The sequence below is a fragment of the Triticum urartu genome, chromosome 1A (genome assembly GCF_056163025.1).
Source record: "Triticum urartu cultivar PI428250 chromosome 1A, HENAU_Tu73, whole genome shotgun sequence".
Lineage (NCBI taxonomy): Eukaryota > Viridiplantae > Streptophyta > Magnoliopsida > Poales > Poaceae > Triticum > Triticum urartu.
In genome coordinates, this window is record NC_141873.1 from 527,178,145 (window position 1) to 527,250,233 (window position 72,089).

The window sequence follows — 72,089 nt, forward strand, 5'->3', positions numbered from 1 at the left end:
TTGGAACCACTTCCAACACACATCGTCACTTCACCCTTAACTAGTCTCTGTTTATTCTGCAACTCCCGTTTTGAGTTACTAATCTTAGCAACTGAACTAGTATCAAATATTGAACTAGTAAATTCGTGCCTCTTACGGAAGGAAAATGAACGCGTTCTTTCCCTTTTCCGACAGGCACAACTGTGCCTCCCGCGGAAGCAAATCCGTGCCTCCACGAGAAGTAAATCCGTGCCTCTCACGGAAGGTAAAAAAATAAAAATGCATTTTCGCACATTTTTTGGAGAATATTTTTGGGTCCAAAACCTAGGAAAAACCTAGAAGCCAAAAAACGCGCGAGAAGGGGAAGGAAGGAGAATCATCTAAAAACTGCAGGAAAAATTCGAAGAAAGTGCCCAGAACCCAGCATGTGGCGGCGGCTAAAAGTGCGTCATGTGAGACACTCCCAGACCATCCAAAGTGACTTTTGAGAGGGCTCCCTAAAGAGTCCCTGGAGTACCCGCTCATTAGTTGCTCCCGTGCCAGATCGATGTGCACCGAGCGACACGCATGAGACCAACCAGCCACGCGGCCGTGCCATGTGGCCCATGGCTAGCTAGTGACCCCATCGAGTCCGGAGGATCGTGGGCTTGTTTGTTTCTATATATGCCTGTAGCCCACGCACTGGCTCGTGTGGTTTCCCTGCTAGTTGCCACTTTAGTGCTGTGCATCCGAGCCCAACAAAAACATTCTAGATTTTATATATCGAGAAAGACTTTCGCTTCACTTTATATATAAAGCACTGATCCGCAAGCATCATGATAAGGTTTACATTGCCTTGTCTAAAAAAAAATGAAGATCACATGCACACATGTTACGTAGTACTTCCTCTGTTCCTAAATATAAGCCTTTTTAGACATTCTAATATGGACCACATGCCAAGCAAAATGAGCGAATCTACACTAAAATATATTTATATATTTATGTAGTTTGTATTAAAATCTTTAAAAAGGCCTATATTTGGAAACGAGGGGAGCAGTAGACTCTTCGTGGGCGATGACTCTGTCCAGCCACGGAACAGAAACGGTGCAAAGTCACCGCATGTCCAGAGCACTAGTGCTAAAAAACTCTGAGGCTGTAACGTGCATGGGCACGAGGCAACGAGCTGGCCACCGCGAAAATCGCGCAAGAAACAGTCAAAAGTCCACGATTCCTTTCAATTAAACTCGATCCGGGTGGGAGGCGTCCCTGGCCACGAGCCCACCCTGTGAGCCCAGCAAGGAGGTTGACTGACTTGCATTGTATGCAGGTCAACCCACCGCGGCCCCATGTGATCTTCCCCTGCTGGGTAGGTGCGCTGCACTGCACATACTACTTAAGTTTATATATAATTATATATACTGAAAACTGCTGTTAGACGTACATACAAATATTGTGTCCTAGTGTGTAGCCGATGGCACCTGCGCGATTGAGGCACCACCGCCAAGAGCTAAGAGACATGGCGGCCCGGTATCTGTTGCTGCTTCTTCTCGGAGTCGCCGGCGGCATTCTTCAAGTCCATGGCCAGGTCGATAGCTTAGGTGAGCACATCATGTATAAGTTTGCAAGTATGGCTCTGCGCAAACATTGCTTCATCAATCGGCCTCTGTTGTTTGCTTCATTGATCAGTCTCCACCATTGGCGATGTGTTCATATGCAAGTTTCATAAGCATAGATTGCGGTCTCCCGCGGGAGACGGGCTACTTGGACGACACGACCAAGCTCCCCTATGTCCCAGACGCCGGTTTCATCGATGCCGGCACCAACCGCAACATCTCCCCGGAGTACAAGGCGGGAAAGAGCTGGGGCAACGTCCGCAGCTTCCCCGACGGCGTGCGGAACTGCTACACGCTCCGGTCCCTCGTGGCCGGGCTCAAGTACCTCATCCGGGCTAAGTTTATGCACGGCAACTACGATGGCCTCAACATGTGGCCTATCTTCGATATCCACATAGACGTCAACTACTGGCAGACCGTGACAATCGAATACGGCGACAAGCCGGAGATCGCTGAGATCATTACAGTCATCTCCAGTGACTCCGTGCAGGTGTGCCTCATCAACACCGGCTCCGGGACGCCGTTCATCTCTAGCCTTGAGGTGAGGCCTTTGAAGAACAAGCTCTACCCGCAATCGGGCAAGTCACAGGCATTGGTTCTCGCCTTCAGGGCCAACGTTGGCTCTGATGAATCCATTAGGTAATAATCATGGTGCAGCGTATGTGAAGTATTCATCAATAATTAGTAAGATGGGGAGTGGCTAATCTCCCGATGGATCAGGTACCCTGACGATCCACACGACCGTATATGGGTCGAGTGGTCTGCAAGGCCTGAGTGGTTGCCGATATCAACGACCAACAAGGTGCACAACAACGTCACTGACTTTTTCGAGGTGCCGTCGGCCGTCATGCAGACCGGCATATAATGTCCATCAACTCCTCCACGCCCATTTTCACTTGGGAAGCAGAGCCCAGCACCAAAGATCCAGCGCCCAGGTGCGTACAGTACTCTACTGACTACTCACTCTTTTAGATAGCCGTGGGGCCAAATCCATCTCCTTTCTCTTCGATTTTTTCTCTGTGTATTTATTGCGAAGGGAAGCATGCTGTCCACTAGCATCACCAGCAATACCGATGAGGCTATTGACGCTATTCACATTTGAGAGAGAGTCATACATTCGTATTTCATTCGTATTTATGATAATCTTCGTAGTGCATAGTATCATATGTTAATATTTGATGACCCCATTTATTATTATGAGTATTCATGATGAACACTAATGTATTTTAGATATCACTTCATTGTGTATATGATACTACTTTCTCCGTTCCGGTTTATTGGTCTCTTTAGTATTTTATGCCAAATTTTGACTATAAATTTAATTAACAAAATTTTAATGCATGTCACAAAAAATAGTATCATTGAAAACTATGTTCAAATTAATAGGAATTCAATAATATCATTTTTTACGACATGGATAACATTTTTTTAGCTAAATCTAAGATCAAATTTTGACACAAAATACAACAAGAACCAATAAACCAAGACGGAGAGAGTAGTATCCACTCTTTCTTCAATTAATACTGTATAGCATGCCAGCAATAACCTAGTTGGCACTGCATGAGGTTTCGAGCATGGTTAATAATACAGCCAATGGTCGCCTATAAGAAGTTGTCATGTCATCTACAGTCGACCTCTTAGCTGGCATGTACTCCCTCCATTTCTTTTTAGTCCGCATATAAGATTTTGTCAAAGTCAAGCTTTTTAGAGTTTAGCTTTTTAGAGTTTGAGTAACTTTATATTAAAAAATATAAACATTCACAAAATATGAAATCAATATTATCAGATACACCATGAAACGTATTTTCATACTATATAGTTTTAGTACTGTAGATGTTCATATTTTTTTATATAAATTTAGTCAAACTTTGTGTAGGTTGACTTTGACCAAATCTTATATGCGGAGTAAAAAAACGGAGGGAGTACAATAGTAAGTTTTAAATATATACTAGTTTATCAATAGTTGGTCCACCTTACATCCTCACAAAGCGTCTTGGGTCTCGTGTTGCATCTGGCTACTAACCAAGAGACCGCTTCTCTTCTCTCTCCTCCAACTAAGCAAGGATATATTATTCTATATCTTAGAGCAGGTACAATAAGCTTATGTAAGCGGGTTATAAGAGTTAAAATATTATATTTCTGCTGACATGGAGGGAACAGAAGAGAAGCTGGCTACAGAATAAGAGCCGGCTGCAACACGTTCTCCTAGGCACTATGTGAGAGTGGGACGTGGACCATGCATTAATAAAATAGCACTTCTTAACATCTTACTATTGTACGTGCCGGCTATAATCTTGGCTATAGATGACATGTCAACATCATATAGCTATCAAGTGACTGTACTACTCTATTAACCATGCTCTTATAATACCCCACAGCGAGACTCCATTTACTTCTCTATGTATTTATTGTGACACTTCAATGGAAGCTTGCATGCTAATTAGACACTTCAATGGAAGTTTCCGTAATCAAAATTATATTTATGTACGTCTTCGTTATGTACTCCCTCCGTTTTTATTTAGTCCGCATATTAGTTTTGGTCAAAGTCAAGCTTTGTAAACTTTGACTAAGTTTATAAACAAAAATATTAATATATACAATAACAAATCAATACTATTAGATTCATTATTGAATGTACTAACACACCATATAGATCTGTTATGGTAAATGCTTATAATTTTTTCTATAAAGTTGGTCAAATTTTATGAAGTTTGACTTCGGTCAAACCTAATATGCAGACTAAATAAAAACGGAGGGAGTACATGGCAGAGCTGGATCTCCTTCCCAACGACACCTTTCCAGAGTTCTACGTCAAGCTCAATGACATTCTCTGGGACACCACAAAACCTGTTGAGCTGAAGTATCTCGAGACGTGTGTCCTCTACAATGAAAAACCCGACCACTCCAACGAATATATCTTCTCATTGGAGGCCCCAGCCAAATCCACACTCTTGCCCATCCTCAATGCTTTCGAGATCTTCTCTGTAATCTCCACCACCGAAATAGCCACAGGCACCTTGGAAGGTAAGCGGTTATGCATTTTTTTAAAGGGTTCTCCCCTCCGTTCCATTTAACTAAAGTGAAACCAAAATCATCGTTCACATTGCTCATCTCAAGCCAAAGTAAGTGGCCGTGTTAAGATGCATGTGCATGATTCATGAAGCTATACTATTTCAGTATTTCTCTATATAGATCCCGGAGCCTAAATGGTTTCTTTTATGTGTTGCTACCAAGAAATGCTATAGTTTCTGCCATGACGAACATCAGAGACAAGTACCAGGTGAAAAAGAACTGGATGGGCGATCCTTGCGCGCCCACCAATTTCGCCTGGAATGGATTGCGTTGTAGCTACATTGTTTCTGGCCCACCAACTATCACAGGCTTGTGAGTTATTTCCGTTTGATAATTTTTTTGGGTTGTGGCGAGTACTACTACGTTTTTACGGGACCAGTATAGTGACCGTATGAAGGGCCTTGCTTCGGTAGACCCCCCCTCCTCCCCAACAAAACATAGAAGGACATAATGATCATATGGAAGAAACGTATGCCCACCTCCTATCATACCGTATAGACCGATGTCCGTATACCTTGACGAATAAAAAAAAACCGCCGCACGTGTAGAGGAAAAAAGTCAACTGCACGATCTTCTCGCCCGCCCGACGATCACGCACGTCGATCACGCCCAGTTTCCAACTGTGCGATCGCCGCCGACTGAATCCCATCCGACGCCGCATCTGAACGTCGCCGCGGATCCGTCCGGCGTCGACCTACGCTGGCGACGTCTACACCGCGGCCCTCGTCTTCCATGTCGCCGCCGTCTTCCATCTAACCCTCGTCTTGCACGTCGCCGTCGGACGACTTGTCGGCTGCGACTGACCGCGCTGTCGTCCGCACGCCGCGGATCCGGCCCTGCGTCGACCTACGTCGGCGACGTCTACACCGCGGCCCTCGTCTTCCACGCCGCTGCTGTCTACTCCGCGGCCGAAGGTTTGCCATCTAATCTCCTCGTCTAAACCTAGCATGCTAGATGATATGAGTCACACATAGTGATCTAGGGTTTATGGTTGAGTAAACATGCCGTCGCAGCGGCGCCTCCCCAGACGACCGCATGTTGTAGGCAGATAGAGTTGCACTTGGGCATGATTCATAGTACAAACTTAACACGTGATGAATTCACAATGTTATGCAGTTTGGTCAGTTAGGCGTGTTGTCATGGATGAACAAACCGCATTGTCGGGGGATGATAATGGTACTAATAAGGCGACTCGGAATGATAACGATATTTTTAATGAATATGATGACAGCAGCGACAACGATTCCGTGTCGTCATTTGATATCTTGCCTCCGGAGGATTTTGATCATAATGAACATGGCGCAAATAGTGAAAACGTAAGTGCCGTATATTTTGATTTCATCTTTGAACCTGCAATGTATGGCATGGCTAACTATTTCTCTATGTATACAAATTTGCAGGAAGATGTGGATGTTGACAATGTGGAAAATTGTTTATAGGAATCATTCGCGGATAACTTGAGCCAGGTTCGTAGATAGATATTGTACATTGATGAATATTATGAATTAAATGATAGTAGTTAACATATACATTTTCATATAAATTTTGTAGGAGGAGTCAGATGGTATTAGCGGTGATCACGATGAGGGGGAGATCGACATTGAGGAGGCTCGAAGGCAGCAGCAAATGGTGGATACACATTGGAAGGTGATGGCTATGACCTTTCGGTCGCAAGGTGATGCATACATATTCTATAACAATCACGCCAAAGAGAACGGGTTTAGCATCAGAAAACAGAAAGTCAAACGAGGTGCTTCAGGAATGATACGGTACCGGAGATTTCTTTGCTCCAGGGCAGGTAGAAGGCAGAGCAAGTTTATAACCATGGAGGGCCGCAAGCGCATGCTTAGACCGGAGACTCGTTGCGATTGCGGTGCACATATGGTGGTGAAGCTGGACAGAGAACGTGTTGTTTGGTTTGTCGCGTCATTCGTGGATGATCACAACCACGCGATGGCTAGGCCCGACGAGATTTGTTTTCTGTGGTCTCACAGACGGATTGGAGAAGGCACGAGGGCAGAGATATTGGCGTTGGAAGCTGCCGGGATAAGAAAGCATATAATAATGGGCAACTTTATCAACAGATACGGTTCGTACGATAAGTGCGGGCTTATCAGGAGGGATATTTACAATCTTTATTGCAGAGAAAAAATGAAGCTCATCGCAAAAGGTGACGCAGAGACGGCAGTTGGCATTATGAGGAGCAGGAAGGAGAAGGACCCTGAGTTTTTTTTTGAGTATATGCGTGACAAGGAAGGGCGACTGAAGAGTATGTTTTGGTGTGATGCACAGTCGCGGAGGGACTATGAGGACTACGGAGATGTGGTTGTGTTTGATAGCACGTATAAGATGAACAGATATGGTATGCCGTTCGTCCCCTTTGTCGGAGTTAACAACCACCGTTGCACCACAGTGTTTGGATGTGCCATAATTGCTGACGAGACGGAAGGGACATATGTGTGGCTGCTGCAGACATTTATGAAGGCAAACTGTCAGGTGAAGCCAAAGTTAATAATCACAGATGGTGACGCTGCAATGATCCGGGCTATTTAGACTGTGCTTTCAGATGTTTTCCATCGTCTTTGCTCCTGGCATATCGAGAAAAATATGCAGAGGCACCTGCATTACAAGTCACTAGATGAGTTCAGATCGCTCCTATACTATGCCACCTCTCAAGCGAACTTTGAGCAGAGATGGACCGCTTTCTATAATAAGTGAAAGACGGATAGAACGAAAGAGTGGCTTGACAGGATGTACATGAAGAAGAGACTTTGGGCAGCTTCATATCTTTCCGATGGTTTTTTCCTTGGTATGCGAAGTAACCAGAGAAGCGAAAGCCTCAACTCCTGCCTTCACCTACACCTGGACTACGGTATGACAATAGTTGATTTGGTTGTGTATTATGAGAACTGTATAGTTTGCCTGCGTGAGAATGAGGCGTACGATGACTGTGAGGCACACCAAAAAGAACCACCGTCGGTTACTGAATATAAGGCACTTGAGGAGCATGCCGCCAAAGTATTTACACCTGCTAATTTTTACATCCTGCAAGATGATTTGCACAAGATGGGTCAGCTGAAGATATTTGAGATGCTCGTGGGAATTGAGCATCAGACATATATGGTGACATGGAAGGATAACCACAAGTTCATGTATAATGTTGTTTATGAACCAGGTAACTCAGAAGAAACTATAACATGCAGTTGTCTTAGGATGGTTCGGAAAGGACTGCCATGCAAACACATTCTTTTTGTTCTTCATCATCTGAGCATAACTGAAATACCAAAGTGTTGTGTCCTTCATCGGTTGTCAAAAAATGCGAGAGATGGATTGCCTGTGCAGCGGAAGAGTGATATGTTTGGATGGGGTTGGTCAGGGCCATTAGAGAGAGACCGGTATAGTCAAATAAGCATAAAAACCGTAGAGGCAGCTCATGTTGCAGCAAATGATCCCTTCTTGTTTGACGAGTTGATGAAGTGTCTGGACAACATAATAGCGCAGAAAAAGATACCAGAGGAGGAACTTATAGGAAGTAGAAGGTATGCTAAGCTTAAGAAGGAGGCAAGTCAAGCGCAACAAGTTGAGCCTGGTATTGGTGATCCTGAGAAAGTTTCGACGAAGGGTGCACCTAAGAAGGGGCGGTCAAAGGGGGGCCCGATGTTACAAAGAATGGTAGGCCAAAAAATTTTACAGAGAAAAAAAGTGGTCCTTTATGCAGTCTGTGTAGTCTACCAGATCATAACAAGGCTACATGTCGAAAAAACCAGAAGTAAGATGCTACCTTCTTATTTTTTGTTATGTTGGTACTTCGGTTTTACAAACTATATTTTCTCACCCATATTTTTATGTTATGTTCAGGAATTGGGCGTAGAGAAGCATCTTGTTATGTTGGAAGAATAAAAATGGTCGCATGAGTCTAGTCCGAATAAACTATGTTGTTTCTTGTTCGTACTTGTGTGGCAGAAAACTTTATGTCTCGATTTATTTATGTGTGATGAAAATACTTATGTGAACATATGTGATATGACACATCATATTTGTTTAATGAATTGCCATCTTATTTGTACTGCTATGTGAAAGAGTTCACAGTTTTAATATGCTGCGTTTTGTTACTATACCTGTTGCAAAAAACATGGCCGACCATCGTTGTGCCAAAAAACATAGCCAACTGTCGTTGTGCAAAAAAAAATGCCCGACCGGCAGCTGGACCGCAAGTTGGGATATATTCCCAACCCAAATCAAGCCAACGAGGCGACTCGGGAGGTCCATATAAAGCCCATCAAGGGCCCAGCAGCCGGGTCCAACAGGGCGGCGATTTCAAGCAGTACTAGCAGAGGAGTTCGACCTGTGTAGCACGCCGACATATTTAAGCTGGTCCTCACCCCCGCCAGCTTCCGAGGTGGGACTAAACTCCTTCGTCGGGCGCGCGAGGCGACGGTGACTGGGCCGGGGAGGGGCGAGGCTGGGCCTGTCGTACTGGGCCGACATGGGCCGGGCGGCGACGTTGCAAGAAATGGAGCCTCGTCAGCGTTGCGTCGACCGCATCGCCTTATTTAGTCCCACCTCGCCAATGGAAGGGCGCACCGACCGGCTTAAATAGCCGAGTCGGCTGTTTCTCTCAAACTCCTCTGTTACAAGCTCCTTGTCAGCCCCGTTGGCCTACTTGTGGGCCCTTATGGGGTCCGCATCGACCGCCCGAGTCGCCTGTCAGCTAGATTTGGGTTGGATGCACAGTCCCTGGGTCCACAAGGGAAGGTCGGGATGTTTTTTTTTCTAGTCAATTTTTTTTAGCAAACGAGGAGGCGTCCGCCTGCATTTATATGTGCATCTAAGAGCCAACAAACGGCGGCTGGCATTATCATCACATAATAATATTGCACATAAAGCCAGTCGTCTGCCTCCATTTATATGAAACTCTACGAGCCAGCAGACGGCGACATCATCATCACATAAGCATATAGCAAATAGCAGCTTAACATATATAGTTGGAAAATAAATATTGTAGCTAGTACCGACGACGGCACCTTTATTTAGTTGCGGAGGTGCATAATCATGCCCATTACAATAAGAAATGTCATAATATCAAAATTGTTCCTAGTGCCGTCAACGACACGTTTATTTAGTTGCGATAGTAAGAAAAAGAATGTTCTTGTAGCCAAAAACCCATCAACAAACTAATTTCTTGTCCATGATCTTCAAAATCTTCTCTTTCACAGTTTCCATCGTGTTGCACTCTGAAAAAAGTATTTCAGCTAGAATGCATCCCCTTAAAGCATTCACCTCAACTTGATCAAACTCAAATATCCATTCATCTCCGTTCCAGTTTTGAATGCATTTCACCACAAACAGACCACAAGAAGCTCTGTAAAAAACCTCGAGTCAGGCATTGCTGTGTAAGAGAAGTACTTAGAACTTAAATAGTTGAACATACCCATCCTTTTGTAACGGCATATCGTACTCATTTATTGGCCACGAAGATACGTCTGGATGTTCCATTTGTACAAGGGAGTTCACCTCCAAGGTATCTTTAGCTATTTCTGCCCTCTGAAATATAAATGTGAAGTTCATATGAAGTACATAACTAATTACTACTATCTATCTTGTTACATGTAAAGAAAGAATCTTACCGGCTGCCTTATTTTTTTAAGAACTGACTTGCTGCATTTACCAGTAGAATTTAAAACTTGAAACTCTTTTTTCTTGTTGTGCATGAAAATTGTTATCCAGTGACTTTCTTCCACATGAAAAGGAAAGTATGCCTACAACAAAGTTTAGTCAAGTTCTTGGACACACAATTAGTTATGTACTACGAAGGATCATACAAATGTGAAATACCTTATCTGTAATGAAATACTCCTCATTAACTCTAGACACCATTTTAGTTTGGTTTGTGAAATGCTCCATAAAATGGTGCTTAGAGTTCTTAACCTTTCCTTCAGCACGAAGAATAAGCCAGTGTGACACCCAAGATGATAAAATGGTTGCAATAACTATTGATGACCTGAAAATAACATAACAACAATACTCCTCTTAGAAAAAATTAAATATGACATGTACAACTTCATATAATTGTTGTAATACTTACACCGCCATGCAACCATTTTTTCCTACTAAGTTTCGCCGAGTCTGATAGTGTCTTGATATAAACCTTCGCGGCCTCTATGTGATCCTCAGTAATGTAATTGGTATTAATCAGAACGTCTCTTATACCAAACAAACCTAAAATATAATCAAACAATGAGTAAATAAATTGTGCATGGAAGGAATGAAATATCTTCAAAACAAAGTACATAACACTTACTTTTCTTTGGACGTTTACGTCCACCGATCTGCTGGAAGGGTGAAAGAACGTACTTTGACTTTTTTCTCTTGCGTTTCCCATCATTCTCCTCAGTGCCACTTTCTTTCGCATTCCCATCATTCTCCTTAGTGCCACTTTCTTTCGCTTTTTTAATACGTGTGTTCAGACTATCCATATTAATCTCCTCAAACGTCACGACACCTTTTCCACACGTTGCCATCACCATCCACAGCACCCACGCCAATTCTCGTATTTTTCCGGCGCTCGGCGCATTTTCTAGGGTTTCCAGGTCGAAAATCGCAAAACACTGCCCCGACGTGACGTAACGTCCGTTTTGTGTCCGTTTTTGTTCCAACCTTGCGTGGGGGCCTACGTTGGCCGTGCCCACATGTACGCATACTTTGGTGCAATTGCATGCATGCGATCACGTAGCCCTAGTGCAACCAGCTACTTCTCGGTTTGCGGGGGAGGGGGTTCCCAACTATGGTTTTTTTTCTACTCCGTCAAATGTCACGACACTTTTTCCACACGTTGCCATCACCATCCACAGCACCCACGCCAATTATCATATTTTTCCGGCGCTCGGCGCATTTTCTAGGGTTTTCCAGGTCAAAAATCGCAAAAACACTGCCCGGACGTGACGCAACGTCCGTTTTGTGTCCGTTTTCGTTCCAACCTTGCGTGGGGGCCTACGTTGGCCGTGCCCACATGTAGGCACACTTTGGTGCAATTGTATGCATGCGATCACGTAGCCCCAGTGCAACCAGCTACTTCTCGGTCTGCCGGGGAGTGGGTTCCCAACTATGGTTTTTTTTCTACTCCGTCAAACGTCACGACACTTTTTCCACACGTTGCCATCACCATCCACAGCACCTACGCCAATTCTCGTATTTTTCCGGCGCTCGGAGCATTTTCTAGGGTTTTCCAGGTCAAAAATCGCAAAAACACTGCCCGGACGTGACGCAACGTCCGTTTTGTGTCCGTTTTTGTTCCGACCTTGCGCGGGGGCCTACGTTGGCCGTGCCCACATGTACGCATACTTTGGTGCAATTGCATGCATGCGATCACGTAGCCCCAGTGCAGCCAGCTACTTCTCGGTCTGCCAGGGAGTGGGTTCCCAACTACGGTTTTTTCTACTCCGTCAAACGTCACGACACTTTTTCCACACGTTGCCATCACCATCCACAGCACCCACGCCAATTCTCGCAATTTTTTAACCCTCGACGCATTTTCTAGAGTTTCCTAGGCTAAAGTACCCTACACCGATGTCCGGACACACACTGAGCGACGTGTGTTTCCTGTCTGATTTCATTCATATCGTGCGTGTAGGACTACATTCGGGATGCACACACACTCGCAAAATTTTATTCTGTTACATGCATGCAATCACGTACTTTAGCGTCCTTACTATTTTATTATGTTTTAGCATATTTTCGTGTACAAATTCATCATCAAATCAAAACTCTCGAATGAAATGGACAAAAGAAATTTCACTTAAATTTCATTCAACATAGATAAAATATTTTACATAGTCGAGCGAACTCGATGATTACAAGTTCATACATAAAGTCTACTACTTAGGCTTACAATGACATAACCAAATTAAATAAAAAACACAGTAAAAAAATTACTTGTTGTCGCTATCAACGAGGTCAATCACGGCCAGGCCGTCGCTGCCGTCATCGTTGCTGCTGGACCGGTTGGCGAGGTCGTCCCAGTCCACCGGATCATCGTCGGAATCCTCCTCCTCCGCCGGCGCCTGCTGCCACTCCGCCGACGCCTGCTCCCACTCCTGCTGCCACTCCGACGGCACCTGCTGCCACTCCGGCGGCACCTGCTGCCACTCCGGCGCCGCCATCGCCGCCTGCTGCGCCGCCATCGCCGCCTGCTGTGCCGCCTCGGCCGCCTGGATTGCGGCCGCAATCTTGGCGGCCTCCATCGCCTCCGCCGCCGCCGCTGCAGCCTCCGACGCCTGTACGGCCACGTGGTACCCCGACGTGTCATCCGGATCGCCGTCCTCGCGGAGGATGACCTGCTCTGGCGGCAAGTCTATCCCCGGCGGCGAGGGAGGGGCGGCCGGCGCGGGCGCCGGTGCCAGGTGCACACCGTGGCCGCTGCCACGTCTGTGGCGATCGTGCGGTGGAGGCGGTGCACGAAGACGGCCGCTGCGGCCCGTCAGGTCGGGGGTCTCGCCGGCCGCCGCAAGGCGGAAGGCGGCCATGACCTCCCAATAGTCCTTCCCGCACCAAAACCGCTTCCGGCCTTCGATATTGTGCCGGCCGCCGCTCTGGTTGCGGAGCTCCTCCTCCGTCGCGCCGGGACCCGGCGTCGCGTAGCCGTCCGCGTCGATCTTCCAGTTGCGTGGAAGACGGCAGCCCGACGGCACAGGGAGGCAGTAGCGGTGGAGCTCCAGCGTCTCCGGCACACCGATGCTCGTCGGCCATGCGCCGGGGACGTCGTCGTCGGCGCCGCCGCCGCCGGTGCTACTGCTGCCGCGGAAGAACGACATCCGGTGCGGGCAGGCGGCGACGGGCGTCGGTGGGACGGGTGTGGGCGGGGGCGGGGGAGGAGGCGGGCAGGCGGCAACGCGGTGGGACGGGCGTGGGCGGGGCGGGGCGGGGTGGGGGAGGAGGCGGGCGGGCGGCAGCGTGGCTATTAACGCCGACGCGTTAATGACCGCGCGGCAGGCGAGGCGACGCTTTGACCATTGGGCGCCGCGAACGGCGCGTCCGGAGGGGGCAGGCCAGGCGGCGTGCCGGTCGGGTGGCAGGCCAGGCGACAGCGGCAGCGGCGGCGCGACAGGCGGCAGCGGTGGCGTCCGGCAGGCGCGGCGGCAGGCGGCAGCGGTGGCGTCTGGCAGGCGCGGCGGCAGGCGGCAGCGGAGGCGCGGCATGCGAGGAGACGACAGCGGCGGCAGCGGCGGCGTCCGGCAGGCGGCACGCGCATGCAACCGCCTGCGTGCATGCGCACCTCGGGCGCCGTGATTGGCGGACGGGTGCGGGCTGGCGTGGGGTCGGGGACGTGGGGGGGTGGGGCCGCGACGGGTGCGGCGCGACGCGTTGACTGCGGGGACTGCCGCCGTGATCGCGGGCGGGCACGTCTGCATGCCTGCCATGTCACCAGGCGCGTGCGGCTGGCCGGTTTAATTTTTTTCCCTCCCAGGCGAGCGGGCTGTATTCATATACGTATTGCTTCGCCTGTTTTTTTTTTTGCGGGCGGTCGGGCCGGCAGGGGAAGCTTTTTCAAAATATGCCCATCCTGCCTTCTGTTATGAAGGGGTATTGGGCAATCTCGGCCGTCTTTGTGTTTACAGGGGATCTACCGAAGCGAAAGTGCCGTATGAAAACAACGCAGGGATTTATCTTCCAGCGGTCTTAGTGGCAACATCTCATCTTCTTTTGCAAGTCTCAAAGGCTTACAATACTTGTAAGTAGGATGTTGTTAACAACTTATTCACACAATCCATGCTAATCTGTTCGAGAAGTAAAAAAAAAGTTATTTATTTATCTGCGATCTCGCTAATTGGCAGGGATTTGTCACACAACAATCTGACCGGCTCCATTCCCGACACCCTTTCACAAATGTCGTCACTCAAACTTCTGTAAGTAATTTATGATGTAGTATAAAATAGTTTTCAAAATTTATTCAACACATGATGTTTGACATTGAAAACTACTTTGCTTATTTAAGAGATTTGACAGCAAAAAGCTCAATGGGTCAATTCCTTTTGGGCTGTGGATAAGAACTCAAGATGAATCCCTAACGCTTAGGTTGGTACCTGGTGCTATAGCAGAAGAATTAAAGATCTTTTTCACAAAAAAGCCATCTTATATATCATTTACTCGTCTTTTTCTTCTTTTGCCAGATATGGTAATAATCCAAAACTCTGCAGCAATGGCAACTCCTGTCAGCCACCAAAAAAGAAGAGCAGCTCTATCATTGCTGTCTATGTTGCTGTTCCTATATTTGTAGTACTGATGATTGTGCTTCTGTCTTTATTACTCCTTTGCATAAGAAGGAGAAGGCAAGGTGAGAAATCTCTCCGAAACACATAACTTTGGACTCATGAATGCAAGATTAGCAGTTAACTCACCCTAGTTCGTGTGATCATCTTTGAACTCTGAAGGCACAACAACCAATAGTGTTAGGCCGCAGAACGAGGAAATTAACAGCAATGGACACACCTCATTGCAGCTCGAAAATCGCCAATTCACGTACAATGAACTAGAAGCCATCACGAACGGCTTCCAGCGAGTGGTCGGACGAGGAGGGTTTGGGAAAGTCTATGATGGTTTCTTGGAGGATGGGACCCAAGTGGCTGTCAAACTGCGGTCTGAATCTTCGAACCAAGGTGTACTAGAGTTCATGGCAGAGGTTAGAATTACCAAAGTTTGGTCAAGCAAGTATAACTAATGCCGCCAAATTCAGCTTCGTAATGCATGCATTGTTTTGGGTTCAGGCTCAGACCTTGTCTAAGATTCATCACAAAAATCTAGTGTCCTTGTTTGGCTATTGCAAGGAGAGGGAGTACATGGCTCTTGTCTACGAGTACATGTCTGAAGGTGCCTTGGACAACCATCTTAGAGGTATGCATATTAGTTAAATCACTCAAACTTCAAAACTCCAGTAGCATAAATATGTTTAATTGTAAAAGTGTGAACATGTAGATTCTAGTACATGTGATTCATATGATAACATTTAGGTCTTCATATCTGCTATCTAGTTTTAATTCTCTGGTCTATATCCATACCTTGGTTTACATATGAAATCGGAGGGGAAGGCCTCTGTTATGGCCGGTTTAGCTAGGCCCATCGGGCAATCTTAGCCCACAAATTATCTTAGATTAATTCTTATGCAAGTTATCTTAGGTTAATTCTTATGCAAGTTATCTAGGTTATTAATATAGGTTGTAAGACTCTTTTTGAAATTAAGCAAGAAGCAATAAAAATTTGCTCGGCTTCCCTTAGGGAGCCGGGAGATCTAAACCCTAGCCGCCTCCTGCTTTCGCCGCCGCTGCTCCCGTCGCAAGGACGGCGCCATGCCGCCGGCCGCCGCGCACCAGCCCTCGCCCTTCCCCCTCCTTCCCGTACAACTTACGCCCTAGACCAGGTAGGATCCTAGCTCCTACCAATCTGGTATCCAGAGACTCAGGTTTGATCATGTCGTCATCAACACCCACGCCGCCGCTGCCCATCATCACCACCGCCCCGATCACCTCCGCGCCGCCGGCCCCCGTCACTTCCACGCCGCCGACAACCTCCGTCTTCACGCCGGAGGAGATGACCAGCACCCTGCGGGACCTCGTGACGGCCGTCCAGGGCATCTCCCTGTACTTGGCCGGCCCGCACACCACCCCGCCGGCTGTGCCCCCCGCCTACAGCCACCCGACGACACACTGGCCGATCCAGAACGCCTCGGGCCTGAGCGGGACGCCCCTGCTGCCGTTCCAGGCGGGCTACACCGGCGGGCCCCCGCCATTGCTGCACCTGCCCTGGTACTCAGTACCTGCGGCGATTGTTGGGGCCCATCTATCGCTCCAGCCGCCGCCCGCCCCAGCGCCGTCCTGGCCGCAGTGGCCCGCGCCGGTTCTCACGGCGCCAACCGTGCCTCCCGCGCCCGCCCCAGCGCCGCAGTGGCCGCACTCGCCCGCGCCGGTCGAGCTCCCACCGCCGCCGCCCTGCTCCGGACTAGGCCAGTCCACACCGGGAGGACTTCCGATCCAGCAGGTCCGGTTTCCGCCGTCACCGTCCCCGATCCCGACCTGGCTAACCGGGACGTCGCCACCGCCAGTTTACACAGAGGCCGGGGACCCAACGGTACCCACGCTGCACTCTAGGGCCTCGTCCGGCTCCGCGAGGGCCTACGACGGCCTCCCCACCGTTGACCGGGCGCCGTCATCATGACTGCTCCGCACCGCCGAGCCGGTCGTCCATGGCGCGCCGACCCAGACGCCGCCACGGTTCGCCAAGATCGATTTCACCACTTATGACGACACGGAGGACCCGCTTAACTGGCTCAACCAGTGTGAGTAGTTTTTCCGTGGCCAGTGGACGCTCGCGTCGGAGCGCACTTGGCTGGCATCCTACCACCTCCGCGGTGCAGCCCAGACCTGGTACTACGTCCTCGAGCAGGACGGGGGCAGCATGCCCCCTTGGGAGCGCTTCCGCGAGCTCTGCCTCCTTCGCTTTGGACCTCCGGTTCGCGGGGGCCGCCTGGCAGAGCTCGGCCGTCTTCCCTTCACCTCCACGGTGCAGGACTTCGCCGACCGTTTCCAGGCCCTGGCATGCCATGCGTCGGGCATGACGACGCAACAGTGGGCCGACCTCTTTGTCGGTGGACTTCTGGATCACATCCGCGTGGACGTGGAGCTTCGGGGACCCCAGGATCTCCAGTCGGCCATGTACTACGCCCGCGCGTTCGAGCGCCGCGCGGTGGCCATCCAGCAGGAATCACCGTCCCGGACCGCTGGGTCGCTACCCGGGCCGGATTCCGCGCAGGGTCGGCCTGCGCAGGCTTCTGCGGCACCCCTCGCCGGGACCGCGGCGCGCCCGTTCCGCCGGCTTACCTCAACCGAGCTACTCGAGCGTCGCCGTCAAGGGTTGTGCTTCAACTGCGACGAGCCCTACACGCCCGGCCATGCCTGCCAGCGACTCTTCTACCTGGAGGTTTGCAGACTACATTCCGGAGGACGCCGTCGCAGCCGACCTGGCCGCCCCAGCTGTCGAAAAGGTGTTTGACGCTGGTTGATCGCCTCGAGGAGTTCCGCAAGCGCTTCCCCACCTTACAGCTCGAGGACGAGCTGTTTATGCAGGCGAGGAGAAGTGTTATGGCCGGTTTAGCTAGGCCCACCGGGCAATCTTAGCCCACAAGTTATCTTAGGTTAATTCTTATGCAAGTTATCTTAGGTTAATTCTTATGCAAGTTATCTAGGTTATAAATATAGGTTGTAAGACTTTTTGGAATTAAGCAAGAAGCAATCAATATTTTCTCAGCTTCCCTTAGGGAGTCGGGAGATCTAAACCCTAGCCGCCTCCTGCTTTCGCCGCCGCTGCTCCCGTCGCAAGGACTGCGCCACGCCGCCGGCCGCCGCGCACCAGCCCTCACCCTTCCCCCTCCTTCCCGTACAACCTACGCCCTAGACCAGGTAGGATCCTAGCTCCTACCAGCCTCTCTTTTCTCAAAAATAAAAGATAACGTTTACATCACAGGGAGAGATGACAACAGAAGAACTCTAACCTGGAGACAAAGACTTCTCATTGCCCTGGAATCCGCGCAAGGTAAGCTTTAAATAAAGATTCTCTCCATGCCATTATGGAAGAGCAAATTTCAAATGTGGTGTGGTTGACTGAGCATGATATGGATGCATGCAGGGCTTGAGTATTTGCACAAGGGGTGCAATCCACCCCTCATTCACAGGGACGTGAAGACGTCCAACATTCTGCTAAATGCAAACCTGGAGGCCAAGATCGCCGATTTTGGCCTGCTGAAGGCTTTCAATAGCGACAGTGATACCCATGTGTCCACGGCCAGGGTGGTTGGGACACCAGGTTACATGGACCCTGAGTGAGTGCACTACTCTAAATTCTTGTTGATTATGCTCTGAAAATCATCTTGCTGATTATTAATAGCTTAAGTAATATGCCTTTGGTTGTCTCAAAAGTAGTATGACTCACCTATGCACTCAGAATGTATGATCTATGTTTCCACATAGGGTGATCAAATTCATAACATGGTCCCTTAAATTTGGTAGTTGACCTACTACAAGTGAGTGATTGAAACCTAGGGAAAATACTCTGATTTATTCAAGAATCAGATTGTTCATGCGAATTTTCTACTAATTCTTGTGAAACTCACACGAATCTAAGATGTCCCATCAAACCCATGATGCATCATTGTTCTTCAAAGTCGACCTACTGATGCATTTCATATTTATCAGGTATTACGCTACACTTCAGCTGACCAACAAGAGTGACGTGTTCAGCTTCGGCGTAGTGCTACTTGAGATAGTCACGGGGCAACCAGCCATCTTGAATGATCCAGAGCCGACAAGCATCATCCAGTGGACGCGTCAGCGCCTTGCCCGTGGCAATATTGAGGGCGTAGTCGACACAAGCATGCACGGCGAGCACGATGTCAACGGCATATGGAAAGTTGCTGACACTGCACTCAAGTGTACCGCCCAGGCGGCGGAGCAACGACCCACAATGACCGACGTGGTGGCGTTGTTGCATGAGTGCCTTGAGCTTGAAGCTGAGCGTAACCACATGAATGCAGGGTTCAACACGGTCGGGAGCGATGGTCATGTGAATCGCTACAGTGGGTACGACACTGGCATGTCTACCAATGTGAGCGAAAGCAGCTCTATATTTGAGATGGAGCATTTGGACAGGATACCAACAATGTCCACGTGTCAAACTGTGAGGTGAGGAGAGGATTTGGATAATGAATTGCCACCAGCTCCCGTCCACAAGATCTTTTCGTTTTCTCTCAAGGGGATTCAATTTTTTTATGATTATTGTTATTATTAGAGGCAACTAGCACATGGGGCATCACTTTAGTGTGTTCAAAGTAGGGTAAACGTTACAATTGTAATAATTATTTGCGAGGAAATCAATTTTTTAAGCTGGGGATTCATGGTATAGGTGTAGTCATTCTGTAACCATTCCAAAAAATGAAATAAATATCAGAATCACATACTATAATTTGTGTATCAGTGATTGTCAAATACACTATTTTGACTATTGATTCTATGCATGTGTCATTTGTGCATGATACTACTTTAGAACAAAGAATTGAACTGGAAATAGTGGGCTAGCTGATATTTTTGTTGCTTTCGGTACTCTTGAACTGGTTGTATGGATGTTGGCTTTATTTATAAAGCGGGACGAAAGCCTATTTGAAGAAGACTAGCCAATATTTTTTATGTGGCATATATTCAATCGGTTGGTTTTGATCACACTTATATTGATATAGTTCCTACATGACATTAGATGTAAAAATTTGAATATTTATGCGTCGACCTCTACTAATAATTAGGTTCCATGGAGCAACATAGGGACAATGTTTATAGTCATGAACATCTATGAATTGTGATCCATTAATACTCCCTACGTTCTTGAACGTATGTGTATTTTGTTGGGTGTGGTAACAAAGACAGCTAATGAAGGAGCATTTGGGGTAGAATCGACGGTTAAAGGTAAAGAAAAAATACACCTAACAAGCCGGTATTTCTCTCAGAAACAAATACACCTCTAAATTTGTCACTTTGAGTGTCAACTGCTCTCAATTAGACATTACTTGATGCATTGTTTTTGAGGGAATCACTTTAAGCACTTACTTATCTTGTAATATACTTACAAAGTCTGAAAAGTACAATTCAACACCCTCCTTAAAAAGTATAATATGAAATTTGACTGTGAATGCTCAAGGTTGACCGTACATTAAAATATGTGTTCAAAACATGCATTTAAGAAGAAAGAAAATCATGTAATTAAAAAAGGTTCAACGTGTATCGACAACATGTTTTGCGTGTACACTAAAATGTTCACCGTGTACTAAAAAAGTAGACATGTGTTGAATGATGACCCACAAGTATATGGGATCAATTGTAGCCTTTTCGATAAGTAAGAGTGTCGAACCCAACGAGAAGCAGAAGGAAATGACAAGTGGTTTTCAGCAAGGAAATGTCTACAAGTGCAAAAACTGTAAGTAACCGAGTAGTTTGATAGCAAGATAATTTGTAACGAGCAAGTAATGATAGTAGTTGCAAAAGTGCAGCAAGGTACCACAATCCTTTTGAGGAAAAAGACAGGCCAAAACGGTCTCTTATAATAAGCAAATCGTTCTTGAGGGTACACGGGAATTTCATCTAGTCACTTTCATCATGTTGATTCGATTCGTATTCGCTACTTTGATAATTTGATATGTGGGTGGATCGGTGCTTAGGTGTTGTTCTTACTTGAACAAACCTTCTACTTATAATTAACCCCCTCGCAAGTATCCGCAACTACGAGAAAAGTATTAAGAATAAATTCTAACCATATCATTAAACTTTTGGATCCAATCGGTACCTTACGGAATAGCACATAAACTAGGGTTTAAACTTCTGTCACTGTCGCAACCCATCATCTAATAACTACTCCACAATGCATTCCCTTAGACCCAAATATGGTGAAGTGTCATGTAGTCGACGTTCACATGACACCACTAAGGAAATCACAACATACATACTATCAAAATATCGAACACATATCAAGTTCACATGATTACTTGCAACATGATTTCTCCCGTGACCTCAAGAACAAAAGTAACTACTCACAAGTGATAAACATGCTCAAGATCAGAGGGGTATTAAATAGCATAATGGATCTAAAAATATATTCTTCCACCAAATAAACCTTATAGTAATCAACTACAAGATGTAACCAACACTACTAGTCACCCACAAGCACCAATCTATATTTCCGGTACAAAGATTGAACATAATAGATGAACTAGGGTTTGAGATGAGATGGTGCTGTTGAAGATGTTGATGGAGATTGTCCTCCCCAAGATGGGAGAGTTGTTGGTGATGATAATGACGATGATTTCCCTCTCCGGGAGGGTAGTTCCCCCGGCGGAATCGCTCCACCGGAGGGCAAAAGTGCTCCCGCCCAAGTTCCGCCCCGAGACGGCGGCGCTCCGTCCCAAAAGTCCTCTCCTTATTTTTATAGGTCAAAATGACTTATATACCAGAAGATGGGCGCTGGAGGTGGGCCGAGGGGAGCACAACCCACCAGGGCGCGCCTGGGCTCCCTGGCGCGCCTAGGTGGGTTGTGCCCACCTGGTGGGCCCCCTTTGGTACTTATTGGCTCCAATATTTCTTATATATTCCATAAAAAATCCTCGTGAAGTTTCAGCTTGTTTGGAGTTGTGCAGAATATGTGGCCTGATGTAGTTTTTCTAGGTCCAGATTTCCAGCTACCAGAATTCTCCCTCTTTGTGTGTACCTTGCATATTATGAGAGAAAATACATTAGAATTACCCCAAAAAGTATTATTATGCATAAAAACATCATAAATAACAGTAGGAAAACATGATGCAAAATGGACGTATCAACTCCCTCAAGCTTAGACCTCGCTTGTCCTCAAGCGAAAACTGATATCGAAAAACATGTCCACATGTCCTCAAGCCAGGCCGACTTCAACTATATGCATGTGTTTGCGCTTGGCTAATCCGTTCTGCTGGTGAGCATGGGGGCATGACACGTGGTGTGATATGCCAATTTGTTAAAATAAGGAGTTGATATTTCATACTCCCCTCCCCAATCAGATTGGAGAGCTAAGATTTTGCAATCGAACTTTCTTTCTACTAGTGCTTGAAAGTTGTGGAAAACTTGAAACACATCAGATTTCTTTTTGATGAGATAGATCCAGGTGTACTTGCTATAGTCATCGATAAAACTTACGTAATAGGTGTGTCTACCAACTGAATTAGGGGCAGGACCCCAAACATCGGAAAATATGAGCTCAAGAGGTTTAGTGGAAATGCTTGTAGACACAGGGTAAGGTAATTGATGACTCTTAGCACACTGACATGAATCACAAACTGTTTCACGATCACACTCACCAACAAACGGGAGCTTATTCTTTTTAAGCAAATGTTCGACTAAATAAAAAGATGCATGTCCTAATCTATCATGCCACCATGTTGAAGAGACTTTGGTGACACCATAGGCTTGTTTATTCAATCTCCTAAGCTCCGGAATCAACGGGTAAATCCCTCGAACGCATCTACCTTGATACAGAATTTTCTTCGTGTCCTGATCCTTGATCAAAAATAAAAACGGATGAAACTCAAGGAATACATGGTTGTCAATGGCAATGCAACGAACTGAAAGGAGATTTTTCGAAGTACTAGGAACATGCTAAAAAAAATTCTTAGACAGATATTTCTATGGGGAGTTTTAAGCACTGAATGACCAACGTGGCTAATGCTCATACCTTCTCCGTTGGCAGTGTGCACTTGGTCTTGCCCGCGGTACTTCTCACGAGCTGTCACCTTTTCTAGCTCGCTGGTGATGTGGTCAGTTGCACCACTGTCCACATACCAATTTGTGTCGATGCCATAGGAGCCGTCAGTAGCGCCTGCAACCTTCTCATCTTCTGATGACTCGCCGTCGTCTTCATAGCGATACCAGCAATCGCGTGCGGTGTGGCCTAGCTTGCCGCAGATTTGGCATCGCGGCGCGTCGGGGTTGGCGCGAGGTTTGCCACCACGACGGCCCTTGTTGTTATTGCTGAAGGGCTGCCCCCCGCCGCCGCCACCACGAGAGGAGTTGCCGCCGCTGCTGTTTCCGCCTGCTGGCGGCTTGCCCTTGCCGCGCGGTGGTCCGCGGTAGCGTGAGGAGCCGCCACTTCCGCCGCCGCGACCACCACGAGCGACCATGTTTGCAGACGACTTGAAACCCCCGCCCGAGGTGTTGTTGTAGAGGGCGAGGCGCTGATCAAAGTTGCTCATCTGAGCGTAGAGATCATTGAGGCTGATGGTGTCGGTGCGCGCGTCGTTGGCGGAGACGAGGGGCTGGTACTCCATGTCAAGGCCGGCGGTGATGTAGGAGACGAGCTCATCGTCATCGATGGGCTTTCCAGCGGCCGCGAGCTCATCGGCGAGTGCCCTCATCTGGGCGAAGTAGGCAGCAACAGATTGCGTCCCCTTCTGCGCCGTGGAGAGAGCAACTCGGATGTTGTTGATGCGGGCTCGAGATTGCGACGAGAACATGTGGGCAAGAGTTGCCCAGAGCTCGTGCGGCGTGGCGATGGAGGTAACCTGCACGAGGACCTCTTTGGTGAGGGTATTAAGCAAGTACCCGAGTACCTGATGCCCTTCTCTGAACCATATCGGATGGAGAGGGTTCGGAGTCTGCTCTTCTTTCCTATCTTTGTCCTTCGTGGTGAGGATCTTGATAGGTTCCGGCATGGTGCCGTCGGCATAGCCGAAGAGGCCAGCCCCCTCAGCTGCGGTGTCACCTGCGCACGCCATAGGACGTAGTTGGTGCGGGTGAGCTTCTCTGCAACCTGCCCAAGGGAAGCCTGGACGGCGCTGGAGGAGGACGACATGGCTAGCGATGGATGGTTTTGCTATATGTGATGGATAGAGGAGGCTCTGTATACCATGTGAAGAAGCGAAGAACGTCGTACCTCTCTCGAGGCGACGGTTTCGTGTTAATATAGACAGGGACATATCCCTGATAAGCATACAGGTTTGTTGAGATTACATCTTGAGGTGCAAGGAAAGTAGAGATAAGATAGAGATGAAAAAGATTACAATCATATACTCTAACAAACCTAGACCGAGACTTATCTCAACCTAACTGGTGCGTGGAGCGCCCCTTGGACCTGACCATTATGTTGTTTAACAATCTGTTGATGTTGCGATGTGCAGGGCTTGAGTACTTACACACCGGCTGCAGCCCGTCCCTCATCCACATGGACGTGAAACCCACAAACATCCTCCTAAATGCGGGTCTCGAGGCCAAGATTGCCGACTTCGGCATGTCCAAGGCCTTTAAGCGCGACAAGGACACCCATGTATCCACAAACACACTTGTTTGCACCTACGGATACGTTGATCCAGAGTACCTGGCAACAATGCAGCCAACAACGAAGAGTGACGTGTACAGTTTCGGTGTCGTGCTACTGGAATTAGTCACCGGGAGACCAGCTATACTGCCGGTGTGTCCGACGCCCATCAGCATCATTCATTGGGTGAGGTCCCAACCAGCAGAGGGCAACATTGAGAGCGTGGTGGATGCGCGCATGCATGGTTGTTACGATGTGAACAGTGTGTGAAAGGTGGCAAACATCGCTCTAGAGTGCACCACACATGTGTCGATGGAGCGGCCCACCATCAGCGACGTGGTGGTGCAGCTGCAAGAGTGCCTCAATCTCGAGGATTGCTATGCGACTGGTCACATGAATGGCGCATTGAACACCGGCAGCGGCAGCCATGACCCAAACTTGAATTATGAGTCTCAGGACAGTGTTGCATCAGAGATGGAGCATGTATCTAGAAGGATGGCAACAAGGACCACCGATCCTGTTGCACGTTGAAGACTTGTTTGTCCGGTTGAAAGAAGTCACAATTACCCTTTTGTGTCGTTGAAGGGAACTTTGTGTGCTTTAATATGTCCTTATTTACCACCACGCAAATGGGAAACGTTCAGATATTTGAACCAAGTATGATGTGTTTTTGCAAGGGTTTGTGCTACTTAATATATGGCCTTTGGCCTTTTCGCGAAAAAGTATGCCCATCTCTTAATTATTTTGAAATACATGGGTATCTATGACTACGTACTCTTCCCTAGGTCTCTCTATTGACTTCTGTTTCCATGGTATGGAACTGGGAACTCTGTACTCTTCATCCAAAAATTGATTTTCAGTGTGCTAATGTTTGTATTCACTTGAAATTGGGAATTTGCATCCTGACACCTGCTTCATTTGCTTCCATTCATTTTTCCAATATTATAACTGTATGTACATTTTCGCTGAGGAAATACATGGTCGTCTTCACAAAAATTTGCAAACGGAAAACAAAAATAAAAATACATTTTCTAAACTCCCTTTATTGGGGCACTGGATTTTCTTTGTTACACCAAACAACCGCAGTTGTCTTCACCAAACTTTGCAAATGGCTAGAACACACAAGCCTATCACTATAAAAATATTGATTTTTATTTTTGTTTAATATTATTTTAGATTCCAGTATTCATGCGAGAACATATTAGCTTGAGCTCATGTACTACGAATTTCCGTCCAATATATGGACCGCTTCTTTTGAGATTAACCTTATTGGAAAACGAGGTGGAGGTCAATGTCCACCTAGGAGGAGGCGAGCTATGGTGGTCAAGGTCCACATGGGAGGAAGCGAACTATAATGGTCAAGGCCCACATGGGAGGAAGTGAGCTAGTGGTCATGTTGGACAATAGGAGACAGGGCCTGAGGTCGAGCAATGTGGTAGTGAGGTGGGGTGGATGGGTTCAACAAAGTCGAACTGCTCGCGTTAATGCTCTGTGGACTATAGGAGGCAGACAACATGGTCGAGGGCAAGGCCATGGTGGGAAGAGAGAAGGAGAGGAGAGGCAGTGTCAGACGGATGTGGGAGGCAATGGCTAGGGTGGGCTAGATGAAAGGCCACACGGATAAAATCCTAGGTACTTATTGCACGGAGAGAGAGAGAGAGAGAGTCAAGGTGACAAAGAATCATTGTGTTACTTTCCGACTATGCATGCACTACACACACTACTAGGAAAAGGCCTACTAATGGCGCACTGGTTTGCCTACTAATGGCGCATTACCAGTGCGCCATTAATAGCACGCCACTAGTATATCTTACTAATGGCGCATCACAGGTGCACCATTAGTATCTGATATACTAATGACGCACCAACTAGTGCGCCATTAGTATGTAACAGCATGCGCCATTAGTGTGCCTCCCGGGGGGCCATACGTAAGCATGGCTTTGTCATACTAATGGCGCATTCTCTGTTGATGCGCCATTAGTATCCTTTGGCATACTAATGGTGCACCTGGTGGTGATGCGCCATTAGTATGAATATTTGGTTTTTTTTCCTTTTTTGATTTTTTCGCAGGTTACAAAATATATTATTAGACAGAATATAAAATATATTATTAGACAGAATATAGACAGCAGCACACAGCAACATCAGATTCATCGAATACAATAGAAGATTAGTCTCCGAATACAATTCATCATATTAGTCTCCGAATTCAAAAGACCGAACAAAGATAAAACATTACAAGTCTCAAGACCGCGAGTATCGAGTTTGTCGGAAGTAATACTAATCCTAACAAGTCCTACTAATCATCATCATACAACTTCTACTCGTTATTCATAACAAGTCATACGATCATCATCTTGATAGTCTTCGAACCAACCCTACTTAATTGTTCATCAGCACATGATCATCAGTATTAGACAGAACCTAAATACCCTATTTAAGCTAAAATAGCATAAAACAATATAGACCCTGACTCTCCATTATGGAGAATGGAGAACATCCTGTCTCCAAATCTTGCGCTTCGCTTCCTTTTGCTTCCAAGAAGCTCCTTACGACTGTCCATACATTTTTTTCATCCTTTGATTTTCATGTCTCCACTTCTTTTAGAAATCTCGAATGGACAGTTGAGATTCGTAGGACGACCTGGCTGTATGTTCAAAATATTAACACTACCTTTCAGATACATCATATGAGGCACACAATTCTCTGGGATTATCTGTTGAAAAACATAGTAATAACTTCATAGTTAGCAATGATGTACTAGTTTTAGAAGTATGCAAAAGATGCACGGATGTCGTAATAGTAAAAATCTTACCAGGGTATCTCCATGGTAGTTACCGTAGTTGAACACATGCACTAGTGGCACGTATTTACTATAATCTTGAGGAGTTTGTTTGTGGATAATGTAATTTTCAATGTCAGTACAAAATCCGACCAGATGATTTTTCTCCTTGTAAGTTGTTAATTCGGAGCCATCGGTGTAGTGGGTTTTTTCTACCATCTCCCGCACATTCTTTGAACAATAAAAATAAGCTGTCAATGGAAATAAGCTGTCAACTATTTTGAAATAAACAATATAAATTAGCTAATAACTATGTTTGAGAAACTCACATAGCGGTAGAACTGGAGGCGTATCAACAAGGACCCAAATGTCCATATTGTCTTGGTTGATGTCAGGATTACCAAGATCCATGGTGATAAGCATACCCTCATCAAAACCATACATCTTGCAAAATGCTTCCCAATTTTTGCAACCAAAATGGGTTACGCTCTCAGAATTATATAGATTTACTTCAAAGTCCACATCGTGATGAGTCCTTAGGTGAATTTTCTTTGTTTCGGAAATTTCATGGTCTTCAAAATCCATCCTCTCCAAGACATAGCGTCTTGCATGGCATGGGATAAGCTATACTCGAATTGTAAAAGATGAAAATTACACGTTGAAATAGTTGAAGTCATGCTTAATTATGAAAATAACACTTGTCGTCGTTGTGTACCATTTCAACTTCGAAGGTCTCCTCAAGCTTAATGCTGAAGCGCCGATCATCGTCCAGGTGAGGCATGTCGCACAGACCTCGATTGTCGTGACACCAGTCGCACTCCGCCGGGAGACTTTCGTCGTCCGATGATGATGACATATATCCTGGGACAGCTCCCAGAATTGCTTGCCGCCCGAACCACCGGCCTCATCGTTGTGGGCCATGTTTCGCTCTAAATAGGAAAAAATTTTGGTCAAAAAGTTGGTTATTGTCAAGGAACAAGATCATGGTCTCATCATTTAGGTTTTGTCGACACCGAGGCACCCTAAAAGCCTAAGCTTTCATCATTTAGGGTTTGTCGACGCCGAGGCACCCTAAAAGCCTAAGCGTACATCATTTAGGTTCTCATCGACACCGAGGCATCCGGGGCAGCCAAGTTAAGTTTTCATCATTTAGGGTTTATCGATGCCGAGGCACCCTAGGTTGGGCCTAATCACTTGGCACTAATCACTTGGCTCTATTGCCACCTATCGTTTAATACAGCAAGAATAAAGGGGCAGTTGATCCTACTTAATTAAGTACTAAGATACTCCGGCCCATGCATTAGTAGCAAGTACCTCATATGTCCGATTTTTAGCAAAGTCATGCTAAAATTCATGGAAAATTTCAGCATGACCTTTGCTGAAAATAGGACATATGGAGTACCCGAATTTGCTGGAACGGAAGTTAATCGACATTCCGGCAAACTCAAGGGCCTCTCGGGGTACCTGCAAAATCATCACGACACGAAGGGCCTCTCAAGGGCCTCAAGCAGCAGCGGCGTCTCCCAGGACCCCATTTTTTGCTAAATTTCTTTGAGCAACAATCAGAGCAGAAAATTCAGCATATTTCTATACAACAACACTGTAAAGATGAAGAACAGTTCTACAACAGCCCATTTATATACAATAGCATCTTTGGTCATACCAATTTCTGAAACAATTCAAATCTGAACTGTATCTTTGGTCATACAAATCTCTGAAACTATACAAATCTGAAATATATATTTGGTCATACAAATTTATGGAACTAATCAAATCTGAACTGTATCTTTGGTCATACAAATCTCTGAAAATTTTCTAAATCTGTGGTCATACAAATTTATGGAACTAATCAAATTATGGATTCAGAAGTTGGACTTCAAAAATCTTTCATGCAAATTACTCCCAAAGTCCACTAGCAAATCCAAGATCTAATCCTGTTACACACATCATAACAATTTAAGATAATTAGGATAAGGATAGTAGGAAATGAAAAAGAAAGAGCTCAAAAAAAATCACAACAGAAAAATAATAAAAACCTAGTCCTAGAAGAAAATAAATCCTAAAAGAAAAGAAATCCTAAAATCTGGAGCAAGTCCTAGCAGTAGTAGTCCAAATAAAAGGTAACAATGATATTGCAGGAATAGACCTTCCTAAAATAGGAATGATAATCTACTGTCAATAACCATTGAATAAAACAGATTTACCAACAAAATCTAAAAGGACACCTGCCTATCAGATTCAAACAGTTTATCATTTTCTAAAGCCATAAGCACAACAATCATGATCAGAACTAACACTACTTCAGACAAATAACCAATTAAGCGCCAAAAAAGCAAATAAACACTAATCAGCAGGCACTCTCCTACTACAGCTAACCAAATAATCAGTACTAATACAGCTAACAATGGCATAGCATGGTTAATAAGGCCACCGGTTTACCTACCAGCATCCTTTGAAGCAAGGACAAGGACCCAAATAATCAGTACTAATACATAGGACAGTAGTTCGACAATTCTATCAAGAAATCATAACAGAGCACTAATTCCTTAGTCATCCTCCAGGAACACTACTGAACAATTTATAAGGACCAAAAACAATATGCAGGAGCACCAATTTGTATGACCAAATGGTAGCTACATGTATGGAAATCTTAACAACATGTGATTTGCACGCAGCTATCTATAATGGCCATTACTTATATCTCTATCTGAGAAACCTTAGGAACCCTATGGTTAATTGAAGATAAGCATGGCAGGAATTGAAGGTATGGCAGCAAACTGACAACAAGAAGCAGCAGCCGCGTGACGGCGGCGGCGGCAACGCACGAGCACGTGGGGCCCGGCGTCCGCGCACGAGCGCGCGGGAAAGGCGGCCGCAAGAAGCAGCAGCAGCGGCACGACGGGGCGGCGGCGGCGAGCTCCTGCTCCTAACCCTAGGTCGCCGCCCCGTGGGGGCATGGGGATGAGCGGGGGAGAGAGGGAGGGAGGGACAGAGACTAACCATCGTCGATGAGCAGCAGCCGCGCAGGGAGGCTCGCGCCACCGTCGAGGCGCGCGTCCGTCGAGCAGATACCTCCACAGACGGTGAGGCCGCGGTGGCCGGAGGTGGAAGAAGGCGCATACGGCAAGGAGGAGTCGGGCGAGGGTCGGGGCGGCAGGGGTGGGGGCGCGGGGGCGCGGGGGCGGCGGGGGTGGAGTCCGGTGAGGGTCGGGGACGGCGAAGGAGGCGAGGGGGGCGGCGAGGGGGACGGCGAACACGGCCGGGGGGCAGCGGGTGAGATCGATGAGGCAGGGGAGAGATTAGAGAGATTGGGGATTTAGTGTGGGGGAAGCTTTATAATGGCGCACCACAAGGAAATGCGCCATTAGTAACCCTGCAGGTGGTGCGCCATTAGTAGTTTTGCAAAAAAAAGAATAAGAAAAAAATTACAGTAATGGCGCACTCTCTGCCTGATGCGCCATTAGTATGTATGGAAAAATGGAAAAAAAATTAATACTAGTGGCGCACCCTGTTTCTGGTGCGCCATTAGTGTCTTCCACACTAATGGCGCATCACCGACAGGTGCGCCATTAGTATATAGTAGTGGCGCACTACTTCCCTGGTGCGCCATTAGTATCAATCCTATCTATAGCCCTTTTCCTAGTAGTGACACATGATATTTCTCAACCTCCAAGAGCAACAAGATCCACCAAGGAAAGAAGGAGAATCAACTTTTTCTTTGGTGGAAGTATAGATCAGGCACTTCTTTTTCACTCCTCAAAAGAGCAACAATTTCAGTGGAGGGGAAGGGCGTTCGCAAAGAAAATTGAGTTATAATCAATGAAGGAGAGCGAATGGAGTCATCACCTTTTTTTGTATGGAGCAAAATCACATGGTAACACTCCATGTTATTATAATTGATTACATATGATATTATCTTAATTCATAGCAAACAAGTTTGGATCGATTCAATAATATCGTTCTTCCAACATCATAATCTCAATGTTGTTTTAGGGCTATCGTTACACTTGACGATATCCTAAAATCCAGAAAACATGAGCACCAACAACACTTGACCTAGTCTTAGAGGCGAGACTAGAAACCTTTATTTTATCTATTTATCATTCACACGTGCATATGAGTTTTCACTAAATCACATATTCGAGGATTATACGTAGTAGTTATAGTATGAAATATAAATTCTTAATTATAAATATGAAAATATAATAATATAATATTATTCCCTTTAGGGCATATTTTCGACAACCTCCAATGCAATACGAGAAGGCCTCAGTCATCCTCACCATCGGCCGCGACCTCAGCCTCTCGCGGCGTGAGCACTGAGTTTTGATGTCCCGAGCAGTCCGTCGACCGGCCTCCTGAAGAGAGGCCTCTTACACGCGGCATTTCTCCAACAGGACCTCGACATCCAAACTACGGCCGAGAGCACTCTCCAAGCACTGCTGGAGTTCGCCCCCCTTGGTTCGACCTTGTTGCAATTGTGCACGGGGGCCCTCGATTATAGCACGGTTCCTGTCCAGCACATCACCAACGACCTGTAGCAGGGCCTGGCAGGACCACGCTCCATTGTCAGAGATTCTGCACAATAGAGATGCAACTGGTTGAGTGGCCAAATGGGCGATTGAACTCCCTCCCTTGGATATCAAGTTTGAGGCAAAGAAAGCTATCAACTCCCAAGCAATAGTAGATTTCCTCGCCGAGTGGATCGAACATCAACTGCCGACTCAAGTTCACTCTAAGCACTGGACCATGTTCTTTGACGGATCCAAGATGTTGAATGGTTCTGGTGCTGGAGTAGTTCTGGTATCCCCCCGAGGAGACAGTCTCAGATACGTCCTCCAGATTCACTTTGATTCGTCCAACAATGAAGCATAATATGAAGCACTCCTATATGGGTTGCGCATGGCTATCTCACTCGGCGTCCGTCGCCTCATGGTCTATGGCGACTCAGATTTGATAGTTAATCAAGTGATGAAGGAGTGGGACGTCAGAAGCCCAGCCATGACTGGTTACTGCAACGCGGTGAGAAAGCTTGAGAAGAAGTTTGAGGGGTTAGAACTCCACCACATACCCCGACTGAAAAATCAAGCAGCCGACGATTTGGCAAAGATAGGTTCCAAGAGAGAAGCCATTCCCAGCAATGTATTTTTGGAGCATATTCACTCGCCGACAGTTCAGGAAGATCCTTTTACTGAAGAGCCCCCGCAACCTAAGAGCGCCACAGATCTGACTAAAGTCGAGGTCCCAGCCGTGGTCGACCTGATCATGGAGGTCCTAGCCATTACTCCCGACTGGACGGTGCCCTACATTGCGTACATCCTCAGGAAATAACTCCCAAAGGATGAAGAAGAGGCTCGACAGATCGTCCATCGATCCAAGGCCTTTACTGTCATAAGAGGGCAACTGTTCAGGGATAGCGTGACTGGAGTCGGTCAGAAATGCATAACACCAGAAGAAGGTCGAATGATCCTCAATGACATCCACTCGGGGACCTGTGGTCATCATGCGTCCTCTCGGGCCATCGTGGCTAAAGCATACCGAGCTGGATTCTATTGGCCACGAGCAAATGAAATGGCGAAAGATATAGTCGATAGATATGAAGGCTGCCAGTTTTACTCCGACATGTCTCACAAGCCAGCGTCAGCCCTGAAGACCATCCCCCTCATCTGGCCCTTTGCTGTTTGGGGACTGGATATGGTTGGACCACTGAGAACTGGCAGGAGCGGTTTCACTCATGTGCTCGTTGCAGTCGACAAGTTTACCAAATGGATCGAAGCTAAACCTATCAAGAACCTTGATGCTAGCACCGTTGTCAGTTTTATCAGAGAATTGACATTCAGATATGGAGTCCCACACAGCATCATCACGGACAACGGATCGAACTTCGATTCCGATGAGTTTAGAGCTTTCTGCGCCTCTCAGGGCACTCGAGTCGACTATGCTTCTGTCGCTCACCCGCAGTCGAATGGACAAGCAGAAAGAGCCAATGGCCTAATTCTCAAAGGACTGAAGCCCCGACTGATGCGTGATCTCAAACACGCAGCAGGCGCTTGGGTTGATGAACTTCCGTCAGTTCTGTGGGGATTAAGGACAACTCCTAATCGGTCGACCGGACGAACTCCTTTCTTCTTAGTCTATGGAGCCGAAGCTGTTCTGCCAAGTGACCTGCTCCACAATGCACCCTGAGTTGAGCTCTTCTCCGAAGAGGAAGCAGAGCAGGCCCGACAAGATTTATTCGATCTCTTAGAGGAGGAAAGAGAGATGGCCTTGATCCGCTCGACCATTTACTAGCAAGACTTGCGTCGATTCCACGCCAGAAATGTGAGGGGCCGAGCCTTTCAAGAAGGAGACCTGGTTCTTCGAGTGGATCAACAGAAACCACACAAGCTTGCCCCGACTTGGGAGGGCCCCTTCATCATCACCAAAGTTCTCCACAACGGAGCATACCATCTTTACAGTATTGAGCATCAAAAAGACGAGCCACGGGCTTGGAACGCGGAGCTGCTCCGCCCCTTTTATACTTAAGCACTCGTTCGAATAAAATGTAATAAGAAACACCTTTGTAATTTGTTTATCAAAGACAAGAGCTTATGGGCCTATCATTCGATTGTTGTGTTCTTATTTACTTCTGAAATCCCCCAGTGGGTGGGCTTAGTCGCGAATCCGTTTCGCCTACGTTCGAAAGAAAATCCTACCGAGTGGAGAGCAATCCTCCCACTCGGGGGCTTAGCTGCAGTCTAGGACTCGCCTAAGTTCTCTCACTAGGAGACTTAGCTGCAGTCCAGTACTCGCCTAAGTTTGAAAAAATCCTACCGAGTGGAGAGCAATCCTCCCACTCGGGGGCTTAGCTGCAGTCCAGGACTCGCCTAAGTTCTCCCACTAGGAGACTTAGCTGCAGCCTAGTACTCGCCTAAGTTTGAAAAAATCCTACCGAGTGGAGAGCAATCCTCCCACTCGGGGGCTTAGCTGCAGTCTAGGACTCGCCTAAGATCTCTCACTAGGAGACTTAGCTGCAGTCCAGGACTCGCCTAAGATCTCTCACTAGGAGACTTAGCTGCAGTCCAGTACTCGCCTAAGTTTGAAAAAAAATCGTACCGAGTGGAGAGCAACCCTCCCATTCGGAGGCCTAGCTGCGGTCCGGCACTCGCCTAAGTTCTCTCACTAGGAGACTTAGCTGCAGTCTAGTACTCGCCTAAGTTTGAAAAAATCCTACCGAGTGGAGAGCAACCCTCCCACTCGGGGGCTTAGCTGCGGTTCAACACTCGCCTAAGTTCTCTCACTAGGAGATTTAGCTGTAGTCTAGTACTCGCCTAAGTTTGAAAAAATCCTACCGAGTGGAGAGCAACCCTCCCACTCGGGGGCTTAGCTGCAGTCCAACACTCGCCTAAGTTCTCTCACTTAGAGACTTAGCTGCAGTCCAGTACTCGCCTAAGTTTGAAAAAATCCTACCGAGTGGAGAGCAACCCTCCCACTCGGGGGCTTAGATGTGGTCCGGCACTCGCCTAAGTTCTCTCACTAGGAGACTTAGCTGCAGTCCAGTACTCGCCTATGTTTGAAAAAATCCTACCGAGTGGAGATCAATCCTCCCACTCGGGAGTCTTAGCTGTAGTCCAGGACTCGCCTAAGTCCGAAACATATCCATATCCGCAAGGACGACGAGGTGCAGGTCGACTGCAACCTTCTCCTTCGGAGCTACATCACAAGTACAACGTCCGCTCCATCCCTATCCGCAAGGACGACGAGGTGCAGGTCGACTGCAACCTTCTCCTTCGGAGCTACGGCACAAGTACAACGTCCGCTCCATCCCTATCCGCGAGGACGACGAGGTGCGGGTCGACTGCAACCTTCTCCTTCGGAGCTACGGCACAAGTACAACGTCCGCTCCATCCCTATCTGCGAGGACGACGAAGCGCGGGTCGACTGGAGCTGCCCCCTCAGAGCTGCGTCTCCAGCACAAAGACTATTCCAAGCAATGAGCAAAGTCGATTCAAAGGCAAACGCAAGCACATTCAGAGATAAACCAAATTCAGATAAATCCTAAAAGTTCCAAGCAGCAAATCAAAAGTATTCAGGCATCAAGCCCGAAGGAGTTCAACGGTTACATCAATCACTCGGCATTCCGAGGCAAATTTAAAGCAGATTCAAGTTTCATAAGTTTATTCACTCAGCCGGAGGAGGGCTGGCAGGCTCCACGAATGAGTCCAGGTCGATCCCATCAGGGATCCGAGTGGTGGCAGCAATGAAAGTCTCCATGAAGGACTGGAAGTCATGCTTTTTGGTGTTGGCGACTTTCATCGCAGCCAGCTTGTCTTCACGAGCCTCCTTGCAATGGACTCGGACCAAGGACAGCGCCATGTCAGCACCACACCGGGCGGAGGATTTCTTCCATTCTTGCACCCGGTCAGGGATCTCGTTCAGTCGGGTCATCAGGGATTCCAGGTCATTCTGAAGCGTCGCCCCCGGCCAAAGCGATGAGTCGATTCGGGAGACTACCTCCTTCAGGCGCGTGAGGTAGCTTGTGGCACTGGCGATACGGGACTCCAGTCGGAGCATGTTCATTGCAGTTTCGTCGCAGACTGGAGAAGCGATAGGGTCCAGACCCATCTTGATCCTTCCAGTTTCCTCGTCGAAGTCTTGACAGAATTCCGCAGCAAAAAATTAGTCAGTCGACCGAGCAAGATCCGATCGCAAGCATCAACACAGTCGGATTAAAAGAAATACCTTCCAGCGTGAGATAAAGCTTCTTGGCAAGAGTCCTCAGATAAGCTTCCATGTCATTGCTCTTGCGGATCGCAGACTCCAGCTTTTCATTCAGGACGACCTTGTCCTTCTTCAGACTGGTCACTTCGCGGTTAGCTTCATTAAGACAAGATTTCAGTTTGGTGACCTCTCCTTCCAGCGTTCCGATTGAAGCAAGCTTCTGGTCTGCGAGAGGAGTTTTATCTTGGGCTGCTTTTTGCGCGGCGGCGAGGTCCGAGTCCTTCTTCTCCAGAGCCAACTTCATTTTCTCTGCAAAAGAAACAATCGAATCAAAGAAGAAATCAAAGAAATATATTGAAAGCCAGTCGACATTCAGTTACCTTCCATACCAGCGGCTTCGTCCTGAGCTTTCTTCAGATTCTACTGGGCTAATTCCAAGTCGAGGTTGAGTTGCCTCTGCTTCTCCTCAAGTTCAGCAAACTTAGAAATAAGAGTACAAGACTTCTACAGAAGGCAAAAGACGGATCCGTCGATAAGATCAAAGGTTGTTTACTTCCGAGTGAATAAAATTTAAAGAAGTTCGCTTAGACCCCAGCCGACTGCACATAGTTGACTGCGGTCTCATGGGCTACACCCAGCGGGTGCACTTGGCGTGCCCCCGCTGACCAAAAAAAGCTGTTCAGACCCCAGTCGACTGCCAGCAGTCGACTGCGGTCTCGGGGACTACACCCAGTGGGTGCACTTGGCGTGCCCCCACCGGTTCAGATCCCACTCGCCCAGACCGAGTGGAAGAACGAAACTACTCGACCGGTCTGCCTGAGTCGAGTGTAAGGAGTAAAAAAGAAAGGAAAGAAGAACTCAGACCCCAGTCGACTGCCAGCAGTCGACCGCGGTCTCGGGGACTACACCAAGTGGGTGCACTTAGCGTGCCCCCACCGGTTCTGACCCCACTCGCCCAGACCGAGTAGAAGAGCGAAACTACTAAAATCAACAAAACACCCAGTGGGTGCTCTAATTCGACGCAAACAACAGGAGATTGTGTAGAAGAAGATTTTTCGAGTAACAGTTCCTCATAGAGCAAAAATAGTCGGAAAATCTACTCACCTGGACATTGGCCCGAAGAGCAGCGCTAGCGTCGTAGGCAGCCTGGCTATTCTCATGCACTGTCTTCACCCGCTCCATCATCATGTCAGCTTGTCGGATGGCTTCCGCAGCCGCTTCCGACTGGTTGTCTCGGACGGGGTAGCTGGTGAAAAAGTGAGCAGACGACCCAGGTGCGGCGGCTTGGAGCTCCGTGGCGTGGAGTTGGACAGCTGAAGGAATCACAGGTGCAGTCGACGGTGCGGGATGCCCACTCGACAAGGGTGCAGCGAAGGTCACAGAGGCCCTGCACGTGTCTTCAGGTTGACGGACTGGAGGTGTTGTAGTTGGTTCTTGCTGAGCCATCCTGCCAGCTGCTACCTTCTTGCTCTTCCTGGGCTTAAGAGCCACATCTTCATCGTCATCTGGAAGATCAATGCTGTTGGGTGGAGCTGCAAGGCAGATCATTCGACCCCAAGTGAACCACTAGAATGCAATCGACCAAAGAATCAAGAACAAAATCGCAAGAGTTGATACCTGGGTTGGAGGTTACCGCATCTTCCATTTCCTCATCCCGGTACTGGAAAGAAGAGGTTCCTGACGTAGCAGCACTTCAAAGACCCGCATTCAATCGGTTACGTCCAGTTAATCGAGTTGACCAAAAGGACAAGTCAAATGGTTACCCGGAGATAGTAGAACTGTCACTTTGATCCTGGGCAAAGCTTTTGGCGGTTTGGAGGTGGCTTTCGGCACTTTTGGCGCTGGGGGCGGCGCAACCTTGGACTGCTTTGGAGCCTTCTCAGTCGGCGTTGGGGAAGACGTCCTGGGATGCTTCGAAGACTGACCAATCAGCGCGGCCACCAAGTCCGGAGCGCTCGACGGGTCGTGAGCGTGTTTGGATCTCCTCTCCCTGCGAGGAGGCGAGTCGACTTCTTCGTCATCAGTCGATTCGTCGCTCTCCTCGTCCTCCTCGGCATCCGAATGCTCCTCGCCGCTCTCGCCACCGCTCGCTTCTTCCTTGGGGTCTTGGTCCTGCACTCCGTTGGGCATTGAGTACATGTCGATGAGGGTCTGAAAGGACAACGATCAAAGGAAATTCAATCGACCATAAACAAGATATCACTCGGTGAATCGGAAAGATACTTGATAAGACAGAATTATACCTGCTCCGGCTGGTGCGAGTTGTCGAATGGAATCACCCTCCTAGACCCTCGAGGGTTGTCTTTGTTGCTGGTGATCCCCATCAACCACTTCTCCAAGGTATCCTCGCTGACGTCCTCCGAGTGGATCCGAGTGGAATCCTCGAGCCCAGAGTACATCCACATTGGATGATCACGCGCCTGAAGAGGTTGGATGAGTCAACCGAGAAAGACCTCCAGCAGATCCATCCCGGTCACCCCGTCGCGGACAAGCTGGACGACCCACTCGACCAGCACCTTGACCTGCGCCTTCTCTTCTGGAACTACCTTCAGGGAGGAAGTCCAGTCGAGTGACCCGGGGTTGGCTGATCCTTGCAGTAGAACCAAGTCGACTGCCAGCCCCGGACCGAGTCGGGAAGAATCATGGCTGGAAAAGTACTCTTGCTCCTCATCTGGATCCCCAGACCCCCGCACATCTGGATCACTTGTGTCTTCTCGTCACTCGACTTGGCCTTTTTGACCGACTGGGAGCGGCAGGTGAAGATGTGTTTGAAAAGACCCCAGTGCGGTCGACAGCCCAAGAAGTTTTCACACATCGACAGGAAAGCGGCGAGATAGACTATGGTGTTTGGAGTGAAATGGTGGAGTTGAGCCCCAAAGAAGTTCAAAAAACTCCGGAGGAAAGGATGGGGAGGCAGTGAGAATCTGCGATCTACGTGGGTGGCGAGGAGAACACACTCACCCTCCCTTGGCTGCGGCTCGGTTTTGTTCCCCGGGAGCCGTGCCGACTTGTGGGGGATCAGTACCCCCTCCACCAGGTCGTCGAGGTCATCTTGGGTGATTGTCGAGCAGATCCAGTCACCCTGGATCCAGCCCGCCGGCAGGCCAGATCTCGACGAGGATCCGCCCCGGCTGGTCCGCTTTCCCTTCGCCTTCGCTGTCGCCTTCTTCGCGCGTTCCAGCGCCACCGTCCTCTCCTTCCCCATGGCGACGGGTCGAGCTCGAGCAAAGGTCCAGCGACGAGGGCGGAAGCGAGCCTGGTGGAGAGATTGGGAGAAGAAGAAGAGAGAATGGGAGCGCACGGGGCAGAGGCCTGGTCTGGGACCTTTTATAAGGTCGTCACCCGAGTGACTAACTGGTGGACCCAGGCGATCTAAACAAATCCCGCAACAGTCGCGCGCGCAGTACGTGGTGAAAAAGGTGGCACGGGGATCGAGGAGACTTGCCTAATCCGTCCCGATAACTCGGTTCCGTCCGTCTGGCGCACTTCCCAAAATTCGAATCCCGCGAGATCCGCAGAGAGCAGAACAACCTGTTAGACTGAAGACAAACATCCTCAACATCATCATTCAGAATTCTACCGTGAAAATTCACTCGACAAAAACCAAGAATGGACCAAGACGACTGAGAAAGGAGTCCACGTCATCACCTCAACTCATTGTTCCAGAACAGGATATACTCATAGCACAAAGAATGGGTCGGAAGTGTTCCCAACTCCTTCCCCACTCAAACCCTGATCCATTCGGGGGCTAATGATTAAGCTATGTACCTAGGGTATGGTCATGGATCTGTCCGACCTACCCTCCCCAAGGACATCTCTATAAAGAATCAGAAGCAGTCGAAGAGAAACCATCATCCACTCGATCATGAAGATGTGCTCACTCGACCACCTTGAAGACACTCGACCACCTTGAAGACACTCGACCACCAGAAGATGAGAAGCCCTCCACTCTGTAACGGTCATGACATAAACCATAGCTTTATGGGCATTTACACCACTTTATTGCAGACGTTACCAGTAACACCCCTCCTTTATGAGCATTGAACCTTGTGTAACGGAGGGGAGCTGGGGTCCTGGCGTACTCTATATAAGCCACCCCCTCCTCTGGGACAAGGGTTCACACTTTTCTGTAATTCACACACATATATTTAGTCGACCGCCTCCGGGCTCCGAGACGTAGGGCTGTTACTTCCTCCGAGAAGCGCCTGAACTCGTAAAACTCGTGTGTACAAGTCTTCCATAGCTAGGATCTTGCATCTACATTCCTACCCCCTATTCTACTGTCAGTCTTAGAACCATGACAAGTTGGTCCCCAGCCGCCGGCCCCAGGGCCGCCCCCAGGCGCATTTAAAAATAAAATTTGTATAGAAAATTTTGGCACAGTTCGGCGAAGTTCGGCTAAACGCGATAAATTTCGGCAAACTTGGGCATATATTAGACATGTTCGCCGGTTTTCATTACATAGCAAAATAGATAACTAAACTAAAAGAGAAACTGGCTGAACGCCGAGTAGTCGCCGTCGTCGCCGCCATCGTCGCCGCCGTCGTAGGACTTCTCCTCCTTGACGCGGCCGTCCCTGGTGGACCCCTAACCGGCGTCGGCAACGCGGGCTGGTGGCGGCGGCGCGTCGTCGTCCTCGCTGTCGTAGATGACGACGACCCCGCCTTCGTCGCGGCCGCGTCGGCGCTCCGCGAAGCGGCGCAGGGCGGCGCACTGGCGCTCCTTCTCCATCGCTATGGAGTCCCTGCGCGCCCATTCCAGGGCCGCATCGTCATCGTCGAGCTCCGTCTTCACCGGTGCGAGCCCCGGCTCCGTCTTTACCGGTGCGAGCCCCGGCTCCGTCTTTGGCTTGACGAAGCGCGGAGGAGGAGCCGACGAGGAGGCGTGACGGCCGCCCTCGTTGATGACGATGCCGGCGCTACGAGTGCGCCGGCCAAGCGGTGTCTCCGCCGCGGGCTCGGCCTTGATGCTGAGCAGGGCCGGAGCACTGGAGGAGTGCGAGGAAGATCGCGAGGAGGAAGAAGAGGAGGAGGACCCGAACCTCCTTGGCACCCATGGCCCAGCGCGTCGGTGGTGCGCCGGGGCAGCCACCCTCGCCGGGTACGCCAACAGCGGGACGTTGCCGCCCTCGAGGTGCGTCAGCACGCCCTCGAGTGTGCGGCCGGGGACGCCCCACCACAGGTGGCGCCCCTCGCTGTTCTTCGGGCCGCCGACCACCGGCGCGTCGTTGGTGGACGCCAACCGCTGCTGCTGGCGGCGCTGGAAGTACGCCGCCCAAGCCGCGTGGTTGTCGGCGGCGTACTGGGGGAGGGAGAGCTGGGCGTCGGTGAGGGAGGCCAGTGAGGCCACCAGTACGCCGCCCAAGCCGCGTGGTTGTCGGCGGCGTACCTCGACCTCCTCGTCGAAGTAGTTGGGCTTGGCCACGGCGTCGGGCAACGGGGGAACGGGCACTCCCCCGTCGCTGAGCCTCCACCCCGTCGGCCCGCGCGCATGTCCGGCGGCGCCGGGATGTTCGTCGGGAACAGGAGCCAGGACTCCTGTTCGCGCAGCGAACTGCGGCCAAAGCCGTTGGCCGCCGCCTCGTCTCCGGGGAAACGCTCTGCCATGGCGACGGGCTCGGGAGAGGTAAAGAGGGAGAGGGAGGGGCTGGGCAGCGGCGCTCGGGAGAGGTAGAGGGAGGGCTGGACGGCGGCGAGGGGCGGGGGCTGATGTGGGCACAGGCGAGTGAGGCCACTGGCTATATAGCCGCGCCGCGCCCGTGTGAACGTGTGCGAGGGAGGGGAGGCGTCCGCGTGCCGTCCCGTGACGCGCCGCCCATGAGGAATCAATGGCAAGGCTGACCGGCGGCAGCCTTGCCATTGATTCCCCGCGGGAACCGAGGCCGTTGGGGGAAGACGAGGCGCCGTGTCGCTGACGCGGCTAGCCCGCGACTTTTTCGCGCCAAAACAGCTCGCCCCGGCGCCCCCGGGAGCCCCCCAGCACGCCGGGTTCAGCCTGGATCCGCCGGCGCTGTTTTCGGCCCAGGCCAGCAAAAATCGGTCTCCTGGGGACGTGACTGGGCCGTTTTTTTGGCGCCGACGCGAGAAAATCGCCTGGGGAGGCCTTCCTGGGACGCGGCTGGAGATGCTCTAAGATCCAGAAAACATGAGCACCAACAACACTTGACCTAGTCTTAGAAGCGAGACTAAAAACCTTTATTTTATCTATTTATCATTCAGACGTGCATATGAGTTTTCACTAAATCGCATATTCCAGGATTATACGTAGTAGTTATAGTATAAAATATAAATTCTTAATTATGAATATAAAAATATAAAAATATAATATTATTGCCTCTAGGGCATATTTTCGACAACCTCCAATGCAATACGAGAAGGCCTCAGTCATCCTCATCATCGGCCGCGACCTCAGCCTCTCGCGGCGTGAGCGCTGAGTTTTGATGTCCCGAGCAGTCCGTCGACCGGCCTCCTGAAGAGAGGCCTCTTGCACGCGGCATTTCTCCAACAGGACCTCGACATCCAAACTACGGCCGAGAGCACTCTCCAAGCACTGCTGGAGTTCGCCCCCCTTGGTTCGACCTTGTTGCAATTGTGCACGGGGGCCCTCGATTATAGCCCGGTTCCTGTCCAGCACATCGCCAACGACCTGCAGCAGGGCCTGGCAGGACCACGCTTCGGCAAGCTTGGCATCGGAGTCGTCTCACGCGTGATTCGCCGCCCTCCGGTCGGCGTCAAGCCGCACTTGCATTTTCTGCATGCGGTCAACCGCTACCCCAAAACAAAGGGACGTTAGAAGGAATGTCTAGACTACAATTTCCTAACGATACAAACGAAGAGGACTTAGGGCATGTAAAATGGTTTTATCTTTGCAGTGCCATGTAGGATAAATACTCAGATGGAGAAAAGAGAAACTAGAGAAAAAGCTTTGCCTTCTCTTATTTAAGAGATGATTCCTTAATACCAGGCAGCAAGCCTGGTAAGCTATCTCAAAAAAAAAAAGAGATGATCCCTTAGCAACAGATCTCTCACTATATTTTTAGGAATAACTAGTTACTATAGATAAAACTAGCACAAATGCCAGTGCGTTGTAACGGGAAAAAAAACAACGGTTCCTATGAATGGGCCAGGTCGAGCAACTATGCCATAAGACAATGGATGGATCATTGATCAGGACATGCATGGGTATGATTCCCAATAAATTGATTTGACTGAAAAGCGTAACTTTATTGTTAATTAATTCTTTAGATGACTATTGGTACATTCTAAAATTTAAAAGTAGAACATGAAATAAATAGCGATATCAACAAATCTGAAGTAATAGCAGCAGCAATAGCGATATCAACAAATCTGAAGTAATAGCAGCAGCAATAGCGATATCAACAAATCTGAAGTAATAGCAGCAGCAAGCTAACCAATCGAGTGTGATAGCTGCGGTAAGCATCTATTCAAATATAATAATGCAGCAAGCATAATCTGCTCATATTTTTTAGTTAAGAAATATTTTTTTGGGTTGAACTCACATCAAAGTGTATTTTATTAGAAAAAAATATAGACACTTATCTTTTCTTGGAGGAATTCATATTAACATGTTTGATGCTTCCTGGGTTTGAATTGAATCTGTAAATATATTCCATGAAAAAAAGAATTTGTAAAATATATGCCCGATACCCTGAATTGAAGCTATGACTCTGAATTCTCCCTCATGTTACTTCCTATGTTTATTATCTATATCTACTCCGTGCTTCTTTTAACTCAAAGAAATATAGCCAATTTAGTTCACAAATGACACCAAGACGACCAGATCATATGTTCAAGTCACAGCCCACCCCTCGTCTCCTAGTATGCAACCACACAATCAAAGATGCGTACCAGAGCACTGAAGCGAACAAAAAAAACCCAGGGATGCTTCCTTCCTGATGCATGTTTGTTCTTGATGCCGAAGGACCGTGGCTTGTGTAGAGAGCAGACCATCAGATAATTACGTGCAACAAGCCCAGCACGCTGGACACACGCCACGCACATGACGACGGAGACGCATGCAGCCGGCCAGCATGCTTTGCCGCCCGAGTGGTGCACATGAGCGCGCATCGCACGTCACGCTCACCGGACATAGTTACCGGACACATGCGGCATACCAGCACAACCACTGTCATCGTCAAACCCATCGTCTGCTGCTAGACAACGGATGTCTCGGTCGTCTCGTCCTCGTGTTCCCTCCTTCCTCCTCTCCAATCAGGAAATGCTAATTCCCTCGATAGATTAGGTGGGCGCGTAGGCAACGGACGGTCTCGAGCGTTGCCAGAAAGCGCCACAGGGCTCTGGGACTCGCTTCTCAATTGGTTCTGAAGGTTTGCCGCCTAGCCCTCCTCTTCCATCCTTTTCGCTCACAATCGGCAGGAGGAATGAAGCACCCTGTGGAATTTGCCTCATCGTATGCCCCCTCTCGTCCGATGGCTCCACCTGCTAGTCCGCCTCTACCGCCAGATCCACTTTTTGCCTTATCTTTCACGAGCCAGTATTTATTGGAGGGTTAGAGGCGGCAGCCAGGGTTGTGAAGATTGGTGTCTCGTGTAGGAAACAAACACGAGCGGGGAGACCGGGAGTGCTTGCGAACGAAAAGACTCCAAGTGGCCAACATATATAAGACAAAAAAATCACCTAAACGGGGCGGGCAAAAACAATCACGCAGCGGGGGATATATAGGTAGATTAGTACCACCTTGGATATAGAAAATAAATATATTGAAGAAAAAAACTGAAAGCGTAAATTCACGGGAAGAAACGTGTTGTGACGGTGAACCCACGGAGTCAATCCGTGCTTTATTATTAAGGAAGGATTATCCTAGCGGGATCAGGGAAAAAATATGAAATAAATAAGCTAATTTGTTTCGTACATAAAAAAGGATGCTGATTATCCAAGCCCACCATAGAGAAGGGTGAGCGATGCTAGAGTTGCTGCCGCCGCTAGCTGAAGACAGGAGGGCAGCGCTGCCGCTGAAGCAGCCCAATGTTTTTTTTTTGTTTTGGTTCATTAGGTGCAGCGTCTAGAGGAACTTGCAGCCTCGGGAGCACATGGAAACTGTTGTTGAGCAGATTAGAGTCATCCTACAGACGTACATATTAGTAAAACAATCGAGCATATAAATTCGGTGCCATTGAATACCCTTGTGTGCAGCTAAAGTTAGCGCAATGGCACAATACGTGCTAAACTGCCATACGTCCAGTACAGGGTGCATGTTGCCGTTTCATGCAAGAGATTAGCATCTGAATTCAGGCTGAAATCCATGAGGCCATGAGGAACGACTGAGGATGGTCGTGGGTGTCGGACTACTCACTTCCGTTGCTGTCGTTTGACCTACAGATTGGCAGCAGAGAGGACCGGCTGGGTGGAGCGAGAGTATTTGAGAGCCGATTGCGGTGATCTGATCAGGTACTCGAACTTGAAGAGAATGACCAACATGGCAAGAGCACCCAAAAGCATGGTGCCAGCGTGAGAACCTGGAGTAGGCAACGTCGGTGGCTTATTCAGATAGGGGATTATGGCATACTTTGTGGAGACGGCGAAGCACTCGTGCACGGCTAGCCGTGGGCATCAAAACGCGTCCGCGGCAAGTCGTCCCGATGACCATGGCCTAGCTGCAGAAGCGAGGTCATGGCCGAAAGCATTGCATCAGGGACCGGTTGTCCAGCAGCTCCATGTGACCTACAGATTATCATGGTCTCCTGGAGCACAAGCATCCTGAGTGCGTGGAGCACCACAACGTATCAGAACGGGATTTGCCCAAAGAGCAAGGTTCTTGATAGGACAATGAAGTGGAGCCGTTCTAGCCATGCAGCCCTAAAAACGTTCCTTGGATCTTGGATGTCATAATCATGCAGGAGCACGCCCGTGATCTGAATCCCGTCGAGCGCGACCATGGGCGCTGCTAGCCGGTGGTGCAGAGGAGAAGGAAGGCGCTGGAGAAAGGGCTTGAGGCCGACGAGGGAGGAGATGACAGAGATGCGTCGCCGGTGGCCTCCAGGGAGGCGACGGTGGTGGTCAGCGAGAGGAGTGTCGAAGGGCTGCGGGGTGTCATCTCTAGCTTACGTGGCTGCATTAAGATAAGACTGTCTTATCAATTATTGTACATGCCCTTACAGACAGCGTCTGCAAGCGATGGGGCTGTGTCACTTATGAACCTGTCGTTTTCTGCCGCTTCTGCTCCCTCCATATGCCCCCACTCGTCAGCGTCATCCTCACCGACCTTGGCCACGAGCGTGTCCCCTCCACGACCCTATTCTACGCTTCATGAAGGCGAACTCGCATCACGCCGTCGCCGCTGCATATGGCGATTTCTACTTCCACCGCCACCCCGAGATTAAAACTGCTGACGGGGGGAAGAAACCTTTGTCGTTTTCTCCTCCCGCACTAGCAAATGGGTCGTGCTTGACTCGTTGTTCCCATCAGGGCGTATATAGGACCCATGCTACAAGGGCCATGGCCCAGGTCATAACGCTTGATTTCTTTGTTAACTGCAGCATTTTTGGCAATATTTAACACTGTAGAACGTGTTCCGCCTGGAACTGGCCCGGGGCTTCGCCCGACCTTGGCTACGCCACTGGTTCCCATACTGCGTGGCCTCACAGTGACGGTATGGCCGTGGGACAGCTCGTGTACTGGCGGTCAAACACCATGAATTCGAAGATCTGGAACGAGAATGAAGAGAAAATATATGTGCTTGACACGAAAACCATGGTGTGGTCGGTTATAGCCAGACAGTTGCCGGCTGGCGAATCGTACTGTGTGGCGGAGCACGGCGGGCTGTGAATCATACTGTGTGGTAGTTTTGTATCTATCGAAACAATCAAGTGATTTTGCCACGACAGGTGTTGGAACATTTTTTTCAAATATATCTTTGGCTGTGATATGTATCGGGGGATCGCTCACAAACTCGTGCAAATGAGCCCGCCAGGAGTGTTTTGTTTCTTAATTTTACACCTGGTTTCTTTTACCTAGCTAGCTCGCACATGCCTAGCAAAAACCTAGCTTGTATTTTTCCTAGGTTGATTTTCTTATAATTCCAGATAAATGTCCTAAAATTCAAATAAATGTTTGCAAATTCAATAAAAGTTCATGAATTAAAAATTGCAACTTTAAAAATGTTCACGAATTTTAAAAAAAAGATCATAGTTAAAAAATGTCTATGGTTTCAAGAAATGTCCAAAATTTTACAAATTGAAAAAATAATCACGCATTCGAAAAAATATATGAATTCAAAAAAGTTCATAAATTCAAAAAAAATCACAAAGTCAAAAATATTTTCAGAAATTTCTTGAATTTAGAAAATGTTCATGAATTTACAAAAAGTTCACAAGTTCAGATAATGTTCACGTTTAAAAAAATCTAGAATTTGGAAAATAATGTCAGGAATTTGAAAAACGTTTGTGAATTTCAAAAAACATCATGAATTGAAAATGAATAGTGAAGACTAGAAAAAAAACATTAACATGAAACTGAATACAAAGAGAAGAAAAATTAGAGAGATTGTTACTGGAGGTACGGATCGAACATAAAAGATAGAAAACGACGCGTCTGCTCGCTATGCGCTGGACAGGAGGAGGACTCCAATGCATTATCAGAATCGGCACCGGTAAACGTGTTTGATTTTGGCGCGAGTTCCTGAAGCTAAAAGTCGCAAGAAGTCTATCAGAGAGCCGGCGATCCAATCTATCGGCGACAAAGATGGGGGCCATGGGAGAGAAGCGAGAGCGCCAGCGTCAAGAAGCCCATGGCGCCGCCCACGGACGCTCTCGGCGACGATCTCCTCGGAGAAATACTCCGCCGCCTCCCCGACATGGCGTCACTCGCCAGCGCCGCCCTCGTCTGCAAGGGCTGGAGCCGCGTGGCCTCCGACCCGGCCATCTTCCGCCGTTTCCTCTCGCTCCGCACGCCCCCACTCGTCGGCGTCATCCTCACCAAGCGCGACCGGGAGTGCGCCGCCCGCCGCAACCCTAATCTCCGCTTCGTCAGGGCCTCCTCAACACGTAACCCCAAGCTGGCCTCCGCCGCGGCGCATGGCGATTTCTACTTCCAAGGCCACCCCGAGATTAAAGCTGCCGACGGGTGGCGCCTCCGTGGCTGTGACGGCAGCCACCTCCTCCTCTCCCGCGGCCGCTATGGGCCGGAAATCGCCGTCTACGACCCCCTCGAGCGGACTGCCATCTTCTTCGAGCCACCCGCGGGCTGGCACATGGTCCGCTACGCCATCGTCGCGGACGAGGTCGGCCCCTCGTTCCAGGTCATCGCCAGATGTCCCTGGTACAGCCATCGCTTCGCCGTCTTCTCCTCCCGCACCGGCAAATGGGTGGTGGCTAACTCGTTCCGCCACAGTTGTATCTGCGCGGATGATGGTATGGCCGCTGGGCGGTTCGCGTACTGGCGGTCCGACACCAAAAAATACCGGAATGAGAAAGAAGATCAGATATTAGTGCTTGACACGAAAACCATGGTGTGGTCGGTTATAACCGCGCCGTTCCCGGCTGTCGAATCGTACTGCATGGCGGACATGGCGGAGCACGGCGGGCTGTGCATCGTGTCCTGCAAGGAGCAATGCGTGCTGCTCTGGGTCCGTGATATCAGTGGTGGATGGGTGGTCAAGAAGGAGGTCTCCTTGCTGAATCAGTTTGGGTACTTGAAGAGGATTCGTCGCGACGAATGGATGAAGAGGCTGCGCATCCTCGCAATGAAAGCCGGCTATGTCTACATGGAGTTCTGGTCCATAAGGAAGTCTGAATCCTATATTCTTGTGCTCAATCTGAACGCCGTCCAGCTGCAACAATTCTTTCGCAACAATGCGGATGAGCGCTACAGAGGTGCTGCTTTTCCATTCTTTTTGCGGTTGTCACCTCTGCCTGCCGCAGATGATGGCAAAGAACTTCAAGATGCTTGATAGCATGGAGTAGGTAATCTCGTACTTGATCCCTTTGTTAGATTTATCTCTCTTGTTTCTACTTTGATCAATCTAGCTATTTATCTACTGACCTAGGGGAGACCAGGTCCCTGTTCTGAAAAGTTTCATGGGTTTATAATTTCTTAGGAATATAAATAGTTGTATAATGCACCTTTTTTTACTGGGAACTTCATCTTCCTAGGCACCAACCAGTTTCCCAGATTATTTTCATAGAACTCACAATCTTGTTTGAAGTTTGTTGCGTCAGTTGTGACCTGCTTCCTTATATGAACATACACCTGTTTTCCAGATTAATTTTATTGAACTCACTATCATGTATAAAAACAGCTGATTTGTTCCCAGAAACTGTTGATTTTATCGTGTCTTGTTTGCCCAGATAATTTGATCAAGTGCTAAACTATCTTTTTATTGGTCTATTGATAGATTGGTCGAAAGTTTAAGAAGGAACTACTCAGATGTTTATTTAAAGATGATTATTTTTCTCAGATATTGCAAACATATTATGAGAGATGAGAGTTGGCAGACTTGTGAGTAAAAGTGTGCCAAGAGAAATAAATTACTTCTTAAAATGGTTCCAAGTTACAAATAACTGATTCTTCTTGTTTTTTACCATTTTTCTTTTGTCACTTGAGACTTCACTTTAGTATGTAGACTGTAGTTAGCAGCTGAATTCTCTGTAGATAAACACATTGCAGTTCAGTTGATTTTCAGAAACGCATTAAGGCTTATTATTGGGTCATAATTTTAGTATGCTTAGCTTCAATATAGTTCTTTCAGTTATCTCAATTGAAGTGACAAGCTTAAATTCCATCATTTTTCTTTAACCAAACAATTTTACAGAATTATCTGAGTATTCAATACTTGGGAATGCATGAATCATGATCAAATTATCAAGCATGCTTGCCCATTTTAGTGTACTAGTTGTAGTGACTTCAAGATGACCAATGAGTGTTATAGTTTGTGGTGGAATGGATTCTATAGTAGTTTATATATGTAACAATGCATGGTAGTTTCCACATTTTGATGCATACTCTATAAACGAATCACCATGTGTTTCTCTAAAGGAAACTAATCTAGTGCTTTAGATTTCAGCTCAAGTTGCTACTAGTAACTTTGATCAGAAGGCATTGAAATGGAATTGCAGCAGCTGATTGGTACATGTTCTCTGTTTGGCAATATGAGTTTCGACATTGGAATGGAGATGTATCTGGTCTATTTTGCGGAAATAGCTTCGGTGTAATCTGAATTTAGTCCTTTTCCAGTTATGAGACCCGTTTGATGTTAACTCAATGAAACCTCAACTGAGACGGTTTGTTTAATTTCAGTCATGTACTCGTGTTTCATCTTAATTATCAAACCAGCGTGTGACATCATAATTCAGCTGGGTAGTACAGGGCTACATTTATATTCACCCTGCCATTCTTACAGAAATGCTGTGACACATCATTATGTTTTTGTGGTCATCCACTATCCCAGCCTCCCAGGCACTGAGGCTGAGTGTCCCTGTAGGTGGCGTTGTGCATCTTGATCGAATTGTTAATATTTTACCTAGAAATTTGTGCCATGAAATAGAACGTATGAATGGGTTATTTTGTTACATTGCAGATTGTTTTTTGCCATCAAAGTATATATATTTAGTGTTTTGTTCATTTTTCCATGAGAATTCAGTAGCTTGTAGCTCCTGCTGTATTTGTTTTTTTAGAGAAAAAGGGTGTGACCCTTGGTTTCATTTTGTTAAATGAAACCGCATCATCACAGTGAATCCTTGTTTTCATTATTTTTTTGTTCCTGCAGCTTCTCATTTTTTTAGCACTTGATCCACTTGAGATCCCTTCTCTTGGAGGACGATCTAAAACAGGAGTCAATCATCATCATCTTAATCAAATACTCCGAATTTGGCTCCATTGCCTAAGTTGGCAAGCAAAAGATCAAATATACTAATGTTGTGCGAGGCCTATAAAAGTATAAAGTAAGTTCAGAGCATGTATATCTTGGATCCAAACAAGGTAAGAACACAAACTACCTCATTCGTTTGTTCATCTGATCAAATTCCCTTTTACTCCTTAGTGAGTTTGATCATATCAACAAACGAGAGAAGGTACCTTAATACTGTAGAAGATATGAGTAAACAAATAGTCCATCGTTGAGACAGTACATGGTCTGCAAGCGAATTCAGAGAGTTCACAAAAATTTAGAGACTCCATCTCATGAGAGTACATGGGAGTCAGACGCCTTTGACTTCGAAAACGAGCAGAAGTAACTAATGGCTGGGGTCAGAGAGTTCAAGGTGGTGTTTTTAGGGATTATGAGGTGAAGACTCGATTCCCACGAGCCATATGAATTCGAGGTTTGTTTCGGACTTTACTCAGTCTACTTCATCGTCGTCGAATGGTGGGATATAGTTGTTAGGTTGATCTCTCCACCAATGGGCCCAACGGCTCATTGGGCCCTTGATCCACGCTCTGATACCATTGTTGTAATCTGTAGATCGTGTAGGAAAAATAAGAGAAAGTGGTCGGGTCTCGCGCGGCGCGGTGGTGTAAGCCGTCGCCCGCGGCCGGCCAGGTGCCTCGTGCGGATGCCGGATGGCTAGAGAGGATCGCGGGTGCGAAGTGGATCACAGGAGGGCTCGACCTCGCTGCTCTCTCTCTGCCACAGGAGAAAGAAGAGGGAGAAAAGCAGAGGGAGAGGAAGGAGAGGCTCGCCGGCGCACTGGCATCCGCCGCCGTTGCTGGCGGCCGGGGCAGAGCCCCTCTCTGCGCCGCCCGCGAGATCCCGACGAGAGAACAGCGTGGCTAGGGTTTCGGCAGAGAGGCGTCTGCGGACTAGTTTTGACCAACCGAAAGTCGCCCGTGGCCATAGGATCCCCACGGAAGGACCAGATCAAAACCCTAGAGCGGAGCGGGCCATTGGGCCGAAAGGGAGAGGCAGCACCACCCCGCATCGCGCTCGCTGGGCAGGCCGCAGGTTGTCCGCGCGGGCCGTTGGCTGGCCGCGTGCGCTGCGCCTCGCCCGCGTCTCGCCTAGCCCTAGCCACAGCGGCGCGCTGGGCCGAAGCCAGCAGCGGCTCGCGCTAGGCCGAGGCCACGCTCAGTTGCCGGTTTTATTTGTTTTTTTTCTGTCCATTTTTTTGGGCATATATAATACAGTTTTTTTATTCAAATTATTCCGAGAAATATTTTGTTTAGAAAATAGAAAAGTAAAAGTAATGCTTCTGAAAAGCAAAAAGTTCATGAATTTTTTAATTCATGTTTTCCGCTGCAAATAAATGAAAGTTTTAACATTTTAAAAGGAAAAAGAAAATTCTTCCGAAAAGAATAAAAGTTCATGAATTTTTTATTCATGCTTTCCGCTGCAAAGTAAAAGTTTTATCCTCCAATTAAATTGGAACCAATGGGAAAATTTAGTTGGAAGAATTGATCTTAGCATTGTTTTTCCCCTGTGGGTGAAATCAGATGCAGATAGTCTCTGCTATGACAAAAGAAAGATATGTTTTTATGTTAAAATATGGTATTGTTATTTTCTGACCAACGTTGTTGATAACAGTACTATAATTCTATGAGTCTTATATTCAAAGCTTAAATCTCTGATAAATTCTGTGTCATAGTGATCAATTTTTAGAGAACAGTTAAGGATAAAGAAATGCTCTTGAACTAGAGAAATGTATATTTCTTGTTTCCGCTGCAATAAAGTTGATGATGATGATTATTTCCGAGCAAAGTAGTTTAATAGAAATACTATCATCACATTGTTTATGAGTTATATGCATCATTTCCATTTCTGCCCAACGGTGATATGGAATTAATATAGAAGAATGAGTTTTATTCTAATTCTACCACAACGATGATTTAGAGTATAAAAAGGAAGTTTTGCAAAAGTTTAATGTGCATATTTTTTAACCAGACCAACGTAGGGTTATTTTTATGCTCATTATTGTTGATTATTTGCTAAGTTTTCTCAGACTAAAAGTTTTCCATGCTTTCATTCGTGAAAGCGAATGGCTGGTTACTTGTGACCCGAAAGATGACCAAGAAAGGTCATAACGTGAGGGAGTGTGTTCTCTCTAAAGAATGGCTTCAAAAGAAAAGAGATAGATCATTGAGAGTCTTGGTTGACGAATGTCTTTCATGTACTCTCTATGAAGAAGGTTTTTCAGATAACATGATTTGAAATGAAACAAGCAACATGCGTGTTTAATTTGACCAACGCCGGATCAAGCATGTGTGTCAAAGAGCATTCGGATTTATTTCTAAATTTGATGATTGAATATGCAGTCAAAAGAGCCAATTCTGGCATGTATGTCCCTTGGAATTACCCGCATGGCGGGAAAAGATGATTATGATAAAACCCGCATGGCAGGGAAAGTGTGGGAAAATTCCCTGCGTAACCCATATGGCGGCAGAAATTTTCTCAGACTTATCCTGTATGACAGGAGAAAGACATGATGACTCATGTGCTTTCAATATGTCCCACTCTCGGAGAAAAGTATGGAGTAGCTATTATGCTTTCCTAGTATCGACCGTACATCTTATGTGTAACGGTCATTAAGCACTCAATAAATCCAAAGAGAACAAAAGTTACAGACGAACCTAAAGATAAGAATGATGTGCAAGTGTGACTTGCAAAAGTACTAATGATAAAGAACTATGTTGAGTTTCTGAAATGGAATGAGGAAAAAGTACTCCAGATAAATGAAGTAGATAATCGAAGTTTCCTCATTCACAAGAGTTATAAATGGTTTTTCGAAATTGTGGCAGAAAAGTTCTTGCCACATTTCGAGGGGGAGAAAAGATATATGAGATAAATTAAGAATGATGAAACTCCCCTATACTTTAGATAATGTGATGAAGAATGTGATCGTCTAGGGGAGTATGACGGTCATATTAATACCCCTAAAGAAAAGAAATAGTTGTATTTCTGGATCTTTTACAGTTCCGAAAGCAGAGTAAGGAATACTAAGACGGTGCTTAAAGTGCCATAAAGAAGAAAGTTTTAACAGAATAAACCCAAATTATAAAGTTTAAAGATACGCCATTTTTAGTGAAGATGGAGTAATCTGGGGGAGCATGTTGTATGACCTATACAACACCTGATGTCAGCTCTATAAAGGATGAATGAGTACACATGGATCTTGTGACACAGGTCCCTGTAAAGATTTTTGCCTCTTGGAAATGAAAGACTATATAATTAATTTGCCTCTTGGCAATGACAGAGCAACAACATCCCCATATGAAAGAAGTGCCAGTACCTGAGACACTGATGGTCTTAAGGAATGAGAAAATCAGATACTTCTGATTACTATAAAGTCTATGTTAGTGAAATTCAAATGGAGGTTGATCCCACCTCATTTAAAGTGCTCATTCGAGTTTTGAGAAGTGTCTGCTTATCTAAATCATAAGAGACTATGTGAGATGAAATGAAATTGGTGAATCCCAACGATGTTTGGGACTGATGAGTAATTTCCAATGGAGCCAAACCAGTAGGCTGTAAAGAGTCTACAAGGACAATGTGACTCCAAAGGAAATATGTAAAGGTGTAAAACACGACTTAAATCGAAAGGTTTTTGCGCGTTTTGCACTGAATAGATTACAATGAGTGTTGGTAGCAGATCATGATCTGAGTTACATCAGATGAAAATAAAGAACACAGGGGATACTACCTGAAGAAGTCTTTTATGGACTAAAGCAATCAAATGTTGTTTTGGGTTAAAGAAAATGAGAGGACAATTGTATTCGTGCAAAGTTATAGAATGGGAAATTCATTTCCTAATCCTGTGCATGTGGATGACATCCTACTTGCTAGTGGTGATGTCAACCTACTGCGGGAGGAGAAAAGAAGTTCTTGTCTTCAAAGTTCAAAAGAATGTTCTCGGTAGAGTGTCTCTCGTTATAATTATCGAGATTCACCAAGAAAAGAATAAAAGGGATATTAGGAATGTCACATGGACATGCTAAGAAATGTCTCTAAAGTATGCATGTGAGAAAACCTACGCATGTTCTTATAGTCAAGGGTAATAGAACTGGAAACTATGGTGTTCCAAAAGTTGATGAGAAAAGATTGAAAACGGATATGGTACCATATGCTTCAGCTATTAGAAGCTCAATATATTGCCCTGACACAGTTCACATATCCGGGTAGTTTTGACAATGTCCAATCCATATATAGATCCCTGGAATGGAGTCAAAGATATCAGCCTCATGCTGAAAGAAATAAGTGCTCTAAAAAGTTTGTGAGTACAAAGACAAGACTTGTGGAATGTATAGCGAAATCCACAATTGTCGCTAACTTCCACACTTGGAGATTTTTGTGTGGAAAAGCTCCAAAGAATGAAACAATTATCATCAATGTGATGCAAAGATATTTTATAGCTTGATATGAGGCTGAGGGACAGGCAAAATGGTTAAGGAGACCTGTACCCGGAGTTGATAATGGTTGACAACAGCGATAACTATTTTAAGTCTTTCGCTCCTATGACAACGAGTCAAGTGTTGATGCCAAACACATTGACACAAAGTTATACGTTGTTAAGGAGAAAGTCCGGAAATTATGTTTAAATGCTTGGAGCATGAAAGCAACAGACAAGTATTTGAAGATCTGCTTATTAAAGGCTTACTGCCCAGTGTGTTCGGAGAACACACAGTCGACATGGGTTTTATGGTATAGTCTAACATTTCCGGACAATAAAAGGGCCCAAGGTTAAAGAATCTGTTTCAAAACAGAGGAGTGTGTTGTAGGTGTTGATTCTATCGGGAATGAACCGTGATGATGAGACATGCTCTACATGCAAATCTGTGATGGAACGAGTACTTTGAAAAGAGTTATTTCAAAGTATAAAAGTTAAAAGTATATGATGAGATCAAGGGGAAGAAGGTTAGGTTGATCTCTCCACCAATGGGCCCAACGGCTCATTGGGCCCTTGATCCACGCCCTGATCGGGGGCGTCCAGCCCAAGCGAGGCTGGTTGGCCCCTATCGCGCAGTGCTATAAAGAGGAGGTGGGATCCAGGGGCACAGGGTGCGCGGTTCGTCACCGCCACCGTTCCCCACTCCTAACCCTATCCGATCCAGAGGGAGGCACTGAAGCGATGGGAAGCTCCGCCGCCGCCACTGCCTCCTCACCGCCGCCGCCCACTCGCCACCATGACCGACACGGCGGCCTCCTCGAGCCAAGGAGAAGTGAATGTACAGATCGATCTATCCCGTATCCCTAGCCTACACGATCTACAGATTACAACAATAGTGACTATAGATGGTATGTAGTAGTAGCAGTAGTAGTGTACAGTAGCTATTGCTATCCCATTGAAAACCTGTGCCACTACCAGGCCACGTAGTTTTGCTTAGGCGTGGAAGGTTTTGAATTCAGTTTCATAAATATCTCAACCACTACCGAGAATCACTGAGATTCAGTGAATTTCAATGATTTCGGTCAAATGATCAAAATGTTTACTTAAAATTCTACCAAATATTTGATTTTTTGAATATTTTTTATTCCTGTGTACAACTGAAATGATAAGGTTCATTTAAAAAAACTGAAATGACAGGGTTATTTTGGCCGAACGATAATTATTTTGGTATCGACTGAAATTATTGAAATTCAGTGAATATAAACCACATCACTGAATGTTAAAAACAATCGTATTGTGGATATCCTATGGTGTGGGAGTAGTACAGAGACAGTGTCCTCTTCGAACTATCGCTCGTCCAATATCAAAATTGTGATTCTTGTAGAAATTGAAGTAGTGTACTTGTGGAGATCTTCTTTTTGAGGAGGTGTGGAGAGATACACTTCACATTTTGTTATGATATGACCAGCCCACCAACAATGCTTTGCACACGTCTGCCTTTGGTTCGTTAAATTCTTCACTGCTGTCGTTCCTTACAACATTTCAATTTCAGGAATGTTTTTTGAGAATAATCGTTCCTTAGAAGAAGTCAACGCGATGAATATTTTCTTAAGTTTGTTTACTTTTGTTTGTATACCGCAAACTTTTAATACATAGTACATATTAAAAAATTCTTTATTTAGATTTTTAAAACATTCCCACACATATTTAAAAAAATGTTAACACATTGTAAACAAACTGTTCGTGCAATTTAGAAAACAATATTCGTACCATTCAAAAAATGCTTGTGACATTTAAAAATGTTATCATATTTGAGTTTGTTATAAAATGTTTGTGCATTTAAAAAAATGCAAATCGTTCAAATAAATGTTCATGACATTTCTTGAAATAATTTGTATATAACGTAAAACATGTTTAGGTAATATAAATTAATGTTAATACATGATTAAAAAATTAATTAGCATGTATTTGAAAATTTTAACATTTTCACGTAAAATATGTTCAAACATGTATTTAAAAATGTTCGATGTGTATATTAAAACAATATTACAACCGCTCAAAATTATCAGAACAATATTGCACACTTACACAAAAAGCATCCCAAACATCAGACACATGGAGACTTGATGGCATCAAACATCACAGCCAGTTTTAATCTAGAGGAAGTTAGGCTCAAACGGTCCTCTCCTTTTAGCACCGCATGCATTGCTGCGATGTCCAACCACCCCCATAGTTTGTGTGCACTTCGGCATAAGTGCGAACAGACAATTCAAGCGTTTGTTTTCCTGTCAGGGTTCATCTCCCTCTCATCCAGCGCTTTCCTGATCCTAACCCTGGAAACGGTTTCTTGGCAGAACAGATTAGAAACAAAAATTTGTCAGGGCGGTCTGGGAATTGAATAAAGGGCATGCCAAGTAATCTTTGCATGGAACAACCATTCTGAATATTGTTCTGGTAGATAACAGGGCAAAAAACGTGCACAATCAGTTTGCCTCTAAGCATTCCTTGAGCGAACCGTTCGGTAAGTAACAAAACTAAGACACACACAACAAAATGGTGATAGTGACTCTGATTTGTTCAGATTCTTACTACAATTATGTAAATACAACGCTACTACCAAATCAAATTCATTTTTGTAAAAAAAAAACCAGTTGTGCTCCACGCGATCCACCTAGAAATAAATAAAAAACCTCCGCCTTCCAGTGAATCGTGAAAGACTTAGGAATGTTTGCCACACTTGGGCTTTTCCATTGCATGTTAATATATAGACAGATTTACAATCCTAACCATAAATGAGAGATCACAATAATATCGATACTTCTCGGTTTAGGGAATTAGGAGATATGTCACGATATGTGACATATTAGTCTAACACTCCCCCACAGTCACAACGGGAGGAGAGCGGACATTGAGACTGGACCGAAAATTCAGAAACAACGGCGACCGGAGTCCCTTCGTCAAGATATTAGTGAACTGGCGAGATGAGGGAACATGTAGCACGGGGACCTGACCCAAGGCAACACGATCGCGAACGAGTGTAGATCGATCTCGATGTGTTTAGTACGCTGATGTTGTACTGGGTTCGTGGACAAGTAGACGGCACTGACATTGTCACAGAAGACGATCGTCGCAGGAAGAGATGGTCGATGAAGCTCCTGGAGAAGTTGCCGAAGCCAACTCGCCTCAGCTACGACGTTGGCCACAACGCGGTACTCTGCTTCAGCGCTAGAGCGAGAGACCGTGTGTTGCCGCTTGGACGACCAAGAGATGAGGTTGTCACTGAGGTAGACACAGAAGCCCGATGTTGAGCGCCCAGTGTTAGGGCAGCCGTCCCAGTCGGCGTTGGTGTAAGCGATCATGGAGTCTGGCGAGGTCGAGTAGAGCTGAAGGCCATGAGAAAGCCCTTAACATAGCGCAAGATGTGCTTGATGGCCGCTAGATGCTGCTCACGAGGGTCGTGCATATGAAGACAAACTTGCTGAACGGCATATGCGATGTCGGGGCGCATAAAAGTGAGGTACTGGAGAGCTCCGGCGAGACTCCGATACTCAGTGGGATCGACCACTGGAGGACCGGCGGTAGCAGCGAGCTTCGGCGACGTGTCAACTGGTGTCGTGACGGACTTGCAAGCAGTCATGCCGGCCCTGTCCAGAATCTCCGTGGCGTACTTGGCTTGCGAAAGATGCATGCCGGAGGATTCGCGGGTGCCCACGATGCCGAGGAACTAGTGGAGGATGCCCATGTCCGTCATGACAAACTCGGCACGGAGAGAGACCGTGATCCTGTCGAGCAAGCCGGTCGAGGAGGCGGTGAGGACGATATTGTCCACATATAGAAGGAGGAAGGCCGTGCCTTCCGCACACCGGAGGACGAACAACGAGGTGTTTGAGCGTGAGCACACGAAGCCGGTCGAAGTGATGAAAGCCGCGAAGCGTTGGTACCACGCACGAGGAGCCTGCTTGAGACCGTAGAGCGAACGATTCAGCCGACAGACGTGCTCGGGGCAAGTGGAGTCGATGAAGCCGGTGGGTTGACGACAGTAGACAACCTCAGCAAGTGTGCCATGCAGAAAGACGTTCTTGACGTCGAGCTGACGAGTCTCCCAATTAAGAGAGAGCGTGATGGAGAGAAACCCCGAAGTACCCAACGAGCATTATAGTGATCGAGGGAGCCATCGGGCTTGAGCTTGTGGCGAAATACCCACTTGTCAGAGACGATATTGGCATCCCGAGGAGGAGGCACAAGATCCCAAGTGTTGTTGCTGAGGAGATCATGGTACTCCGCAGTCATAGCATCGAGCTAGTTGGGATCCTTGAGAGCGGCACGGGCGGAGGTGGGAACCGGGGAGTACCTACTGACAGAGGAAACATGCAGGTTAAGCCGCTCGCGAGGGCCCTTGTGTATGCCGGAGGTGATGCACGTGCGATGAGTGGGTGCATGAGGGGCGGGTGGCGAGGGAGGGGCGGGGGGGAGGGGAGGATGGTGCGGTAGGTGTAGGAGTGGTGACCGGAAGGGGTGGGACAACAATGGATAAGTTGTCGTCGTCGGCGAGAAAGTCGTATGTGGTGGCGACAGTAGGCTGTAGGGAGGCAAAGGGAAAAGTCATCTCATCGAAAACAACGTGACGAGAGATGATGATGCGCTGGGTAGTGAGATCCATGCACCGATATACCTTATGACGAGAAGAATAGCCAAGAAAAACGCAAGCACTCAAATGCGGCGACAGTTTATGTGGCATAGTAGAGGCGGTGTTGGGATAGCATAGGCAGCCGAAGACGCGTAGCAACGAGTAATCGTGATGGCTGTTGTGAAGGGCATGAAGGAAATATGCCCTAGAGGCAATAATAAAGTTATTATTTATTTCCTTATATCATGATAAATGTTTATTATTCATGCTAGAATTGTATTAACCGGAAACATAATACATGTGTGAATACATAGACAAACAGAGTGTCACTAGTATGCCTCTACTTGACTAGCTCGTTAATCAAAGATGGTTATGTTTCCTAACCATAGACATGAGTTGTCATTTGATTAATGGGATCACATAATTAGGAGAATGATGTGATTGACTTGACCCATTCCGTTAGCTTAGCACTTGATCGTTTAGTTTGTTGCTACTGCTTTTTTCATGACTTATACATGTTCCTATGACTATGAGATTATGCAACTCCCGTTTACCGGAGGAACACTTTGTGTGCCACCAAATGTCACAACATAACTGGGTGATTATAAAGGTGCTCTACAGGTGTCTCCGAAGGTACTTGTTGGGTTGGCGTATTTCGAGATTAGGATTTGTCACTCCGATTGTCGGAGAGGTATCTCTGGGCCCTCTCGGTAATGCACATCACTCAAGCCTTGCAAGCATTGCAACTAATGAAGTTAGTTGCGGGATGATGTATTACGGAACGAGTAAAGAGACTTGCCGGTAACGAGATTGAACTAGCTATTGAGATACCGACGATCGAATCTCGGGCAAGTAACATACCGATGACAAAGGGAACAACATATGTTGTTATGCGGCATGACCGATAAAGATCTTTGTAGAATATGTAGGAGCCAATATGAGCATCCAAGTTCTGTTATTGGTTATTGACCGGAGACGTGTCTCGGTCATGTCTACGTAGTTCTCGAACCCGTAGGGTCCACACGCTTAACACTATGATGACAGTTATATTATAAGTTTATATGTTTTGATGTACCGAAGGAGTTCGGAGTCCCGGATGAGATCGGGGACATGACGAGGAGTCTCAAAATGGTCGAGACGTAAAGATCGATATATTGGACGGCTATATTCAGACATCGGAAAGGTTCCAAGTGATTCGGGTATTTTCGGGAGTACCGGGGAGTTACGGGAATTCGTATTGGGCCTTAATGGGCCATACGGGGAAGGAGAGAAAGGCCTCAAAGGGTGGCCGCACCCCTCCCCATGGGCTGGTCCGAATTGGACTAGGGAGGGGGGCGCCCCCTTCCTTCCTTCTCCTTTTCCCTTCCCTTTTCCTTCCCTCCTACTCCTAATACTTGGAAGGGCTCATAGTTCTACTAGGAAAGGGGGAATCCTACTCCCGGTGGGAGTAGGACTCCCCTAGGGCGCGCCATAAAGAGGGTCGACTCTCCCCCTCCTCCACTCCTTTATATACGGGGGCAGGGGGCACCCCAAAGACACAACAATTGATCTCTTGATCTCTTAGCCGTGTGCGGTGCCCCCCTCCACCATAACCCACCTCGATCATATAGTACGGTACTTAGGCGAAGCCCTGCGTTGGTAGAATATCATCATCGTCACCACACCCTCGTGCTGACGAAACTCTCCCTCAACACTCGGCTGGATCGGAGTTCGAGGGACGTCATCGAGTTGAACGTGTGCAGAACTCGGAGGTGCCGTGCGTTCGGTACTTGATCGGTCGGATCATGAAGACGTACGACTACATCAACCGCGTTGTGCTAACGCTTCCGCTTTCGGTCTACGAGGGTACGTGGACAACACTCTCCCCTCTCGTTGCTATGCATCACCATGATCTTGCGTGTGCGTAGGAATTTTTTTGAAATTGCTACGTTCCCTATCAGTGGCATTAGAGCCAGGTTTTATGCGTTGATGTAATATGCACGAGTAGAACACAAGTGAGTTGTGGGCGATATAAGTCATACTGCTTACCAGCATGTCACACTTTGGTTCAGCGGTATTATTGGATGAAGCGGCCCGGACCGACATTACGCGTACGCTTACACGAGACTGGTTTTACCGCGTGCTATGCACACATGTGACTAGCGGGTGTTAGTTTCTCCAATTTAGTTGAACCGAGTGTGGCTACGCTCGGTCCTTGAGAAGGTTAAAACAGCACCAACTTGACAAACTATCGTTGTGGTTTTCATGCGTAGGTAAGAACGGTTCTTGCTAAGCCCGTAGCAGCCACGTAAAACTTGCAACAACAAAATAGAGGGCGTCTAACTTGTTTTTGCAGGGCATGTTGTGATGTGATATCACTACTAGGGAAAACTTTATACACAGAACCTTAGCAGCAGCGCGGTCTAAAAACAGACGCTACTGCTAATTAGCAGCAATGAGCTTTAGAAAAGAGCGCTGCTAATGACTGAGTAGCAGTAGCGCTCTAGGTGAAAAGAGCGCTACTACTATAATTGCCACGGTGTTGCCTCCAGGCTAGATATAGTAGTAGCGCCCTTCCCGTGGACGCGCTACTGCTAAAGAACTTAGTAGCAGCGTTTTTGCTCAAAACTCGCTGCTGGTAAGTATGACCGCAACTAATTAAGTTTAGTCCCATACTGCTAAGCGAACAAGGTGTTTACCACCTTAAATATGTTGCTTCTCAACCTATCTCGAGCACTTGGTCTTCATTGAACTATATGTGTATGATTTGTGGTTGCAATATGAATCCTCGCCTGTACCTATACAGGTACAGTGAGGATTCATGTTGACTATTTAGATTATACACAAAAAGATCAATGATGACCAATGTATATTTTTGATGTTTTTACTAAACAAAAGAAATAACTGCTTCCATTAGCAGTAGCGGTTTTCCCAAAACGCGCTGTAGATAAGTTAGCTATAGCGCGTTTTCTGTACGTGCGCTACTGCTAGTTCGAGTTAACCACCCCCCGTATCAAAATTTCGCTAGGTCCTCCTTTCCCCCCCACCAGCCTGTTCCCCTACTCCCTGTCGCCGCCGCCCGAGCCCGAGCGCACCTGCGCCCTCACCGCCGCCGCCGCCGCCCGCCCTCAACCTCACCGCCGCCGCTCTCGACCACACTATCGCCGCCCTCGACCTCACCGCCGCCGCCCTCGACCGAGCCCGCCGAGCCCGCCGCCCAGGACCGCCGCCCTCCCGATCCTGAGCCCGCCCTCGCCATCCCTCCGTCGCCGAGCACCTCCCCGCCACCGTCTCTCCCTCTGTAAGCCCCCACCCCTCCCCAACCTCCTCTCTCTTTGCTTAGTTAGTAGATGATTTTAGTAGTAGTAGATGTTAATTTAGGGTTCATGGATAATGATTTTTAGAAGTAGTGGATATTAATTACTAGTAGTGATGGTAAACTAGTTGTATAATTAGCAGTAGTACATGTTAATTAGTAGTAGATGTAGTAGTTAGATGTTAATTAGTAGTAGTAGATGTGCTAGTTTCTTTCTATTTATAGTAAGTTTATATTTAGTAAGAACTAGTTGAATTAATAGAACTAGTTTAGTTTTAGTTGAACTAGTTAAGTTTTAGTTGAACTAGTATAGTAACTAAATTAATAACTAGTTGAACTACTTCATTTTTAGAAAGAACTAGTTTTTTTCTTTTTATACTAAGTTTATATTTAGTAAGAACTAGTTGAATTAATAGAACTAGTTGAATTAATAGAACTAGTTGAACATGCCATATTTGGTGCTATTTTTTAGTTTAAGCAATTATTTCATGTTTTGGTTACACCTCCGAGTGGCCTATGTTTTGCCGGAGTGTTGATTAATTTCCGTTCCGGCAAATTTCAGGCGCTCGATATGTCCTTTTTTAGCAAAGGTCATGCCGGATTTTTCTGTGAATTCTGGTATGACTTGTGCTAGAATATGTGGGAAATATCGAGTGGCCTGGATTTTCTTTGAAAAATAATGATCTAATTTAGGTGTTTTAGTACATATATTTAATTGTACAAGTTTAATCTTTGAATTATGAACGTAGGAAATGTCGTACTCGGACGACGACAGTCTCCTGGGGGAGTGCAGCTGGTGCCACGACGATCGAGGTATGTGCGACAGGTTCGTTGAGCTGGACGAAGATCGGCGCTTCAACATTAAGCTCGAGGAGACCTTCGATGTTGAAACGGTACGCAACAACGACAAGTGTTTTTTTCGTAATTAAGCATGACTTCAACTATTTCAACGTCTAATTTTCATCTTTTATAATTCGACTAGCTTATCCCATGCCATGCAAGACGCTATGTCTTGGAGAGGATGGGTTTTGAAGACCATGAAAATTTTCAAACAAAGAAAATACACCTAAGGACCCATCATGATATCGATTTTGAAGTAAATCTGTATAATTCTCAGAGCGTAACCCATTTTGGTTGTCAAAATTGGGAAGCACTTTGCAAAATGTATGGGTTTTATGAGGGTATGATTGTCACCATGGATCTTGGTCATCCTGACATCGAGCAAGACAATATGGACATTTGGTTCCTTGTTGATACGCTTCCGATTCTACCGCAATGTGAGTTCCTCAAACATAGTTATTAACTAATTTATATTGTTTATTTCAAAATAGTTGACAGCTTATTTCCATTGACAGCTTATTTTGAATCTTCAAAGAATGTGCAGAAGATGGTAGACAAAACCCACTACACTGATGGCTCCGAATTAACTTATAAGGAGAAAAATCATCTGATTGCTTATTGTACTTTTTTTGAGAATTACAATACCTATTATCGAACTCCTCCAAATTATGGTGAATACGTGCCACTAGTGCACGTGTTGAACCATGATAACTTCTATGGAGATACCCTGGTAAGATATTTTACTATTACGACATCCGTGCATCTTTTGCATACTTCTAAAACTAGTACATCATTGCTAACTACGAAGTTATTACTATGTTTTTCAACAGAAAATCCTGATGGATTGTGTGCCTCATCTGATGTATTACAATGGTCGCCTTGAAGTTCTGAACCTACAGCCAGGTCATCCTACGGATCTCACCTGTGCATATCGAATTTCTGAAACCGGTGAACACATGCTAAGCAAAGAGTGGAAAAAAATATTTGGACATACGTAAGGAGGTTCTTGGAAGCAACATTAAGCGAAAGGTAAGAATTGGAGACAGGATAATCTGCATTCTCCATAATGGAGAGCGAGGGGCTATCTTGTTTTTTGCTATTTTACCTTAGAGAATATAGTAGGTCGTAAGAGAATGTAGTAGGTCATGTGAGGTACAATATGTTTATTATGTGATACAATGTGTTAGAGTTGAAGATGTCAGGAGTACTTGTGATTACGACTAGTGACCAATGATATGATGATGATGATATTTATTATATCATTGGGTGAAAGAACCACGGATTAGTTTCAAGTGGATGTCCGTCCACTTGAAACTAGTCCACATGGTTCTTTCACCCCGTGATGTAATAACTCATTATGATGTAAAAACAATTTGTAAATTCCTGTTGTATGAAAAATTATGTAAAGGTATACGAATAAAACATGAAATAAAAAAAATACGAAATAATAGTAGCAGCGCGGGCAGAGAGAAGCGCTACTACTAATTACCAGCAGCGCTCCTCCTAGTACTCGCTGCTACTAAGTCGATTTAGCCGTAGCGTGGGTGGAGGCACGCTACTGCTATTCGTTAGCTGTAGCGCCTTATCAGTAGCGCACCACCCCGCGCTACTGATAGGTCTAAAACCCGCGCTGCTGCTAGCCTTTTCCCTAGTAGTGTATGGTCAAGACATGATGCTATATTTTATTATATGAGATGATCATGTTTTGTAACCGAGTTATCGGCAACTGGCAGGGGCCATATGGTTGTCGCTTTATTGTATGCAATGCAATCGCGCTGTAATGCTTTACTTTATCACTAAGCGGTAGCGATAGTCGTGGAAGCATAATTGGCGAGACAACAACGATGCTACGATGGAGATCAAGGTGTCGCACCGGTGACGATGGTGATCATGACGGTATTTCGGAGATGGAGATCACAAGTACAAGATGATGATGGCCATATCATATCACTTATATTGATTGCATGTGATGTTTATCTTTTATGCATCTTATCTTGTTTGATTGACGGTAGCATTATAAGATGATCTCTCACTAAATTTCAAGATAAAAGTGTTCTCTCTAAGTATGCACCGTTGCCAAAGTTCGTCGTGCCCAGACACCACGTGATGATCGGGTGTGGTAAGCTCTACGTCCATCTACCATGGGTGCAAGCCAGTTTTGCACACGCAGAATACTCAGGTTAAACTTGACGAGCCTAGCATATGCAGATATGGCCTCGGAACACTGAGACCGAAAGGTCGAGCGTGAATAATATAGTAGATATGATCAACATATTGATGTTCACCATTGAAAGCTACTCCATTTCACGTGATGATCGGATATGGTTTAGTTGATTTGGATCACGTTATCACTTAGAAGATTAGAGGGATGTCTTTCTAAGTGGGAGTTCTTAAGTAATATGATTAATTGAACTTAAATTTATCATGAACTTAGTCCTGATAGTATTTTGCAAATCATGTTGTAGATCAATAGCTCGCGTTGTTGCTTCCCTGTGTTTATTTTGATATGTTCCTAGAGAAAACTAAGTTGAAAGATGTTAGTAGCAATGATGCGGATTGGATCCGTGATCTGAGGTTTATCCTCATTGTTGCACAGAAGAATTATGTCCTTGATGCACCGCTAGGTGACAGACCTATTGCAGGAGCAGATGCAGACGTTATGAACATTTGGCTAGCTTAATATGATGACTACTTGATAGTTTAGTGCATCATGCTTAACGGCTTAGAATCGGGACTTCAAAGACGTTTTGAACGTCATGGACCATATGATATGTTCCAGGAGTTGAAGTTAATATTTCAAGCAAATACCTGAGTTGAGAGATATGAAGTCTCCAACAAGTTCTATAGCTAAAAGATGGAGGAGAATAGCTCAAAGCAGTGAGCATGTGCTCAGATTGTCTGGGTACTACAATCACTTGAATCAAGTGGGAGTTAATCTTCCACATAAGGTAGTGATTGACATAATTCTCTAGTCATCATCACCAAGTTAGTAGAACTTCGTGATGAACTATAATATGCAAGGGATAACAGAAACAATTTCCAAGCTCTTCATGATGCTGAAATCGACGAAGGTAGAAATCAACAAAAATATCAAGTGTTGATGGTTGACAAAGACCACTAGTTTCAAGAAAAGGGCAAAGGGAAGAAAAGGGAACTTCAAGAAGAACGACAAGCAAGTTGCTGCTCGAGTGAAAAACCCAAGTCTGAACCTAAGCCTGAAACTGAGTGCTTCTACTTCAAAGGGACTGGTCACTGGAAGCGGAACTACCCCAAGTAATTGGCGGGTAAGAAGGATGGCAAAGTGAACATAGGTATATTTGATATACATGTTATTGACGTGTACTTTACTAGTTTTTATAGCAACCCCTCAGTATTTGATACTAGTTCAGTTGCTAAGAATAGTAACTTGAAACGGGAGTTGCAGAATGAATAGAGACTAGTTAAGGGTGAAGTGACGATGTGTATTGGAAATGGTTCCAAGATTGATATGATCATCATCGCACACTCCCTATACTTTCGGGATTAGTGTTAACCTAAAATAAAAGTTATTTAGTGCTTGCGTTGAAGCATAAATATGATTGGATCATGTTTATTGCAATACGGTTATTCATGTAAGTTAGACAATAATTGTTGTTCTGTTTACATGAATAAAACCTTCTCTGGTCATACACCCAATGAAAATGGTTTGTTGGATCTCGATCGTGGTAATACACATTTTTATAATATTGAAGCCAAAAGATGCAAAGTTAATAATGATAGTGCAACTTATTTGTGGCACTGCCGTTTAGGTCATATTGGTGTAAAGCGCATGAAGAAAATCCATGCTGATGGGCTTTTGGAATCACTTGATTATGAACCAGTTGATGCTTGCGAACCATGCCTCATGGGTAAGATGACTAAGACTCCGTTCTCCGGAACAATGGAGCGAGCAACATATTTGATGGAAATCATACATACTGATGTATGTGGTCCGATGAATATTAAGGCTCGCGGCAGGTATCATTATTTTCTGATCTTCACAGATGATTTGAGCAGATATGAGTATATCTACTTGATGAAACACAAGTCTGAAACATTTGAAAAGTTCGAAGAATTTCAGAGTGAAGTGGAGAATCATCGTAACAAAAATAAAAGTTTCTACAATATGATCGCAGAAGTAAAATATTTGAGTTACGAGTTTGGCCTTCAGTTAAATTTTTTTTGAAATAGTTTCACTACTCACGCCACCAGGAACACCATAGTGTAATGGTGTGTCCGAACGTCGTAACCGTACTTTATTAGATATGGTGCGATCTATGATGTCTCTTACCGATTTACCACTATTGTTTTGGGGTTATGCATTAGAGACAGCTACATTCACGTTAAATACGGCACCATCTAAATCCGTTGAGACGACACCGTATGAACTGTGGTATGGCGAGAAACCAAAGCTATCGTTTCTTAAAGTTTGGGACTGCGATGCTTATGTGAAAAAGTTTCAACATGATAAGCTCGAACCCAAATCGGAGAAGTAAATCTTCATAGGATACCCAAAATAAAATGTTGGGTACACCTTCTATCACAGATCCAAAGGCAAGTTATGAAGGAAATATGCCCTAGAGGAAATAATAAAGTTATTATTTATTTCCTTATATCATGATAAATGTTTATTATTCATGCTAGAATTGTATTAACCGGAAACATAATACATGTGTGAATACATAGACAAATAGAGTGTCACTAGTATGCCTCTACTTGACTAGCTCGTTGATCAAAGATGGTTATGTTTCCTAACCATAGACATGAGTTGTCATTTGATTAACGGGATCAAATCATTAGGAGAATGATGTGATTGACTTGACCCATTCCGTTAGCTTAGCACTCGATCGTTTAGTATGTTGGTATTGCTTTCTTCATGACTTATACATGTTCCTATGACTATAAGATTATGCAACTCCCGTTTACCGGAGGAACACTTTGTGTGCTATCAAACGTCACAACGTAACTGGGTGATTATAAAGGAGCTCTACAGGTGTCTCCAAAGGTACATGTTGGGTTGGCGTATTTCGAGATTAGGATTTGTCACTCCGATTGTCGAAGAGGTATCTCTGGGCCCTCTCGATAATGCACATCACATAAGCCTTGCAAGCATTGCAACTAATGAGTTAGTTGTGAGATGATGTATTACGGAACGAGTAAAGAGACTTGCCAGTAACGAGATTGAACTAGGTATTGAGATACCGACGATCGAATCTCGGGCAAGTAACATACCGATGACAAAGGGAACAACGTATGTTGTTATGCAGTCTGACCGATAAAGATCTTCGTAGAATATGTAGGAGCCAATATGAGTATCCAGGTTCCGCTATTGGTTATTGACCAGAGACGTGTCTCGGTCATGTCTACATTGTTCTCGAACCCGTAGGGTCCACACGCTTAAGGTTTCGATGACAGTTATATTATGAGTTTATATATTTTGATGTACCGAAGATTGTTCGGAGTCCCGGATGTGATCACGGACATGACGAGGAGTCTTGAAATGGTCGAGACATAAAGATTGATATATTGGACGGCTATATTCGGACACCGGAAGTGTTCCGGAGAAGTTTCGGATAAAACCGGAGTACCGTGGGGTTACCGGAACCCCCCCGGGGGTTAATGGGCCTCATGGGCCCAAAGTGGAGAAGAGGAGGGGCGGCCAGGGCAGGCCGCACGTCCCCTCCCCCTCTAGTCCGAATTGGACAAGGAGGGGGCGGCGCCCCCCTTTCCTTCCTCTCCTCCCTAGCGCGCCTCCTCCTGGACGGCCGCCCCTCCCCCTTGCTCCTTTATATACAGGGGCAGGGGGGCACCTCTAGACACAACAATTGATCCTTGAGATCTATTAGCCGTGTGCGGTGCCCTCCTCCACCATAATCCTCGATAATATTGTAGCGGTGCTTAGGCGAAGCCCTGCGACGGTAGAACATCAAGATCGTCACCACGCCGTCGTGCTGACGGAACTCTTCCCCCACACTTTGCTGGATCGGAGTCCGGGGATCGTCATCGAGCTGAATGTGTGCTAGAACTCGGAGGTGCCGTAGTTTTGGTGCTTGATCGGTCGGGCCATGAAGACGTACAACCACATCAACCGCGTTGTGCTAACGCTTCCGCTTCCGGTCTACGAGGGTACGTAGACAACACTCTCCCCTCTCGTTGCTATACATCACCATGATCTTGCATGTGCGTAGGAATTTTTTTGAAATTACTACGTTCCCCAACAAGTTATTCATTGCTAAGAATGGATCCTTTCTAGAGAAGGAGTTTCTCTCGAAAGAAGTGAGTGGGAGGAAAGTAGAACATGATGAGGTAACTGTACCTGCTCCCTTATTGGAAAGTAGTTCATCACAGAAATCTGTTCCTGTGACTACTACACCAATTAGTGAGGAAGCTAATGATGATGATCATGTAACTTCAGATCAAGTTACTGTCGAACCTCGTAGGTAAACCAGAGTGAGATCCGCACCAGAGTGGTACGGTAATTCTGTTCTAGAGGTCATGTTACTTGACCATGACGAACCTACAAACTATGAGGAAGCGATGATGAGCCCAGATTCCGCGAAATGGCTTGAGGCCATGAAATCTGAGATGAGATCCATGTATGAGAACAAAGTATGGACTTTGATTGACTTGCCCAATGATCGGCGAGCCATTGAGATTAAATGGATCTTCAAGAGGAAGACGGACGCTGATAGTAGTGTTACTATCTACAAAGCTAGAATTGTCGCAAAAAGGTTTTCGACAAGTTCAAGGTGTTGACTACGATGGGAGTTTCTCACTCGTATCTATGCTTAAGTCTGTCTGAATCATGTTAGCAATTGCCGCATTTTATGAAATCTGGCAAATGGATAAACAAAACTGCATTCCTTAATGGATTTATTAAAGAAGAGTTGTATATGATGCAACCAGAAGGTTTTGTCAATCCTAAAGGAGCTAACAAAATATACAAGCTCCAGCGATCCATCTATGGACTGGTGCAAGCATCTCGGAATTGGAATATACGCTTTGATAAGTTGATCAAAGCATATAGTTTTATACAGACTCGCGGTGAAGCCTGTATTTACAAGAAAGTGAGTGGGAGCACTACAGCATTTCTGATAAGTATATGTGTATGACATATTGTTGATCGGAGATAATGTAGATTTTTTCTGCAAAGCATAAAGGAATGTTTGAAAGGAGTTTTTCAAAAAAGACCTCAGTGAAACTGCTTACATATTGAGCATCAAGATCTATAGAGATAGATCAAGACGCTTGATAAGTTTTTCAATGAGTACATACCTTGACAAGATTTTGAAGTAGTTCAAAATGCAACAGTAAAAGAAGGATTTCTTGCCTGTGTTACAAAGGTGTGAAGTTGAGTAAGACTCAAAACCCGACCACGGCAGAAGATAGAGAGAGAATGAAAGTCATTCCCTATGCCTCAGCCATAGGTTCTATAAAGTATGCCATGCTGTGTACCAGACCTATTGTATACCCTGCCCTGAGTTTGGCAAGGGAGTACAATAGTGATCTAGGAGTAGATCACTGGACATTGGTCAAAATTATCCTTAGTGGAATAAGGATATGTTTCTCGATTATAGAGGTGACAAAAGGTTCGTCGTAAAAGGTTACGTCGATGCAAGTTTTGACACTGATCCAGATGACTCAAAGTCTCAATCTCGATACATATTGAAAGTGGGAGCAATTAGCTAGAGTAGCTTAGTGCAGAGCATTGTTGACATAGAAATTTGCAAAATACTTACGGATCTGAATGTGGCAGACCCGTTGACTAAACTTCTCTCACAAGCAAAACATGATCACAACTTAGTACTCTTTGGGCGTTAAGCACATAGTGATGTGAACTAGATTATTGAATCTAGTAAACCCTTTGGGTGTTGGTCACATGATGATGTAAACTATAGGTGTTCATCACATAGTGATGTGAACTATTAATGTTAAATCACATGGAGATGTGAACTATATTATTGACTCTAGTGCAAGTGGGAGACTAAAGGAAATATGCCCTAGAGGCAATAATAAAGTTATTATTTATTTCC

The 72,089-nt window shown here is 46.5% G+C and overlaps 3 protein-coding genes and 2 pseudogenes across 3 annotated transcripts; 3 read left to right on the plus strand and 2 right to left on the minus strand.

The window, feature by feature from the left end:
* The first annotated feature begins 1,418 nt into the window (after positions 1–1,418).
* On the plus strand, positions 1,419–25,034 carry LOC125525543 (putative LRR receptor-like serine/threonine-protein kinase At1g51880). The gene is given in 16 exon segments (XM_087538966.1): positions 1,419–1,569; positions 1,677–2,210; positions 2,292–2,430; positions 2,433–2,506; positions 4,321–4,595; positions 4,817–4,955; positions 14,299–14,370; positions 14,474–14,545; positions 14,637–14,714; positions 14,810–14,973; positions 15,071–15,318; positions 15,404–15,530; positions 18,153–18,221; positions 18,315–18,507; positions 18,881–19,094; positions 24,777–25,034. Coding segments are annotated over 16 exon segments (2,796 nt in total). The 5' UTR covers positions 1,419–1,429.
* On the plus strand, positions 17,088–17,691 carry LOC147992212 (uncharacterized; annotated as a pseudogene).
* On the minus strand, positions 23,427–23,565 carry LOC125511810 (small nucleolar RNA Z247; annotated as a pseudogene).
* Positions 25,035–35,445: 10,411 nt separating the features above from the next.
* On the minus strand, positions 35,446–36,289 carry LOC147992213 (uncharacterized). The gene is made up of 2 exons (XM_087539995.1): positions 36,009–36,289; positions 35,446–35,932 (listed from the first exon to the last, which is right to left on the minus strand). The coding sequence occupies exons 1-2, from the start codon at positions 36,287–36,289 to the stop codon at positions 35,446–35,448; spliced, it is 768 nt and encodes a 255-aa protein (XP_087396121.1).
* An 11,072-nt stretch (positions 36,290–47,361) lies between these two features.
* On the plus strand, positions 47,362–48,915 carry LOC147992214 (uncharacterized). Its single transcript, XM_087540000.1, has one exon. It carries the CDS (start codon positions 47,752–47,754, stop codon positions 48,910–48,912), a length of 1,161 nt encoding a protein of 386 aa, XP_087396126.1. The 5' UTR covers positions 47,362–47,751; the 3' UTR covers positions 48,913–48,915.
* Positions 48,916–72,089: the final 23,174 nt, after the last annotated feature.

Bases quoted from the DNA above. Each gene is read 5' to 3' on its own strand.
- LOC147992213 (XM_087539995.1), bottom strand. From the start codon at position 36,289: ATGAAGTTGGCTCTGGAGAAGAAGGACTCGGACCTCGCCGCCGCGCAA. The intron at 35,933-36,008 runs AGGTATTTCTTT...ATTTTTTGCTGC, and splicing joins AAGCTTTATCTCACGCTGGA to GGAATTCTGTCAAGACTTCG.
- LOC147992214 (XM_087540000.1), top strand. From the start codon at position 47,752: ATGGCGCCGCCCACGGACGCTCTCGGCGACGATCTCCTCGGAGAAATA.